This window comes from Panthera leo, chromosome A2 (assembly GCF_018350215.1).
Source record: "Panthera leo isolate Ple1 chromosome A2, P.leo_Ple1_pat1.1, whole genome shotgun sequence".
NCBI lineage: Eukaryota > Metazoa > Chordata > Mammalia > Carnivora > Felidae > Panthera > Panthera leo.
The window spans coordinates 150489929-150562017 of NC_056680.1; the positions used below are offsets into that span (position 1 = coordinate 150489929).

At 39.4% G+C, this 72089-nt stretch overlaps 1 long non-coding RNA gene across 1 annotated transcript; it reads left to right on the plus strand.

Moving 5' to 3' along the window:
- The first annotated feature begins 5647 nt into the window (after nucleotides 1-5647).
- Nucleotides 5648-23220, plus strand: LOC122213559. Its single transcript, XR_006199584.1, has 3 exons — nucleotides 5648-5684; nucleotides 6594-6872; nucleotides 23136-23220. It is a non-coding gene; the product is annotated as an uncharacterized LOC122213559 (long non-coding RNA).
- The last annotated feature ends 48869 nt before the right edge of the window (nucleotides 23221-72089 follow it).

The following is a 72089-nucleotide window of genomic DNA, read 5'->3' on the forward strand; positions in this document are numbered from 1 at the left end:
AAGTTGTCTCTACTTTTTGGCTATTATGGATAATGGTGTTATAAATATTCATAAGCTTTTGTGTAGATGGATCTTTTATTTCATTACAGAGATATACCTAGGAATGGAATTGTTGGATCATGTGGTGACTTTATCTTTTCTAGAGATTTTAAATTGTTACTGTTTTTAAAAATATTCACAGAAATATCAACAGTTCTGTTGTTTCTTTGTGCAGAAGGTCCACAAAGCTCTTTGCATTGCCATTCCAGAAGGCATCTCTCTCTGTTCTCATTTTGTCTCATTGCAAGTATATCATCTGTATCTATGTTGATATTCACTTGGTCAATTATTCTACTATATTTTGTGCGGGTTTTTTCTTAGTAATTGTTCTGCCTTGCTTTTTCATTGATACAGGGACCAGAATAGCCATTAAGGCTTACGACTTGTCTTATAGTAGAAACTTAATTGTAATGTGCAAACGAGATAACTACTGGTGTTGGTGTTATGCTAAGCCTTTTTAATGATGCTTCATTTAATTCTATAACAGATTATGAAGTAGGAACTATGATCTTAATTTTATATGGAAGAAACTTAGCTGTGAGAGATTAAATAGCCTCCTAAGAGTGAAACCAGATCAACGGGTCTCCACACTAGATAACCACTCTTCTCTGTTGCCTAAAAAAAACATGACCTGGTTATAACCAAATAGAATGTTTTCTCTGGAGTTGTTTAGTTCAACAGTTGTCAGCTAAACAGAGATATTCTCAAACTGAGGTACTCTGTACAGGATACTGGAAAACTTCATTTCCTGTGTGTGTGTGTGTGTGTGTGTGTGTGTGTGTCTGTGTCTGTACACCATGATACTATTCCCACCACCCCCTCTCTTCTTTGTAGATCCACTCCTGTGTTATTAACCCCAAACATGAATTTTTGAATAGATAAAACATTTCAACAAGTCAAATGCCTATCCAACACTCATATATATATATATGTATATATATACATATATATATATACATACACACACACAGCACTATATATACATAACACTAAAAACACTGTATATGATCTATATATATCACTATGATCACTATATGAACACATATATCACTATATATGAACACTATATATATGATCTATATATATGTGTATATATATATATATATATATATATATATATATATATATATATGATCTTGGATTCCTATATAAGGCTTATTCAATTTCCTGTGTTGACAATTTAAAGAATCTGATTCTGTCCAACTTGGAGGAAAATATCTTTGCTACATTTTAAGACACAGGATCTTTTTATGAATTATTTACCTGAAAGGTTTAGATTTTCATAGCCATTTACTCAGTTCAAATACTTAATGTTCCTTTAAAATATCTTTTTTTTTTTTGATTAAAAATATTTTTCAAGTACTTTTGGAGAGACAGAGAGCTTGTGCGAGTGAGGGAGAGGCAGAGGGAGAGGGAGGGACAGAATTTCAAGCAGGCTCTATCCTTAGCACGGAGTGTCCTTTGGGGGCTTGAGCTCATGACAGTGAGATCACAACCTGAGCCAAAATCAAGAGTCAGATGCTTAACCAACTGAGACACTGAGGCATCCCTCTTCTAAAACTTTTTTTTTTAATATTTACACAAGACTGAGAACAGATGTCCAAATAAGACACACAAAAAAATATATCAGATACCAAACCTATCTTAACAATCCAAGTATAATTTTTGCTCAAAAATTTTAAGGCTTAAATAAGAGAAATGATGTTACATGGGTTTCTCCCCTTTTTTTGGAAAGTCCACAGCAATACACTGTTTTCTAGGCTGTCTCCTAGAAGGTAGAAAGAAAAGAGCAATGGGAAAGGAGTAGAGTACTTATAGGCTCTGTTCAAAAGGGAGTTTAACGAAGCAAATATTTTTGGGGGTATGGCAACATAGAACACCAAATCTGTATTTTCGAGGTTGCTATTCTCAAAAACCATTTCCTATTTCTTTAACATGCTCCGTGATTCTCTACAATAATCACAATCAGCATGGAATGATTTTAAGAAGTGTATAAAGGTATTGAAAATATTTAGAGATACATCATAGCTTTCTTTAGAACAGTTTGAGCAGTGTTAAAGTGTGGGCCCTGGCCGAGAAGTGGTGGGATGTTAGTTGAATACTGATGAGGAAGGGTAGAGGTAGTTCTATGAGTTAATATTCAAGTCGGTTGATAAATTAACTTTTTCTTATTGGCAAAAAGTTATAGCGTTGAATGCAGACGTTATGTACATCATAAAAATAAGTGGTGCATATTTTCTGCCTTGGATAAATCGGGAAGTCTGGAGCACAAGGAGTGAAAGAAAATATAAGATTAATTCCTCTGGTATAACAGAGCAGGCTAATTAAGTGATCATGAAAACCAGTAATAAACTCTGACATTAGTGACTTTCGGTTAAGCAAGAAGCTGAAGTAAGTGTGATAGGATTTTTGAAACACCAAGTACAAGTAACTGGTCAGACATATATTTTTCCAAAGTCTGTAATGAGAGAAAGTCAAAGTTTCACAAGAAAGAGGAAGGAAACCAAAGTTCAGTTAAGAGATGATTTATAAGTGCCAGCAAGAGGATTTAATATCTAAGGGATCAGTTTATACTTACATTTTATGCTCCTTTCGGTCTTTATCTACATTACATCTTTGCAAAGTATTCTTTTTTTTTTTTTTTTTTTTTTTTTTTTTTTTTTTTTTTAAGATTTTATTTTCCAAGTAGTCTCTGCACCCAATGTGGGGCTTGAACTCACAATCCGAGATCTAGAGTCACATACTCCACCAGCTGAGCCAGCCAGGTGCCCCCTTTGTAAAGCATTCTTAAAGGTCATCTAACGTTCGATACAAGTGTTTTTGCTACTTACTTAACCAGAAGTTATGTTTTATAGAAAAAGAGCATCATGAATGGAATTGTTTATTGTCCGTCATGCTTCCAGTGGTCCCTGCCTAAGGAAAATCCCCAATGGAGGGATATTCAGATTTAAGTTGACATCTTTCAGAACTGCAGGCACAGCACTTAGGAAAAAAATGATCAGTAACTGTATGGTTAGTCCCACATTTCCAAACATGTTAAGTGGCAGTAAACATTAAAATCCTCTTTCAGAGAGAGCATTTTTTTCCCCCTCACTATTCTTTGGAAGAAAAGGAGATCAATAATAAGAGCCAGTTCTTTGAAATGCAATCTCATTTCCAGAAAGGCAGTGTGTCTGAAGTCACTGTATGGCAAGTATTAAGCTCATCTGCCTGAAAAGCACAGGCACAGTTGCTTCCCTAGGGTGCATTGCCCGAGTTTATGATTTTCAAAGAACCAAGGAGCTAAGATACATGTAACCCTTTTTGTAACAGCTCATCTTAATGCTCAAGCCCTCTGCATAGTCCCCGTCTCCTGCTAAGCAATTAGAATGGTCCTGAGCTTTTCAAAGCCATGATAAAGATCGTTTTACCTTTATGTCTTGATAGCACAAGACGCAAAGGGAAATGTTTCTAAAGAGGTGAAAATGCAGGGATCTCCAACAGAGTCATGCATGGTGCAGCCCCAAACCCAGCCTTCCACAGTGAAGACAAAGCGAAGAAAGCAGCATAGACAATTGACAAAATGATGTAGTGAGTTCAACAAATACTTCTGCCATCTCCTACTTATAATAGCTGGGCTGATTTTTAGCATTGTTTTCTGTTCTTTCCATAGATTATTTCATTGAGTCATTGTAACCAGCGAGGTTGGGGTCTGTTGGCTTCCAAAGAAAAGTATGCAAGGCTCCTCTCTGTTCCTTTTTCAATTCTGTCTTTAGTCATTCCTTAAAGATAAGTTGGGATCAAGGTCCGTTACCCCACTTCAAGAAGAAAATGTCCAGATTTGGACCAGTCAGATTTCATGTTTCATACTGGATCTCAGTCCTAATGCATAAGGATCTATACCAGCACAGAAACAGTAACAGTTAGAAGGCACTGATACTGATTCAGTATCAGTGCCTTGGATACTGGCCTGGGCTGGCTCTTTTCCGAGCTTCGAGACATATGGACTTAGCACTGTTATTCCTTTTCCTTTGTCACTAAGAGGTGTAGTTTTACTTTTATTATTATTTTTTCCAACATAGAACTGCTGAATTAGAATTTAGACGTTGGGGTAGGTATAAATGGAGCAAGATAGCAAAAGCACACTTTTCCAGCCTCAGTCACCAGGTCCTGCCCTGGAGTCTGGGATCAGGACCCCAGCTGGCTCTGTGCAAATTTCAAGGACTTTGTGGGCAGAGGTGAGTGCATTAAGGGAGGATTTGGGTTTGTGGTTCTGGTTAAATACCATGATGCCATTTTAATTGCACCACAACTCACATATCCTCAACAGTCTTAGTATTACAATTTTACACATGAGAAAACCCAATAGCAGGGAGTTTAAATAATTTGCCCAAACTCAGTGTGCTAATACATGGCAAAGGCAGAATGTGAACTCAGGGTCATCTGACTCCAAAGACTTTAATATTTTTCTTTTTGCTGAAGTCATGTTTATTGAGGTATAATTGACCTATAGTAAAATCCACACCTTTTAGGTATGTGAAACTATGAGTTTTTTAAGTCTTTTTTTTTTTAATTCATTTCCCTTGAGGTGAAATTTGTCTTGCGTAAAATTAACCATTTTGAAGCAAATAGATTCAGTGGCATTCAGTGCGTTTACAATGCTGTGTAACCACCACTTCTGTCTAGTTCAAAACATTTTCAGTATTATGAATTTAGGCAAACTCAGACAAAAAAGAAGGTAATTCTGCAATATGCAACGATGTGGATGAACCTTAAGGACATTAAGCTAAGATGAGCCATTTCTCTATGGACAAAGGACAGAGACTCTATGATTCCACTTATATGTGATATCTAAAGAAGTCAAATTCATGGAATTAAAGAGTGGAACAGTGGTCGTCAAGAGCTGTGGGGAAGGGGAAATGGGAGTTACTAATCAACAGACATAAAGTTTCAGGTAAGCAAGATGAATAAGCTCTAGGGATCTGCTGCAAAACTTGGCACCCGCAGTCAAGAATAATGCATTGTGCCCAAAGCCTTTACCGTTAATGACTACCCTATGGACTAGAACGATTTTTAAAATAATAGCAATGCATAACATATACAAATACCAAGTGAATGCGACATGGGATAGCTCGAGACACAGTAAGGTGAAGCAGATGTTGCCGTGGACAATGAGTCTTCATTAAGGAGCTCCTGACCCATAATGAAGCCCAGACACGGAAAAGTGGGAAACATTAAGCAAGAAACAGAAACAAGAAAGGAAAAAGCCAGCCCCGTTCAACATGGCATGCTCTGCGTGGACCATTTGTAGCTGGACACATTTATGTGGTGCCCAGGGAAGGCTTCCAACAAAATAAACCAGCAGGTGACCAGAAAGTGACCATAAGTTGGAAGTCATACCTTACCTCCACCATGAGTGTCCTTTCTTTCCCCCTCTACTGCTGACACCACCCATTTGGAGAATTCAATAGTTATTTTCTCTCTTTTTTCCAACTAAAAAAAAATGAAAACACATGGCATGGCATGTTAAAATGTATTTCAGAAAACCCTGCAACAGTATTAAAATTTAGAAAATTCTGACATTGTATTGGATGCATCACAATGACCATGTCACTTATAAGGAATGGCTCCCAAATCAAGATTCTCTCCTCTGTTGGGTTAACACAGTGAGTGCTCTTTCCAAATATTTGTTTTTTTAAATTAAGATGTTATTAAACCAAATGAAGGAAGACCTAAATGATGTGAATTATCCAGAAATTATATAGCCATTTATGATTTTGAAGATATGTAGAAGATAATGTATTTTTATATTTGATACAAGTATCTGAGAATCTTTAAACAGTATTATCTTAAGATAGACCATGATAACATACCATCTTTATCTTTAGGTAAATATATAATATCTGTAACGGGCTCTGACAAGCATTTGTTTGAAATTTATGAGGCTATTCTGTTTGACATGTCTTTGTTATGTTTCTCACATGGTGTGGGTTATCTTTGTATTCTAAGCACTAACCATCATGAGGAAATAAACTCAAAGAGATTTTGTCTGAGAGTGGAGAATGATATACTTAAATATTTTCAGAGCTGGAGATTTTTTTTTTCCTATGAAGAATTTGTTTTTAATTAAAAAAAAATTAAGAGTCATCTTGCTCTAGTGCTCTATGCCCATACAACAGAATCTTTCTCCTCCAGGATATCTTATTTGTCTTGATGAGGAACATGATGATGGTGATGGTGATGATGGTGGTGAGGAGGATGATGGTGGTGGTGATGATGGTGTGGTGCTAATAAGTTATATTTTAGAGACATTTTAATGGATTTGGCTTTTGGTTTGCCGTTGGATTTAAGAAGTGTCTTTGGGGTGGGCAGATAATTTTGAATTCAAAATGTAGCCGACTTGTGCTGTTGTGTGACTGCTGTATTTCGCCAAGTGTGGGACTCGTATTTGACCTTCTGCAAGACTATGTTTGAGATGTTCGTAACAGTGTGTCGGGAGAGAATGAAGACAGCGTATGCATTTTGAGCTGCTGGGCTTGCATTTCTTTCTAAGGAGAGAATGCTTCTTTTTTCAGATTAAACCTACAAAGAACCAAATTATGTAGGAAACCTGTCAAAAGCAATCGATTTTGAGTCAAATGGGGCTGAGGGCCGGATTCCTGCCCACTCAGAGTCTCATCGTGTGACCGGAACATGAAGCAGTTCATGGAACCCTGAAACTTGCCTGAAAAGAGTCTGAAAACCTCTGCTTTTGACTATGTTTAGGACTTAGGTGAAGGTGTAGGGGATCAAAAATGACGTCTTAAAGTGGAGTAAGTAAAAGAAAAATGTATTCAAGGCAGGAAATGAGCAAGGTATGATTGTCTTTCAAAAAAGCATATTTTAGAAATCTATTTGGAATTTGTCGTATTTGATAATGTTAAAATGATATACAGGTTTCTAGCTCAGTGCTCCTAATACTCAAATGCCCATGGAAATAATAATGGCAATAATAATAGACCTACTTTTAAAAGTAATGCCTGGGTCGAGGGGAAAAAAACCTGAAATATAGTGCATTCAGTTACAACACATGGTATGTTGAATTAATATCTTTAATAAAAGAAGACAGACAAGCTTAGCTCATTAGTTTAGAAAAACACTGGTAGTGTCGTAGTATTTGTAACGAACAACTCATCTTCCTATTTGCATATTATGGAATTTTTTAAAGAATCAAAATTATGATTGGTAAAGAAAATATGAAATTAATAATGGAAGGCCATTTTGGATTAAAGAGGATTCAGAAGAAAGGAGTAAGAAAGGAGTGTCTTTGAAATATGTGTGGAATCATCTTTACATTTGCCCCCTTAACATTTACTCAACTAGGAAAAATTTATCCCTTGCCACTGAATTAAAATTTGACAATCTTGTCACTTTGCTCTTCACCCTAAGGTAATACGGCTTCACAAACACAGTGTTTTGAAGGGAGAACCAGTAGTACTGGAAGAGGATGGATGTGCCTTTTTTTTTTTTCTTTTTGTTTTTCTTTTTTATTATCTCTCCTTGCACTTGCCACACTAATGGTGGAAGCAGAAAGTTGGGCCGATATTGTTGTAAAATATCTTCAAACTCTCTGGGACTAGGAGGTACATTCAGCTTGTTTTGCTTTCATGCAAAACTCCTTTAGCTGGACTCTTCTGACAGCAACTCCTGTGAAATAACGTCTTCTATTTCTCCTTGGTTGCATTTCCTTAGTCCATGGCTTTTCAGCAATCCACTTCAGAAATGCTCTCTATTGACCTCTCTTTCTCTCCCAGTGGTTCTCTTGGACAAGGACGGAGTGGCCCCAGTGCAGCTATATCACTACCATGGTTCCCACATCTAGTCCCCAGGATTCTCAATGGTTTCTTCAATTGCCATTAGGGATGTTTTTTTTTCAAGACACAGCTCCTCTGCTACTTTGGTCCTGACAAGTTCTTTATCTGATGAGTTCTCAAGTTTGAATCAGACACCTATCTAGTATGCTCCCCACATTCCATGGGAATATGTCAGCCTCTGAGTGATTTCGATCAATTGGAAGAAAGGTAGTCTACAATCCTCACTTATGGGCTGGGTTTGAATCATAGTACAGCTTGTTTCCAAGCAAATCATTATAGGAAATCTACTCTCTGCCAAATAACCCTTGTTAGGTTAATTTTGAAATCAGTTTTTGACCTTTTTTATGAAAAAGGTACACATGCCAGTCAAATGATGGAGCTTTGATTCTAACCTAGGCATCCTGGCTGAAGAGCCAAAGCTGCTAATCACTAATCTATAGCGCTTGAATCATTATGCAGTGCTGCCTAATAACATTTTCCCTTCTAGGTTCTGTGAGTATGTGCCTGATATCTTCAGTTAGAATTCACACATCTAGAAAATGGAGATTATATTTTGTGCAGAATTCTCTTCTAATCTCCATAAAAAATACAGAAATAATGCTAGTGCTTCTGGTACTTCCAGTTAATATTACAGGCTCTCATGACATGACAGAGCTACTCTGTCCTACAAACACTTAAAAATTCTGTATAAAATAAAGTAAAATTTATTTGAAATTAATGTAGAAGCTCAAAACTTTGAACCGAAGGATATCAGTTCCTTGAAATGAGGAGAGAACAGGAAATCAGAGAAGTGAGAGATCTTAGACCCAATCACTCAGTAAAACATCAAAACCATGTAAGCCTTAGTAACTAGGAACAGGTGTCAAACACCTTCTACCAAGAAAAAGACATGTGACCGGGAGGCATAGAAGAAAATGATCAACCAGTGTGAAGCCAGGACTGCTGAAGGAATGCCTTGTCCTAGAAATGGAAACTGGATAAATTCTGTCTACCAACTTAGGGAGAGTTTTCAGTTACAGCTGGGAAGAAAGTCATCCACAAAATGTAAATCCTCAAAGAATCAAAGGAGGAGGACATTGATTTCTTTTTTTTTTAATGTTTACTTATTTATTTTGAGAGGAGAGAGCACCTGTGTATGCACTAGTCGGGGGAGGGGCAGAGAGAGAAGAGAGAAAGAATCCCAAGCAGGCTCTGTGCTCAAGGGGCTCCATCCCAGGAACTGTGAGACCATGACCTGAGCCGAAGTCAAGAGTTGGATGCTTAACTGACTGAGCCACCCAGGCATCCTGGAGGACATTGACTTCTAAACTAAAATCAAATCATGTTTAGACGTAGCTTGGTGACATCATACAACATGAAATAACATATTGAAAGTAAACAGAAGAAAAGGAAACACTTTCAAAGGAATTATTGTTAGACTGATGATAGCATTCTGTCATATTCCTACCTTTGAATTCTGAGAGGAAACAATTTTTGTATTAGAATTCTATACCCAGCTAAAATATTATTCAATGATTAAGGTAAAATAAGGATAATTTTGGACAGCCAAAAACTGAGAGTCTAATATTCTTAAATTCCTGTTCAAGGAATATTACTAAATGATATACTTAAATAAGAATTGGACTCCACAGAAAGAAGGGAGTCCAAAAAACAAAGTTGAAGGAAGAAAAAAAATAAAAAAATATTTTTGGTTCTATGACTTTGATACTGTGTTTGTAGATTTAAATAAAATAATACTGGTTTTGTGTCTTTAAGTTAATGTTCTCATAGTGTCTATCAACATGAAATTTGATTTTTTTTCACCTTACATTAGTTTTTAATCAATATGTCTCTACAAAGCAAGGAAAGAAGATGAAATGGTGTAATAACATATAAAGAATATTAACTCAGTAGATAATTTTTATGTAATTAAAAACACCTGGAGCAAAACCGACTAAATTTTAAAACATTAAAATCTGAGTGGCATGTATACAAGTGTTATGTTTTATGTAATTTAATCATTTTAAAATAAAAGGATAGGAGCTACACATCTAAAAGAATAGAGTAAGGAAATGGAAAAATGGTAACTCTACAGTGGAAAAACCTGGCAAACATTATCCTGTGAAAATGATGAGGTTTAACATCACCAGTGATGGCTTGTTAAATCACATTCCCCCTGATTTGATCACATGTATCATAGTCTTTCTAACACCCTATAACATCAATCTAATCATGAGAAAAACATGGATAGATGAGCTCAGATAGAGAACCTTCTGTTGGGTACCTGGCCAGTGCTCCTCAAGACTGCCAAGATCGAGAGAATCAAGTAAAGACTGAGAACTCATTGACCAGAGCTTGGGAACATATGACAACCAGAAGTATGGCATCTTGGATTTGATCTTGGAACAGAAAGAGAGAATTTCATAGAAAAACTGATGAAATTCAAGTAGTCTAGAGTTTATGGAATAGCAGCATACCAGTGTCTGTTTCTTAGTTTTGGCAAATGTTACAAAATAATTTAAAAAGTTAACAATGGTAGGTTAACAATGGAACTGGGTAAAGAATAAACTGAAACTCTCCATAGTATAACTATCCCATAAATCTGAAATTATTCCAAGAAAAAAAAAAACATGTTCCATAAAAATAACAAAGTAAGCCATTTTAAGCTTAAGAAAGCAATATCCCATTGCTTTACAATATCCCATTGTAAATCGAATGCACAGTATTTTATATTTCAAGAAAACATGATATATTGAACAATAAAGGAGGATGCTGTCCAATTTTGCCTGAGAATGTGTTAGATAGTTTGCCTGAAATATTTAAATAATTAATCCTCAGAAAACCATAATCAGTTGAATGTTTAATAGAAGAATACTGAGATTCCATGATTTGCTCCATGTGGAATATCTTTTAAACTTGGATTTAGTTAGGAAATTAGTTTGTCTTCTAACAAGTTAGAGTCTGTTAAACTCTTCCCATTGCCACAGTGTTGGGCAGATCCCAGAAAATATTCAGACAAGTATAAGGTTGGTGAACGCTGATCACAGAGCAGAACAACATTGCATTACATCAACAGATGCCTTTTCTAGATTAAAGCAGGCAGCTGGCATTTCAGAGTTTGTTGAGAAGAAACAATCTTCTTAGCACTCTTGTAGAAAACTGTATTTAAAACCTAAACTGTGAATAGCTGTTGATACAGAGACTAAGAATTCTAATAAAGGGAAATGCTAACTCAGCACAAACTTGCCAGCTTTGTAACAACGTGGGGCATTAAGAGGAAAAAGCCCAGGGACAAAGCAGAAGACAACAAAAATAACTGCATTAGTAATCTCAGTCTAAGGTTTTCACCAATTTCTTAGAAAAAATTGAATTCAAATTGAGGACCTGAACTTTAATCTGTGTGTGGATATTTGCATTTAAGGTTACCATGATAAGCTTTATATCATTCTCATTCAGTTCTTGTCCTAAAATTGTTAATCGAATAATATCAAGTGTAATTATCAGTAGATATCTTTTTTTTTTCACTGACATCCCAACAGTGCTTGGCACATAATAGCTACTGAATGACTAAATGAATGAGATCCCTTTTGTGCTATCAGCCACTGATGTCTCTCAGTGGTGGCAGGGAGTCTCAGGGTCAGCAGGGAAGTATCTTGGTAAGTAAGCATATATTGGCCAGTTATTGGTAGTCAAGAGATCCTGATCAGTCCCCTTTCTGGTGCCACCAGTTTCTTCTGGTGTTGTCAGCAGGGCTCCAATTCTGTCTGGGGAAGAATGACCTAATTGGATCACTGTCCCAGTCAGCTCGGGCTGCTATAGCAAAATAGCAGACACGGAGTGGCTTAAACAGTAGACACGTATTTTCTCACACTACTGGAGGCTGGATGTCCAGGATCAAGTTGCCAGCGTGGGTTGTGGGTTCTGGTTTACAGATGGCTATCCTCTCTCTTCAGGCTCACATGGCCTTTCCTCTGTGCATGTGTACCTTTCTCTCTTCCTATTCTTTTTTTTTTTTTTTTGATAGAAACTAAAGTTTATAAAATATGGGGGCTCCTCTTTGATGTGCCCTCTTCTCTACATTTAGCTGTGAAGAGTCTGTTCTGCCAGTCTTCAGGGTCATTTTCTGGGGTATTTGCAGTGATGTGGATGTCATCTAAGTGTATTTGTGGGTTGAGGTGAGCCTAGGATCCTCCTACTCTGCCATCTTCCCTGAAAGTCCTCTCTTTCTCTTATAAGGGCACTAATCCTATCATAAGGGTTCTACCCTCTCAACCTCATCTAGACCTAATTAACCCGCAAAAGTTCCACCTCCAACTATCATCACCCTGAGGGTTAGGCCTTCAAAATAAACATTTTGGGTAAGGGGACACAAAGATTCAGTCCTCAATAGTCACTTTCTCTCACTGCCTTAAGGGTCTGGGAATGCAGTGTCTAGGCCATTTTCTTTTGTTGGGTGTACAGTCTTAAAATGCCATTGATATCATGATTTCCTTTAGTCTTGGGGTCCTCAATCCATTTGCTTTCCTCTTCCCATTTTTCAGTATTCTCCCTTGATTGCCTCTTGCATTTTTTTTTCTAGGCTTTTGTATTGTACTTAGAAATAGTAGGGAGAAATGAGTCTGTGCTATCTTGTTCCCACCAGAAATTACATTTAATTTTGTGGTCCATGGAAGGTGCAGCTAAATCCTATCCTCTTATTGCCATGAGCTTCCCACAAATATTTGAGAACTTAAAGTCCAGTGGTTTGTGATCCAGATAGTTCCAAAGCCAACTATGCTCATCTAGAGAGTCCCTGAGCTGAATATTATCTGGTTATAAAACCTACTTATAAGCTTTTCTTTTAAGCTATTTGATTACTGTGAGAGCAGACTCAGTATATCAGAGAACAAAAAGTGGAAAATTGCTTTTAAAGGTGAATTTTGGTCATTTTTCTCTCACCCAGAGGTGCTGAAATTGAGTCACCTTATTATGGAATTTTCCCTCTCTCTTGTTGGCATGATTGATTCTCTTAATTTTGATTTCTTTAATTTTATTCAGTGAATTAAGTCATCATTTGTGTATGTATGAAAATGTTAACTGAGCTTATTATGCTTGAAAAGGAGTGACGGTAACTATTTTGACTTATTACTTTCTGTCTGGTTAGGATAATCAAACATTCCGCAAGGAAGAATAAAAGCACCGTAGGTGGTATAAATGAGCATGAAAAAGAGCTTCCAAAGATCTCTTCCAAATAGAGAACGCTTCCCGCTCCCTCCCCTCCCATCTTCCCACTCCACCCACATCCTTTCCCTACTTTTAGACTGTTCCTAAACCAGGAAGTAAAAGTTGTGAGTGGGAAGGGGTGGGGAGTGTGTATGTGTAACCAACAAGGGAATTTATTCTCTTGATGAATCATAATGATTGTACTATAATCACACATTCCCACATACAGCCCTGAATTCTTGTGCCAGCATTCAACTCCCTTTGCAACTGGGCAAGCTAGCTCCTTCTGTTTCCTTCTCTAGCTTTTCAAGCAACATGATATAATCAGAAAATTTGAGATATAAGGTGACTCTTGAGACCATCAAATTCCAGCATCTCACTTAAAGGAAAGAAATTGAGGGCCTAGAACATGATGAGAGTCATTCAAGTTCACCAACTTGTTAGAGGTGGAGTTAGGGTTGAATAGATCGCATGGTTTTCAGGTCTGTGCTCTTTTTATTTCAGTCGTAGACACTAGGTACTGTCATGTTTTAATATACAGTATTTGGTAAGGCCAGCAGCAGTTGAGTGGTGATCTCACTGCTGCCTGGGACTATAAAAATGTGAGAAAAGCAAACACACAAATAAACAAATGGTTGTGATAGTGATAATTCACAATTTTAAATGTACACTCAATGCTTACCATTCACATAACTGGTACTTTTGGTATCTCATCTTCATTTTTTCTTTCCTTTGCTTATGAAAGAATAAGAGGCATTATGGGGCTATGCAGACACTTTTGTGTTCATATTAAAACTTTTTTTACTGGAATACAACACAGTGTCTCACAGCTGAAGCCCAGACACTTAAGGGAAGAGAAGCACCCAAGAGAAAGCATTGAGTGGGTTCTCACTCCCTTTTGTGTGCCCAGCTTGAACACAGGCCCTAGCATGTAGGAAGTATTCAGTATTTGTGAATGAACCTTTGAGTGAACAATTTTTATAATCAAGGCATGTTGTATTCTAGGCTTTATGTAATAGAACAAAACAATTATTAGAGGGATTCGCAAAAATTTGGAAATTGGTTCCAAAGTCTGTGAGGTTAATCATAGATGATAGGAGAGTCAGAACCTGATATCTGAGGAAATGGGAATCCCGCCTGTTAAACAGGGATTGGTACTTGAAAGAAGCATGGTATTGTTAATGGATCGATATTTGGGAAAGAACATTCCCTGTAAATTGGGGGGAGAGAAAAAATGTACAAGGCGAAACACTTTTCCCCTGTTTCTATATGGATCTGGATATAATCCTGTCTGAATGAAGAAAGAGTGATCATAGGCAAATGTAGATAAGTTCTTGTCATATTAGGCAAGATTTGATTTCTAGCCAGCTGTGTGTCTTATAAATGAAGTGAATGATGAGCTTGTGCAGAAATACAGAAAGCATCGAAAAGAGTATCAGAGAGCAAGGTGGCTTGATGCACATTGGGGAACACTACAGAAGAGGTAAGTCAGTACAAATGTGTTGCCAATGAGCAAGTCCTAATAAAGAGAGTTTACTCAGGGAGACAGAGAAGAGCTGGGGAAATAGAAATAAATAGAATAGAAATCTAGAAATAATTTAGAAAGAAATAAATGAACTTTAAGTGCCGTCTGATCATAAAACGAGGAAGGGGTTTGACAAGTTATTGAACAAGATAGTTGAAAAGAGGAAATTCGGTAAGATCGTAATAACCACATGCAAATATCTGAAAGATGATCATGTGGCAATAAGATGAGGCAGATTGAAAACGACACTGAAGGTAGAACTGGCACCAGTGGGGGAGTGAAAACAGGAAGTATTTTTGTGGAGCACGAGGGGAAAGTTTTCAATAGCTAAAATAGCTCAAATGTATAATGGCCTGCCTTGGAACTGGTTTATTCTCACCATGGGTAGTATTCAAATACAGGCTTAACCACCAGTCAACAAAATAACATTAGGGGGAATTCAGGAACATAATAGATTTATTACTATAAGGTCCTTAATGAACTCCTATATACCTAAATCCAGCCTTCTGTGATTTTATGATTCTTCTAAAATCTCTCAGGCTAGTAAGCATTAGGAACAGAACAAGAACACGGCTCACCCTTTTGACACCCATTCCAGAAAAAGTAGCTCAGTACCTTTTGGAACTATGTATATATTCTGAGACCAGTGTTGCATAATCAACTTGACTGCTTATCTAATGGCTATCACAAATACCTGTTGTATCAGTCGTGTTCCTGGTAGAAAAAAAATTCACCCCAAATTATTCAAGTTAAGAGACTTTAATGAAGGAAGTACCCAGAATTGCGGGCAGTGTTAAGGTAACCAACACAATTCTGAGGCTGACAGTAGCTGGAAGCTATTATTGCTACTAAAACGTTGTAGGAGACAGAGAGACATCAATATCCTAGGAGCCAGCAAGAGCTGCTCAGCTGGACCTGTCTTCATGGAGGGCCACAGCTACTGCCCGGCTGACACAGGGAGAGAAGAAGCCTTTGTCTCTCTTCTCCCACTCTATGGTCTTCCAAGGCCATTTTGTGGCCCAGTCCAACCAGAAGTCAGCCAGCACATGGAGCCCAGCTAGTGCATGACAGAGAATGACTCTGGATGGTCAAATGGACAGAAATCTGCAATAGATACTAAGTTGTAGTGCAGTCCTAAGCCATAACACATATTGCTAAATACTGATTACACGTGTACTTTATTCTCAGTATTTTTTGTTATTGTTTCAAGATTTTATTTTAAAATTAATTTTTGGTCTTGTTTTTGTAAGGTCTTCAAATACAGGCTTTAGATTGCAACGTTTTTTATATCAAAGAGACTGCTCCTTTTATAGAAGCTTAAAATTTATTTTACTTTTCATTTTCTCCTACGTTGCCTTTTCTTTTACCTAAGAAAGTTTGTATTTCTCGGTGTTTTTCCTTACACTTGTCTTGTAATGCTGTAAAATCTGGTGACATTTCCTTTATCAAAGTCTGTGTTGTTTATGCTGCTAATTTAATGATTGACAAATATGACTGCTGAACAAATGATATACAGTGACAACAGATGGTCGCTGCAGTCTCTCATGCCAGCGGTTTAAATCAATGGAGTCATTGCTAGAACATTGGGTATATGTTAATGGACAGAAGAAAGCCATAATGATTTCAAGAACTGAACGTTTCTATGAAGAATATCAAATGTTACCTCTTAAGCCTTTGATGGTTACTTTTGCAAAACTGCATATTTAAAAGAAGCATAAACACATATTCACATCTTTTGAAGTTTTGACACCAATTTCTACAGATTCTCTATGTTTCCACCTACAAATGTCTTTGGTTTCTCTTTCTCTCCTTCCCTTTATTCACTGCCCTTCCCCCCATTTATCTCATCTGTCTTCAGTTCTGTATTTATCATGTAAACTTACAGGGCTTCTACAATACTGTCAGTGTGTAAGTGATTTAAAATAAGATGATTGTTGCAGGTTGGGGAATGCAAAGTAGAACTTACGGAGAGTAAAAAAAGTGCAGATCATATATTTACAGATTTCCTTAAAAATTTGAACACATTGAAGGTGATGAGATAGATTGTTCAAGACTTTATCTTTTTCCAAATTACCTGCGCCTAAATCTGGCAAGAACACATACTGAATTACATTTGGAAAACAACATCTTCTTCAGTGCCTCAAAGGGACAGGTTTGGATTAGTTGTTTGGGGGACAAAAAAATACATAGATGTAGATATAGATAGCTACAGATCTCAAAACAAACACTAAAATGAGTTAATGTCCCTTGGCAAGAGTTTGTAGAAAGAGAGGTATCTAGAGAATTTAGAGAAGTTGTATATTAATACATCGCTGTCATTTTTCCTTGTAATACTTGACATCAGTGTATATAAATGGAGGACATCCACAATGTGGAAATACTGTTATAATTCACAGTAAAGGCCATAGGAGATGTAGCAGGAAAGAATCATTTGGGGGGGGGGGGGAACCACTATATAAATGCCTAGAGGAAGGAACCAAGAAACGAAGGTCCTAATTTTCACACACCTAAGGTTCTACTGGTGGAAGTTACAGCTGACACACTACCGCTATGATGGTGATGTGCTCGGAAATAATTTCTGTCCCTTTATGATGGGTGTTGTTACGGTTTTCTGAAATTTTGTAGCCATTCCAGAAGAAGGTTGAATAAAACAGGGTTGGCGAAGAAAGTCTCTTATATGTGGGCTACTACTGGCTTCTATTACATTTTCGTTTCCTCTCCAATTCTGTTGCCTCTACCGAAAATAAACAAAGAATTAATTCCTCATTTCAAGGCAGGAAGAGGCTCTTTCTCAGAGAACATATAATTAGGCCACTAAATCTTTGCTCATTTAGACTAGCCCCTGTCTAATTTCCTCTGGAAATTTAACACTCATATAAAGTTGCTCTGTGATGAGAAACACAATGTTTTAGCAGTCTTAAGATTGCTACTTCACATTTTCACCCTTAAGAAATGAGGAGAGAGTATAACTGAAGGTATTTAAAAAAGTCTGTAGGTCAGGCATTGATATAGTTGTCATGTCTTCTCATGTTCAGACTTGGTTATTTTTCTGGTGGTATGATGGGGCATTGTCGACAGACCAGTCAATAAATTGATTGTGGCACATTGGAGGACAGAATGTGTCTTGTTTACTATCTGAAAATTATCTATTCATGCCTTCTGATGAGAATAAAAAAATTGGATAAAAATGTAGGGCCAACATCTTGGTCCAAAATTTTATAAGCATTATGGAGTGTTCTAAGAGATACTGCATTTTTAAAGCTTTGGGCAGCACATTGGTTGAAACTGCGTGGAAAAATGACGATATTGATGATACTGATGCCATGATAAAGTAATAAAGTTGTTGTCTTTCTACCATAAACGATTAAAAAACTAGACTATGTTCAGCTATTAGACAACTGACGACACAGGTCTGTGATCCTTAAGAGAGGACAAACAAAGAGGTCGCTCTATGCTTGTACCAAATTTCAAAGTGGAGTCACTTTGGTCCTGCAGAGAGGGGTCCCCAAGCAGAGCCCTAGGGACTTACTGAGTTGAGAAAACAAAGGTCTGATTTTAAGAAAATAAGTCAGTGAGAATTTCAAAAGTTGTTTACTGCAAAATAAAGGCAGCTCTACAGAAGAAAAATCTGCACAGGGTCCCCTTGGATCTGTTACTGAATAATAAAGCTGTGCCTGCCTAGGGTGAAAGCCTATGAAGCCATGTAAAGAATGTCAAAGAAGCTGAAAGCTTAACAATTCCTGAAGCTCACACAGGGTTGGGACACATTCATGTTTATCCTGAGAAGAAAATCCCTCTGGAGCACCAGGACATTTAATAGAAATCTCAGAAGGGTAAAGCCTTACAAGGATGGCTAAAATCGCTATGGATTAAAAACTGCTAGAGATCTTTTCCGAGCAAACTTTGAAACTATAAAGCTAGTTTGCAAATAACATAATTGCCAGCCAAGACAAAATTCCGTACACTATAAAGAAAACAATGAAGTCCAGACACTCAGCAACATCACAAGTCAAGCATCAAAAAAAAAAAAAAAAAAAAAAAAATTACCAGACATATAAATAAACAGGCAAATGTGAACCATAGCCAGGAGAAAATTCAGTCAATACAAAGAAACACAGAAAGGAGAGAAATAAAGCAATTGGCAGGAAAATGCTTTAAAAATGTTATAAAAATATGATTAAGAATTAAATGAGGATACGAACATAAGAGAAATGGAAGACGTAAAAAAGGCAAGTGCTACCTCTGATAATCGAAGATACAGTATTTAATGCAAAAACTCTGCTGGATGAGCTTTTTAGCAGATTAGACACCGCAGAAAAAAACTGCAACATGAATTAGCTTAAAGATAGCAAGAGAACTATGAAAATGAAGCAGTGAGAGGGAAAAAAATAGAAAAAAAAAACTGAACAGACTTAGTGATGTCTCAGAAAATATCAATCAGTCTAACAAGTAAGTTGGAATTGGAAGACTGTTGGAAAAATATTTGAAGAATTAATGGCTAGAACTTTTCCAAACTTGATTGAAACTCTAAACACACAAATCCAAGAACTTCAAACAAACAGAATATTCAAATAGAATATTCAGATATTCAAACAGAATAGAAGCAAAATTGTACCACATAAAATCCAAGGTAAAATTCCTGAAAGTCAGTGATGAAGAAAAACTATCACAGGCTGCCAGAGAAAAAGAGAAACAAAGAATTAACTACAAATGTTCTATTAGAAAGGCAAGCCACAAGATAGGCAATGGAACATTGTTAAGGTGATTACAGGAAAAACAATCTATTAATTGAAAATTCTGTGTCCAGAGAAAATATCCTTTAAAAATAAAGACAAAATGCTTCATCAGACACATAAAAACTGAAAGAAATTGTTATTGGCAGACATCATGGCCCACTTAGAAAGAAGTTCGAAGATAGGAAAACATGATGGTTTTGTTTTGTTTTTGCTTTTTTTTTTAAATATCTTTTTTTTAACGTTTTATTTACTTTTGAGACAGAGAGAGACAGAGCATGAACGGGGGAGGGGCAGAGAGAGAGGGAGACACAGAATCGGAAGCAGGCTCCAGGCTCTGAGCCATCAGCCCAGAGCCCGACGCAGGGCTAGAACTCACGGACCGCGAGATCTTGACCTGAGCCGAAGTCGGACGCCTAACCGACTGAGCCACCCAGGCGCCCCTTTGCTTTTTGTTTTAAGAAAGAAAACGTGGATCCCAAAAATGACATGAAAATTTCATGTTGTTGACTGAAATAAATAGTTTTACAGTAGGTCTCTAGCCTGTAGCGCTTAGAAGAGAAAGTAGCATCATCAGTAGTCAGTATAAATTTAGAACAAAGACACGGCAAAAAACTCACCCTTTTCCCTGTTGGTTTACTTGAGAGACAGGCTAAGAGCAAGTGATAAGCTGGTGTATCTTGATTTCCAAACTCACCTTAACAAGCTCCCTCCTGACCCCCTCTGGGCAAGATGAAAAAAATTATATGTATTCACAGTACAGTTGAGTGTTTTCTTAGCAGATTAAGGATTATAATCTAAAAGGTTGACAATAGAAGAGGAAAAATTTTAACAACAAAACAGGTTTTTGATAAGAACGAGTTTTCATTTATTGAGAGGAAACAAAGTCCTCATCAGATGTCAAATATTCTTTTATAGAATAATGGGAAAAAACATTGATTAAAGCATACAAACTCTGTCCTTCAGTAACATACTTTTCTTATGTGTATAGTGTCTATGTCACTATGTTTCCCTGTGATTTTATGTCTTCAGATTTTGAGGGAAAAACGTATAGTTTTTGGACTTGAAAATTTCTTAAGAGCTTTTATAGTTTCAACAATCTGTTTTTCTCAATTTCCACAAATAGTTACAAATCTATTTTGTTAATTCACATCCTCTAAAGTGGAGAGATAAGATGACGGATAGTACTGGGAACTGCATTGTCACAGTAATAAATATAACTCCAGATACCTTGTCTAACTCTGAAACTCAATTTAGCATTTTATAATAACCTGTTTTTGCAAGATTTTTCTGAAGCAGTTAGAAAAAAACCTATTATAAACTCTAGGTAAAGGCAATTCATTTAATTAAACATGCTGCATCTGCCTAGGTACATACTAGATGGAAAATTAGAAGGCTTTTAAATATTTAAGAGGGAGGAATATAAATTGGCAAGAGAATATTATTAGAGAAGACAAGATGCATAAAGAATAGTCAAACAGAGATTAATTATTTCTCTCCTCCCCTAAAATAGTAGACATAATTACCAAAGATGATGAAGTTCAAGGCGTGAATATTGCCCCATCTTATCTCTGATTATTCCTCTTTCTCTTCTTTCTTTCATTGATGTAAAGAATATTTATTGGTGAAATGTAAAAGATGGGAGGTCTGATCTCTTTCTTTCACACACACACACACACACACACATACACACACACACACACACACACCTTGAGTACTGATGTTTTCCATAGAAGCTTTTTTTTTGTCTTTTTCTTTTTTTTTTCAATATATGAAATTAATTGTCAAATTGGTTTCCATACAACACCCAGGGCTCATCCCAAAAGGTGCCCTCCTCCATACCCATCACCCACCCTCCCCTCCCTCCCACCCCCCATCAACCCTCAGTTTGTTCTCAGTTTTTAAGAGTCTCTTATGCTTTGGCTCTCTCCCACTCTAACCTCTTTTTTTTTTTCCTTCCCCTCCCCCATGAGTTTCTGTTAAGTTTCTCAGGATCCACATAAGAGTGAAACCATATGGTATCTGTCTTTCTCTGTATGGCTTATTTCACTTAGCATCACACTCTCCAGTTCCATCCACGTTGCTACAAAGGGCCATATTTCATTCTTTCTCATTGCCATGTAGTGCTCCATTCTGTATATAAACCACAATTTCTTTATCCATTCATCAGTTGATGGACATTTAGGCTCTTTCCATAATTTGGCTATTGTTGAGAGTGCTGCTATAAACATTGGGGTACAAGTGCCCCTCCATAGAGGCTGATATGCCTGAATGTGTAGCCAGAAGTGAAACCAAGCAAAGAGTATTTGTTGGAGACTTCTAAAGATGGTTAGAGTTAAATTGCTTCTAAGCAGGGTGTATCAAGACAAATGTTTGAGGGACATAAATACCTTTATTAGTTTCTGTGTACTGCTGGTTCTTAAAGAGCAGTTTTATCAAATAAGCCACATTTATATAATAACTTTCTTATTTATCCTCAGTATTACATAGGCAAACACTTCAAAAATATTCTATGACTAAAAAGCTTATCCTGGAAATTTTCTTGATTGGGCACTTAGATAAAACTTTCTCTTGTGATTTGATTTCACATAGGACTACACTGTCACCTCAAAGTAATAATATTTCAGCCTCTGACTGATCAGTTATGCATAAGAAGCAGAAAGAATCGTAAGTTTTATGACTTGGAATATAAAACTACGATTGTTCCTTTAAGAGAGAACTTTTTGAATCTATTAAAGGCCCCAAGAGACATGGTAACACTCAGAAGTCTGGATGTGGGGGAAGAAAGAAGAATATTAACTCCCATCGTTCCATTACAATCTATATGCTGGTGATGCTTAAATATGTATCTCTAACTCAGATCTCTCTCCTGAGATTCAAACCCACATGGCTCATTGCCCGTTGACATTTCCACTCAGATGTTTCATAGGCAACGGGTGTTCAAGTTTGCAAAAGCTGAACTTGTTTCCTTCCCCAAACCTTCACTTCCTCTCATGTTCTCTGTCTCTATGAATGGTCTCAAATGCATAATGTGACTAAAATTGGGTGCGCAATGCTGGGGCAGGCTGACATTGGGTGGGGAGAGAGGCAATCATGTAATCTTACATGGTAGTCATTGATCTTCCGATGAAATAGCACCTGTCGTTTTCTTTAAGAAATTTTACACCTGTAAAAAAATATGCTGTAAATGTTTCAAAATGTTTATAGCTAATTTTCTGTATTATTAAGTACTATGTGTACCGCAATTTTAAAAGTCATAAATAGTTCCCATTCTGGGGTTTGTGATGTAATGTGGCAATATTTGGAGGTGCATTGTAACATGAGATACAGAATTTGAAGAAGCTGCATGGGGCTGTGGACCACCGTGTCCCTTGATTCTATGCTCAATATGGCGCAACCTACTAGATTCTCCAAGACACAAACCTAAGAGTTTTCCTGAATTACTCCTCTGTCTCTCCTACCTTATAATCAGTGATTAACTATATTTGATTCTACCTCTAAGGTATCAAAAGGAGCTAAGGGTAGGATTTCGTTCACTGAAAACTACTCTTCTATTTTTTGGCTGCTCCAGGTTTGTTAGTCATGTGAGCATGGACAAAAGAATCGACAGCCAATGGGAAAAATTATCACACGGCAATTATTAGTGATGTTCAAGTGCTTCCAGATTTCTACCTTCCAGGCCCAGGGTTGGACTGCATTTCCACACCATATTTTGAAATTAAGTCTTTCTTTGGACAACGAGATGTGAGGGGAACTGACATGTATCCCACTGGATCCTTTGAAAGTCAGTGAGGGATTCATCATATCCCCCTCTCAATTCCACAGTGATCTGGGAAGCACGTGCGAACATACAATGTTAATATCCCTGTGCCCTGAGCAACTGTGGTGAGCAGACTCCCCAACAGCCTACAGTGGACTTAGAACAGGATCAAGAAATAAACTTTCTATGTGTTAAGCTGCCAGCATTTGGGGTTTATTTTGACAATATAAACCTGTCTACCCTGACTGAGATTTATCAACTGACAGTTGGGCAAATACCTAACATTTGTCTCCCTCCCACCCTCCATGGAGAATTTCTCAGATGCACGCAGACTGAAGAGTCATAGCTTAAGTGAAGTCTCTTACTCCTTCACCCATTAAAATGCCTGGGACTGCAGAGGAAATGGTTTCCATCAGCCATCTGACCAAAGAGTGACAGATCCTCACGTAAGTCCCCAACAATCTTCATTCAAACCATAGAATAGGACTCCTCTGTGAAAATTTCATCAAACTGTTTGTTGCTAATTCATACCTCTTTTCCTAGATCTCAGTTGAGGTATGTACATTCAGACATGTCTGTAAGGAAGCAGAATAACGACTGAATCTCAAAAGGGGCTCTGAATTCCATCATATGGATAAGATTTGCTGGCTTTCCCCCAGAGACCCAGGCTCTTATGCATATCTTATGGAGGCAGAAGGTAAAGTTGAAAACACATCATAACTCTTGTTCATCAAGGCATAAAAATTTTAATCACTAGTAAATATGGTTAATTTACGATCTTAAGCTTTGACCAGCAATGTTAGCTACTCCTTTCTTAGGAAGAAATTAGGAAGTTGTGAGAAGAGACGTGCTGGAAATGTGGTTGGAAAGTTACTATAGGAAAGGCAGATTTTTTTTTTTAAAAAATGCTCCTTTATTTATTTTGAGAGGAGGGTGGTGGGAGGGAGAGGCAGAGAAAGAGAAAGAATTCCAAGCAGGCTCCTTGCTGTCAGGGAGGAGCCCCATATGGGGCTTGAACTCACAAACTATGAGATCATGATCTGAGCCAAAATCAAGAGTTGGATGCTTACCTGACTGAGCCACCCAGGAACTCCAGGAAAGGCAGATTTTTTAAGAGGAGGATAATTCCACCTCCCTCAAATCTCTTTCTAATTGATTGACATTTCTCTACTCTTCCTTCCTCTGAAGGGATTCAGGCCATCATGTTTCCTCATCTGGATCATACCAACAGAACTCTCCTCTCCCTGATTCCAGCTACTTTCTTCTTCAGTCTGTGTTCTGTATTACAATTCAAGTGATATTTTTCTAAAAATACAAATCCAAACTTTCAGTGTTTGGTGTCTGCAGTGTCTGCTTCTTCCTCTACTTCCTTGGAAGCACCCATCTTGCACCACGGAGCTCACTGTTTATTACAACCACACTAAACTTCTAATTATTAAAAAACACCACCCTCCCTCTTGGCAAATTGCATTTACCATTCCACTTTCTGGAATAATCCCCCCCTCTTTTCATTGACTAGCTAATGTCTACTAATTCTTCTGGTTTCAAATTTAAATGTCCTTCCTTCCTGAAAACTTCGGTTAACTGCTCTACACAGAAATTATGACAAAAATGACCCCGGTACTTCCCACATGGGGAAGGTTTTCTTTCTCCTACACTGACTGCTGTCCTGTGAAGACCTAGCGGTCGATGACATAGGCAAGGGGTACCCTAGAAGTTCGGGAGAAACTGGGGTTCATCTTTCCCATTATAATATAGCAATAGGATCACAGATGACACCTGAGAGTATTGATCTGTTGAGATAAAGGTCATGAAGGTCCATTTCAATTTGGTAAATGTAAACCTTGGCCTAAGGGAGTTCACAGAAGGACCTTGCCCATGGTTCCACACTGGGTATTATGGCAAAGGTCTTGTAATAATAAACAACAGACATTCTTCTAGTCTCAAAAATTCTTCAGTCCCCTCAACCTAATCCTTTCTCCTCAACTACATTAACTTATGGCTCCGTAATTTCTCTGTCAGCTGCTTTCTTCCTTTGATTCACAAATACACTCAAAGCATTTTCTCTAAATCATTATTGTTCAAGTTACTGCCTGTCCTGGCTGTCTCCTTCCTCTTGTCAGCACATCCCCCATAGAGTAAACCAGACCAATCACCCTCAGTCACTCATACCATACTTCAGGCTCACTGGAAGTTCTTCAGTCACTCCAGGTTCACTCAGTTTGCAGTCAAGGATGATTGGACCCCACCTTAGCTTGTGATTCAGACTGACTCTCAATGCTCAGGAAACTTCGTGTTGGTGACATGCTCCCAGCCACTGCCTTACATGATCTTTCCTTACTAAATAATTAAGTTAATATCTTTCTCCTTGAAATTATTTTTTTTAACTCCTAAGATCAGTCCTGTTTTGATTCTGCTTCCTTTTAAGTCATATCTTCTGGGAAAGTAAAGTTCTACTGTTTGAAAAACAAACTACATTTTCTAATTTTTTTCATTGTTTCTTAAGTACGTTCTTAAAATAGCCTCCCAACTGTATTTCCAGCCACAATTCAGTTAATATTTTTAATGCTTACTATATGGTGAGCATTGGGCTAGAATTAATACCAAGGTGAATTAGATACAGTCCCTGATCGGTGGAAATCCCCTTAGAGGATCTGATTCAGTAGGTCTGAAATGAGATATGAGAATCTGTCTTTTGACAGGTGACTGGATTCATTCAAGAAACACTGGTCTGGAATAGTAGTTCTCAGACTTCAGTGTCCCTATGTATCTTTAGGGTCTTGTGTTAAAATAGCAGGGTTCTGGGCTCTGTCGGACCATAGTCAGATTTAGTAGGATTCAGATTGAGCTCAGACTTTGAAATTTTTAACAAGACCTCCAAGTAATTCCTACACAAGGAGTATGAAGACAGTTGTATAAGAAACTAATGAAACAACAGGCAGTTGTGAGGATAGATAAATATTTCTGTTCCTTTGGTTCTGTAAGATTCTCTGCCTTTCGCCTCCTGGAAGCTTTTCAGTGAGCTCTTGCAGCAGGACTGAGTTAGTTAATGAGAGCTCATAGCCCTTAGCTGATACCAAGAGCATTAGTATGCAGATTTATCTAACTAAACTCAGGTTTGAAAAGGTCTTATTCCTAGCCAGGAAGCTCCTACTGTTACATAGTCAAGGAGGGACAACCTCCCCGCTGTCTCTAGGACCACTCTCCAGTGAATCCAGCTGTGCCCGGCTTAAGTACTTGCCTCTGTGAGTTAGTGCAGGCTTCGAGGATTTCATATGCTTGGCTCCTTACCTGTCTGTAAATTTCTCTAATAAACCTTACCAAGTATTTGGATAGGAGTGTTCCTGTGCCCCTAGCATGGCCATTGCTAACCACAGTGGACAGACCACATTTATAACCATATGGCTTTAACAAATGGATGAAAGAACTCTAATAGGCCATCTTGATTGTAGAACATCCTCCCAGTGATGACTGCAGATCACCATTGACAAAGCGAGCATATTGGCTGGAAGTCCCAATAGCCTCGGAGTGATCAGATCATTGATCGGACTAAAATGCCTCATACCTGGGGAGTTGTGGTATTCATGAACCATCACGTCTACTGATTGTCCACACTGCTAAAGCCCACAAGTAAAAGGATCATTTGGAAATTCCAGAAAAAAAGATTAACCTCAGGGTTACTCAAAAGGTAAAGAGGAACACAAACAAAGAACTAAGTATGGCTGCTAGTAGAAGGGGAAACAGGCTTGTCTTAACAGAGCCTGGGAAGATCCAGCAGGAGAGTATGCACACAGGGTCAGCACGCCATTGCCAAAGAAATGTCTTCTGTGGAAGCTGCTCCCATAGGTAGAGAAAGTAGATGGGAACACAGAGAAGATAAGATTATGACCTCTTTATCGACCAAAAACAGACATAAGACGCAGCAAGAATCAGAGTAGAGCCAGGGCCAGGTTCTCGCCCTAGGCTCCGTTTCCCATTTCCCATTCCCCACCGCAGGCAGAAGCCTTATACAAGGCTTTCTATATTGGTGCTTTTAAAGCTGTTGCTGGTTGTTTTATCTAGACTGCCTTGCTGGTATTTTGTTAGACTGTATAATTGATTTGGACTTTCTGAGCTCCTTAAATCCAGCACTTGTGAGAGGACAGGGTGGTTGGATGCAATCATTATGACCCCTGCTGATGGATTCTATTACTGTACATTTGGCCAGGGGCATTGCTGAGAAATGACTATAATCCTAAAACTTGCCACCGTCATGTGATTGAAACAATACTGCTTTCCAGGGGTAGACAAATGAATTAGCCTCTACACAAAAGACTTAATGCAGGCAGGGATGTTATATAATACTATTTCTCAGTTTCACAACCTTATCTGACTAGTGGAAAGAAAAAGTCGCTAGTACTTAGTATTTCGCTGTGGATTGTCAGGTCTGTGCAGGGAAGTGTCCACTGTTGTTCCTACAGTGACGTGTATCATGATAGTGACTAAACAGATCATGTCTATTACAGGCATATTTGGTTTGCAGCCTTGGTCCGTCTCTTTTTTTCTTCTTTTTTTCTTTTTTCTTAAAGTTTATTTACTTAGAGAGAGAGAGAGAGAGAGAGAGAGAGAATGAGAATGAGTGGGGTAGGGGCAGAAAGAGAGGGAGAGAGAATCCCAGGCAAGCTCTGCACTGTGAGTGCAGAGCCCATCACAGGGCTTGATTTCATGAATCACAAGATCATGACCTGAGCCAAAATCAAGAGTTGGATGCTTAACCGACTAAGCCACCCAGGTGCCCCGCCCCCCCCCCCCCCCCCCGCCCGCCACTGATCAGTCCAGCTCTTTTTCTGTAGTTCCACACAGAGAAAAGTGGGCTAAGTTTCCTTTCTTTTGTATATTTAGTGTACAATGACTGCCCAGAACTCCACAGCTAGTGATATGTCATCAGGGGGTTGGGGAAACACTAGCATACTGTGAATTGCTTGGTAGAATCCAAACATTCCATTATATTGCTTTTATAAAACAACTCTTAGTTCAAAATTTTTAAGCATATACAAAAGAGGAAGATAATATATTAACCACCGTATCAATATTCTATAATATCAACACATATATTCTTATATAAACATTTATCAACATTCCAGTGTTCTTGTTTAATTTATCCTGCCATGTTTTTTTTTTTCCTTGACAATATTTTAAGCAAATTTCAGATGAATATTCATAGTATTTTTGGAGTGGTCCCACCAAGGAAACTGCTTGCATTTGCATGCTGTTCAAACACAGTCAACTAAAGATAGATGGATCTCTTAGAAACCCAAAAATTCATGGTCCTTTTGGGAATATGTGGTTCCCGGCCCCAAATGATATCCCCAGCCTACAAGAGCAAATTACTCGTCTCGTAGCCACCATCTAAACCGAAGTGACTCAGTGCCTGATTGGCCTTCTTAGGGACTGGTGGCAGTGTATGCCATGCTTGAGAGTTTTGCTATAACCAAGTCACCATACAAATGACCAGGGTTAGATGGGAGCCCCGTAGCAAGAACTCGGAAGTAGTGTACCCATCAGTAAAATAAGCCATGTCTTTTACCTCCGCTGTACCTTTCAACATACATGTTGTAATCATAGTCTGAGAATAGTCTTTTTAAAAATTTTGTAAGGTTATTTATTTGAGAGAGAGACAGAGAGTGCAAGTGGGAGAGGGGCAGAGAGAGAGGGAGAGACAGAATTCCAGGCAGGCTCCGCACTGTCAGTCACAATGTCACAATGTCATGGACTGTGAGATCATGACCTAAGCTGAAACCAAGAGTCAGATGCTCAAATGACTGAACCACCCAGTGTCTCTTTGATGGAAACTCCTTGACTTAACATTCCCATCCTTCCGTGGACCATCTCTGAACCTAAGTCCATAAGTTGCAAGCTCATAGAGGCTTTATATGAAAATGGATGTCTTGGGGCACCTGGGTAGCTCAGTGGTTGAGCAACCGACCCTTGATTTTGGCTCGGGACATGATCTCATGGTGCATGAGTTTGAACCCCACATCGGGCTCTGTGCTGACAGGGCAGAGCCTACTTGGGATTCTTTCTTTCTCCCTCTCTCTCTCTCTGTTCCTACCCCTCTTGTGCTCTTTCTTTCTCAAAATAAATAAGCTTAAAAATTAAAAAAAAAATGGTGACTATTAAGGACAAAGTTTGGTCCGACTTCTCTTTTATTTGTCATTATTATGGTAATATAAAGACTTGTCTGTTCTCATAGCTGTAGGGGTAAATTTGTACGTGAATGTGACTGTGGAGATGAGTGAGAAAAATCCTGGACTTGATATATACAGTTCTCCAGAGTTGGATTCTAATTTCTCTTCTCAGTCTTATCCCTTGAGCTTCTTTTACTCACTATCTCCGAAAGCCCCTGTGAAATGTTTGCTTTTCCTTACACTAATTCCTCTACATGCAGTACCTCCCTCACTCCGTTTCTGCACATCCAAATCTGGTTAATTCTAGGACCAGGTGAAATGTTACTCATACTTTCTTTCCTGACCTCTTATATAACTTTGCTTTCGTTTCTTCTATGACACATTTTTCGTTGTGTTACATATATAGCCATTTATACTCAGGACGCACTTAACATCCTGTATCAAGAATTGAGTTGTATGAGGTTGCTTTCTGGGAAAGAAGCATCAACAAGAAAACCCCTGCCTCCGGGGAGACCATGCTTTAACAAGGTGGCCGGACACTTGACTGTTGCTGTAGAGCATGGCAAGGGCTCTGACAGGAATATGTGAAGGGCACTGTGAGAGAGCAGGAGGAGGGTAGCTTCCACTGTTGACCTTAGCATGAAAGATCCCGGAAAGAAGCGATGCCCAAACACACACTGGAAGGATGGCAGCTGTTCCCACATAGAGGAGGATATGCCAAGCCAAGCGTATTACAATTCTTCTGTTGACAAAGTGAGAGCTCCTTGAAGGCAAGAATGGTTCCATCTGTAAGGTCTCAGAGCACTTCTTTGCTTGGAATAAAGGACAGGTTTAATAAATATGTATTGTCTGAAGGAGAAGTTTAGGGTAAGTGTGGTCTAAGAGTTTATGGGATTTGGGCAACAAAATGATAGGAGGGTACCAGTGAATACTTTACACTGTTGCCTTCATTAGTCCTGCCATTATGAAAATTGGGGTTAAAAACCTGGGACTATGGCACATCTCTTGTGTTTGCATTTAGCATCTCTGAAGGCTTACACTATATCCATCACCATTAAGAGGCCTATTCTTTTATGCAGAGTGGATACTACTGATCTATGACCTATAGTTTGCACATGATGATAATGAGGTTTCTGAGCCTCCCACAGTCCTCATTTTCTCCGTTTAGTCAAAAGGTGCACATTTACAAGGCCATCAGCTGGGTCAAGAGTGCCACCTTGATTGAGGGAGAACTTTCACCTCATTAGCACCAACTTCTCACCAGCTAAACTAATCTTCTCAGAAGAAATAATCGGAATAGGTTATAAAAATCGTGGTTTTCAAACACACACACACACACACACACACACACACACACACACACAAACAGGTCGTAGAACACAGGAAGCTAGAGTTAAAGACTTAGCCCTGTATTTCTGCTTTATACTAGTCAATGTCATTCCTTCCTTCTCACCCAAGTTTCCAAAAAGTTGTCTGTGCTAGTAGTTTTCGTTTTGCCCTGGTGGCTCACATCCAAATCAATCTTGATACACACTTCGATCTGAACCTCCTTACTAAGAGTGCTTTCCCTAGTGTCGTCTGGTACCATTTATCAAGAATGAATTGACTTCGCTGTAGTACCTGGTCCCTTTGACTACTCCCTGTACTTAAAACTGAGTCCTTCACTGGTTTTCCAGTTGGGATTTTTTTGTTTGTTTGTTTGTTTTCTTTTTGGTTTTTACCAAAATCTGTCTCCTTCTCAGGTTTGTTTTCATGTTATTCTTCTCCAGAGATTTATCTTCAGATATTTCTTGTTCTCACTTTTAATACTCTGTCTGATGAATGTAATCTTCTTTCCTCACTTATGTTCACATAAAATATAGTTTTAGTCTGGCTTCTGGCCTCTAGATTCTTATATCTAGCTCTACTTGAATGTCCCTTGGAACATGCAAATACAGCATATCCAAAACTGAACTCCATCGATATTTTCCCTTTAGTATCCGCCATGTGGCTCAAGTCTGAAAGTCTGGAGTTGTCCTGAGTTCTGAATTCACCTTTATGTCTTCTGTGCCCTACTGTTACTCAGCATCCCCACTGTCCTTAGTGGAGACCGTGAACTGCTTTCCGCCTCTTAATTCACCTGCCTCCAGTCTTTCCCCACCTCCAAATTCTTCTCCCAACTGTCACTAGAGTGTTTTTTTAAACAAATCTAAGAATGTTATGTACCTATTAAAATATCTTCATGGCTTCCCATTGTGCTAGACTACCTTTCAACCTCCTCAGCTTTCTATAAAGATCTTCCATAATCTGGCTGCACATATCCATAATCTCCTTAGTTGCCATTTCAGTCTCGTATAGCCACTCATGGATCCTGTGGTTCTCTGATTGTGCAGAAAACTGTTTCTCATTATGTACTGATGCTGCTAGACTGATTGTCCTGTGCAGTCCTTCACCTAACTAACCTCATTGGTCCTTAAAATTTTAATCATCTCCCTTTTGATGGCCCTTCCTGAGACACACACACACACACACACACACACACACACACACACACACACACCTAAACTGGATTAGCTGCCTTTTTAAAAATGTATTTTCATTAGCATTCTGTACTTTGTAGCTAACAACAATGCTGTATTTTCTTAATTGTCTGTCTCCTCACTATTCTGTTTCTCCTTAATACTGACATTATGCCTTAGTTTTCTTTTTCCTCTAGTGCTCAGAATTATATATAAACAAAATAACTACTTGTAGTCTTCTGAGTGAATGGATTTATGGTTTATCACCAGCTATACACTTGCTAAAATGTGACAAAATCACTAACTCTCTGTATTGGGGGTTCTCCATTTATCAGATAAGAATTCTAGCAATATCTACCTCATAAGACGGTGAGGATTCATGAAATGTTACACATGAGTAGATGTTTTAAAACTATAATGCACTTTAAAAAAGAATTCATATCAGAGCTCAGTCCTTGGTTATAGTCCTTAGTCAATACAAGTGTGTTTACATTTCTCACATATGTTTGGATTTCATAAAATTTTCATGTCTTAGAAGAAAATAGATCCAGCTAATCACTTTCACAGTCAGAGAATATGAATAAAAACAGAAGGCACTTAGCTGAACCATTACATTTGAAAATGGAAATGAAAACAAAAGCATGATAAATTAATTTGCTGGTATAATACACAAATATGGGTTTTAGCATATGTATATGATCTATCAGACATGTACATACACAACACACACACACACACACACACACACACACACACACACACACACACACATATATATATGATTTGGATGTCATTCTTTTGCAAATAAGTTGTGAAAATAACAGCCCGAAAGAACAGCTTTATATAGCGTCTTCCCTTACAGTCGTCTGTTTTTCTTCAGACTACACAGCTCTTAAAGTGGGAAATAAGGCAAATACACTGCATTTGAAAGCTTTCTCTGCAGGATGACTCAGTCTTCTGGCTATATTGTTCCTTCCGTTTCTTTTCCTTATAGAGCCACTAGGAGGTCAGCTTAAAGTTTTTAAAAAGTCAGTGTGCTCACCTCTCCATTTACTGCTTAAAATAAATGACAAAAGAGTTAAATGGTCATCCTCCAAGTGCTGTTCCATTCAGAAAACGACCAAGCAAAACACACTGTCACCTTTCACACCATATTATCGTACAGCCGGTAGCTTCAAGGTAAAATCTACTTTCTTTATTGATTAAAGCAGGTTCCTGTTTCTCTGCAGTCAGAGTCAGGGAATTGAAGTGGGAGCATTAGGTTCTTCTCTACCTCCTGTGTCACAGGGTATTCACTCAGGTCCGCTGGACTGAAGAAGCTTTAGAAGTCTCATTTTCAAGGGTCAGTCAACTCTGGGGTCCCTGGAGGATTCAGGAAAGAACTGTCTTTGACCTACAGTATGTTTTTTTTTTTTTTATTCTTATTCTGGAGAAATGGGAAAAAAAAAACTTTTACAGCAACATGTTGAATGACAATTCTGGAGTATGGCAAGTTAGATTTCATGAAAGTCTAAGGAGGATGGAGAGGAGGAACAAGTTTTCCTTCACTTTCTTAGGCTCTGGATCTGAAATCCATAAATTAAACTGACAGAAGATTGACAGGAGAAACAGTTTATTATGTATGCATATGGGGGCCTTCACAGAAAAACAGGGAAAATCCAAAAAACCGGTCAGACCCAGGGGCTTATATAGAGAAGCATTGTAACAAAAGCAATGAATTTGTGGAGCGGTGAAAAAACAAAGGCTTGGGCCTTTAGGGGCAGTGTGTTGTGGGAAGGTAACTATGGGGTGGGGGGGGGGGAAACTAATGGAAGATAAGGGTTATTTAGTAAGGTTCTGTTTCTTCAGACTCCATGTTATCTCTGATGATGATTCATTCTCCCCTTCCTGGTACTGGGGTGGGGGGCTCCCTCACAGATGGAGATGCAGAGAGGGGGAAGGCAGAGTATCTTTCTTGTATCTGCTGCTTCTCAATTGTCTTCAGCTTAAAATAATCCTTATGTCAAAGTGGCCTATTTTGGAGGTGCATATTATGATCCCCTTTAAGGGTGTGTCTTATGATTCATATACATATATATATATATATATATATATATATATATATACACACACACACACACACACACACACACACATACATATATATACACATACACACACACACACACACATATAATTTTAACTTTCACCTGTGGTATGGAGCTGTAGAATTTTTAGTGTTCCCTCTTCCTGAAACCTGAAGATCATTGATTATTACAAGGCTCATTTAATATGCTTGAAGATACCATTAATCAAACCCCTTTCTGTCCCAATTATCTTCCTTTTGTTTTTTCCTTGCTCACAACTTCAAGTGGCATATTTATTGCAAAGTTCCCGTACCATTATTACCTTATATTTCTTTTTAAAATGTCCAGTTATTTTTCCTAAAAATCATTTCAGAAGGAAACTCTAAAATAATACTTGCAGTGGGAAAACTATTATCACATATCATCCATAGAAGGTTTCCATAAAAACAAAGCAAAATAAAAATTTATCGTTTCCATCTGATTCTTTCCTACAGTTCCTGTTTCTCTGCTAAAGTTACCCATCTGAACCTGCATGTCATCTTTCTGCTACATTAGAACTTTTAACATATTAATCATGGTTATTTAAAAAAAATTGTTTGTTATTTTTGAGAAACAGAATGCGAGTGGGAGAGGAGCAGAGAGAGAGAGGGAGACACAGAATCTGAAGCAGGCTCCAGACTCTGAGCTGTCAGCACAGAGCCTGATGCAGGGCTCGAACCCACGAACCATGAGATTATGGCCTGACCCCAAGTTGGTAGCTTAACTGACTGAGCCACCCAGGTGCCCCAATCATGGTTATTTTAAATCCCTTGTCATAGACTGCCAACAACTCTCGTCATATCTGAATCTAATTTTATTGATTTCTTTATCTTTCAGGAGTGTATTAATTTTTTTCTTTCCTTTTAGTATGCACTCTGTTTTCTTTAAAAAAAAAAAAAAGCCAGGTATCATTTGCAGGGTAGCATAGACTGATGTAAATAGTTTTTATTCCTAGAAATTAGCATGCTTTTCTCCTACTAGGACTATAGTGTGGTTTGTAATGATTCATGCAGAGTCATTGTGAGCTTGAGGTCTGTGATTACTCTGGCTGCCTTCCATGCACCAGTCCTCTAACTCTTCTAGTGATGGTTGATCCTGGGGTGGTGCTGATTTTCTGGAGGGTTTGTCTCAATGTCAGCTCCCCCCTTAGCTTCAGTTCTCCCTTTTATACTGTACCTGAGAGGACTGTGTTTCTTACAGCTCCTCAAGCAGTATTCAGAGTTTGATTTTACTTAATTGTTGTTACCCTCATGGTAGGAGTTACAGGGACATTCTGTGACATTCTTCTCAAGGCTCAGTCTTAGAACGCATTACAGTCACTGCCACAGTTTTCGTTCTGGCTCCAGTATTTATTCTCACCTCTTTACCAGCAGTAAAAGTTTCTTCTCTGTTCCCTTCTTTAAGATACCGTGGATTTTCATCAGTGACCTATGGGAGACAGTGTTTGTTGCCCTTTTCTTGGAGATTAAGGCTTTCATTCCATGAGGAAGATAGGATAAGCGGGGTCCAATTCCTCATGTGTATCCTTTCCACAGGAGCTGCCTTCTTTCCCCCTGGCCTGTGCCAACAGGGAAGCTCTCTCAGGAGTCTCCCTCATTCGTCCTGTGAGCACCTCTATGATCATACGAGGTATTCAAGCTCTCAGGGCTACACTCGGTACTGGTTGCCCTTCCTCTCAGTAATTGCATAATGGTGTTGTCAGCATAGAACCAGGAGTATTGGTTTGGCAGATATGGGATATCAGATACTGGTTTGGCTGAAAAGTGTAGATTTGAGGTGTTCTTGAAGACTGTGTGTCTTCGAATGATGAACATTTTGATAAAAATGTGAGATGAAAAAAGGGCTGGTAATGGGCAAGGAAGATAATGGTTTAAATTTAAATGTTAAGCTGCAACACCAGGGGGAGTGGAAGGAGCTGGGAGACTTTTCAGCAATATCATCTGTTTCAGATGTATCAGGGAAGAAGAACTTCCTCTGCCCTTCAAGGTCCTTCTAGCTGGACTAAGAATCAAATTGACATGAGACAGATTACCAGGAGAAAATCAGATTGCATGGTGTATGTACCTGGAACCCACAGAGATATGAAATTCCAAAGACAGGGAGACGACATGATGCTTCTATGAGCTAGGAAGAGGGGTGGGGTCTGAGGATAGAAAAAGGAGAAAGACCATTAGCAGAGAGATGAAAAGAGATGTTTGGAAAACAAAGGTTTTCCCTGTTAGGCAGATACATTTCTTAGGTAAAGAGGAATCTCTGTTAATAGTTCTCTTTCTGGTGTGAGCTGGCAGTTAAGGGGGAGGTAAGGAGCTTTTCCTGAATCTGCCGTGTTTTGATTGCTTTTAACTCAAAATAGTATTCATGCCAGAGTGGTGCGTCTTGGGGCAGCCTGCCCTTGGCCCCTACAGGTGTAATGAGCAGTTTCAAATTGGAGAATGCTCATGGACCAGTAGGAATTATTGACTGTGGGAACGGACAGGCCACCAGAATCTGGCAATGTTGCTGTGCACTGTGGTGAAAACAAGGCCACTGCCAAAACCTGATTACAAACAGGAGTTATAGGTAGACATTCGATAGGTGAACAGAACAGGTATTAGACTGAAAGATGTTCTCAGCAGTAAGAGTGAATGAATGCATTACGAGTTGAAATTCAAATACTTCATAGAACCTCAACAAATTGTATCTCATTTTTTTAAAGTTTTATTTACTTAAGTAATTTCACAGCCAACATGGGGCTCCAGCTCATGACCCCGAGATCAAGTCACGTGCTCTTTCAACTGAGCCAGCCAGATACCTCGCCACTGCTTTTTTAACACTCGAGAGTACCAGAAACGATAGCAGAAAAGAAAAGTGTAAAAATGTGCCTAACGTCTTTTCTGTGGCTCCCTAAAATTCACTGTTTTTTGTGTCTCCCTAAATTTTTGTGTCTCCCTAAAATTCACTGTTGAAACCCTAACCTCCAAAGAGAGTATTAGAAGGTAGGACCTTTGGAAGGTGCTTCAGTCATGAGGGTAGAACCCTCATGGATGGGATTGGTGCCTTATGAGAGACCTTGTAAGAATCCCTCACCCTGCCTACTATGTAAGGACCCAGTGAGAAGGCTCTGATTGTGAACCAGGAAGAGGGCTCCTCTGGAACCTGACCGTGCTTGCATCTTGATCTTGGACTTCCAGCTTCCAGAATAGTGAGAAATAAATTTCTGTCATCTACAAGACATGAATGGGCAGTCTTCTCATCCCAGTATTATAGGCTCCTTTACATGACTGAAAATGAGTATCATATCACAGTCCTTTACAGCTATCATAGATCTAGTTGTCAGTGTTTAACATTTTTCTTAGTCTGGCAATAAATCTTTCCTCTGCTCACAGAAAGAGTTGTTTTGCTAAAGGTAAATACTCACTGGGAGAATTTTTCCATTTTTTTTCCTTCTTCACGCATCATAATTTCCCCAAGTCAAAACTTTGAATAGTTGCAAAGGGAAACCTCCCAAGTTCCTTATTATACGTGGAAAGGGGCATAACAATTCATTAAAATCAAGTAAATAGAAAATTATAAATAAGAGTATAATCATGTATTCATTATCCAGTAATAATTATTGGCTATGGGAGAAATTTATTCTGTTCTAATTGCTCTGTAGAGGGAAAAAATAGCCAAATTATTGAATAACTCCATATTTTATCTTTCATTTGCCTAATCCCTCATGATTAGGATCTCTCAGCCTTTTTTTTTAATCTTCTCATCTGAACTCACAAACTATACAACAAAAGAAAACCACACAGATACTCAGGTAATGGAAGGTAGAAGTGGTTAAGATTGGTACATCTTTCTCGAAGCATAGGTGCAAAGTCATAGATGATACAGTGCTGTGAAACAGGCATGCAGTCACTTATGTATTCTCTTAAAAATTTGGTAAAATAGATCAAAGATATAGAAAAACTATAAGGAATAATGTAAATACTTAGGCACTCACATGCCAACTTGGCCAATTCTTGGTATTTTCCCCCATTTTTGGGATAAACATTTTTTTAGAAAAATACAGAAAGAGTTTAATTCCTATATTATTCCTTCCCAATATTATTTCTCTTGGATCCATATTAGGAAACATTCTCATCCAAATTTTCTCTTTTTTCTTCTAGAACTAGTTTTATTCTTTTGCTGCATATGTTTGTACTGATAAACAATTTATATTTAGTTTGTATTTATATTGATGTATTGGAAATGAGTCACTAAAATGGAGACTTTAACATTACCATTTCATCATTAAAAGTGCGTATCTGACTGCGGAATACCATCCCCTCATCAGGAGGCAGACATAGACTGGTGTTGGAGATTTAGACTTGAAATCAGAAGGCGTAAGTATTAGGCTGTGGCTAAAGGTGTGTGTCCTTAGCAAGTTCCATTAACTCTCTGAATTACAGAATTTTAGAAAGTAAAAGAGAAAATATGTACTTCTTGGGGTTTTGTGAAGATTATACAAAATATGATATACAGAAGTATTTGAGAAGCTTCTGCATAAAATATTTAAAAAAATTTTTTTTTAACGTTTATTTATTATTGAGAGACAGAGAGACACAGACCGTGAGCAGGGGAAGGGTAGAGAGAGGGGGAAACACAGAATCCGAAGCAGGCTCCAGGCTCTGAGCTGTCAGCACGGAGCCCGACATGGGGCTCGAACTCACAAACTGCGAGATCGTGACTTGAACTGAAATCGGTTGCTTAACCAACTGAGCCACCCCGGCGCCCCTATAAAATATTTTTAATATAATGTATTATTATTCCATTGTTTCCCATCTCTTGCTTTTTATTACTCATCTTTATTTTTGTTTTAATTTTATTTTAGAACTGGGGAGTGGCAAAGGGAGAGAGATAGAGAATCAACCCAAGCAGGCTCCATGCTCAGGCCCCAATGCGGAGCTCGATCCCATGATCCTGGGATCACGACCTGAGCCCAAATCAAGAGTCAGATGCTCAACCAACTGAGCCACCCAGGCACCCCTAGAGTCTAAACAGTTCTTAGTAGTTCTGTAAAATTGCCTCAGCTCATAAAATATTTTCTTAGAGACTATTTTTGGACCAACGAGAACCCTACCAGGGCCAGTAAATGATCGTAGAGAAATACAATTAGACGTATTGGTACAACTTAACGTTAAACCTTTAAGTCCAGTGTTACAATATTATGCAGAATGAAGGAAACTTCGAGATTATCTAATTCAGTCAATCCTATTTAACACATAAGAAAAAAATACCGTTAGGGGTGACTTCTTTAAGTCACACGTAGAGTCTTTTTGAGTAGAAAATACATACTGACTGAACTGTAACGATATCTCTTCCATCTGAAGTAATATTATTTTCGTTATTTTTGTTTCCAACGTTAAAAGAGAGCTCAGCTTTTCTCTGTTGAAAATGATTCATGGTGAAGCTGCATTGCGGGAGCAAAGTCCTGATAAGAGATTTTCTCGTCTGCTCAAGAGGAGCCAGGGACTTACTCACACAGTTATTTAATATAAATATGGACTTTTCCATCAACTGTGTGCCTCTTTGTCATCGTCATAAACTGCTGTTGCGTGTGCGTTGGTGGCAGAGTTTTTACTGATTCTGCTGTTGTTTTTCCTCCTCTTAGATCAGGGCTCAGACTATTTGCTTATTCTGGAGGAGTGAAGGAGCTGGCAGATACATGCTGCCGGCAGCTGTCTGTCAGCCTTAAGATTGAAGGGGGTGTGCAGCTACAGGGCTGGGGCTCGAGCAGCTGTTTCGGCTGCAATTCACTATGGAGTCCAGGGAATGCATCTCACACTACCTTTCAGAGAAGTCAGCTTCCTATGTGAAAGCTCTGTAAATCCCAGAGAATCCAAAGGTGAAAAGGAGCGGGACCCATGATAGTCATGCTTGATTCTTCAATCTGCGCCGGAACCTGAGGCTCACCCTTATTTATTCCGCCCCTTCCCCTGGGCACATCCAAATCACTTAGGTTTCAGCTACACACGTTTATGCCAGACAGAACTGCCACACATCTGCTATGAAACAGCTCGCGGTGTATTGGTGCATGGTACAGCCCTGAAGTTGTGTGCTTTAGGGGAAGAGACGCCAGACTGGAAGCTGAATGGCCGAGGTGACGGTCCTGGCTCGGTGACAGTTTTGCTGTGTGACCTCAGGCCAATAGCTTTCGATCTCGACCTAAGTTTTTTTTCAGTTGCAAAATCAGGTGTTCAGATCATTGCTGAAGTTAGTTGTAGCTCTGATTCCATGATTTCTAAATGGGCAAATTTAGAAAATTTAGAAATTTAGGAAATTTCTAGGAGCGCAGGGTATTGAACACACACTTTGTTGGCTGGATGCTAGTTGAAGTCATTTACATGGATTAAATTATTCACACCTCAGAATAGCCCTTTGATGAAGTTAGTGTTGCCATTGGTTCACAAAGGAGAAAATTAATCCTAAATAACTTCTTCAAGGTCCTGTTAGTAAGGGCAGAGCTGATACTCAAACCTACAAATCTCCAGACACTGTATTGAAGATTTTTCCAGAGTTCAGGTATCTTTATTTAAAATAGCACTCTGCTTAAAAAAATAAAACAAAGAGTTGAGCCTATAGGATATGAAAAATAAATTGAGTTTTTCCAAGCATACACTTTGGAAGGCCGTTGTATACTATAAATAAATCATATGAACACAGTTGAAGAATGTAATACACAGCTGTCATGACTCCATATTGACAAAAACAACTGAATTTCCATGAAAATAAAAAGATTATATAAAACTCCAAATTTAGAGTGACTTTAAATATAACACATACATTTTCCTCAGAACTCTCACGCTGAAAATCTGAATTTTCTATGCACTTACTTCCTTAATATGTTAAAAGTGTGTCGTGTTTTAATTAGATAAAAAGTAATTTACCACAAAACCCAAGATGAGCTTTAGACATGTGGATTTTTGCACCATGGCAAATGCTGACAGTGAGACCCATCAAGTAGCTCTTCTGAAGCAACTTCCCACTGTCTTCTGCTTGCTCTCATCATGCCTAATTTTCAAATATGCCTACTAGCCTGTATATACTGAGTATTCCCTACTCTATAGAAAGTGGTCTTTATTCAATAAAGCATATTCCCTACTCTATAGGAAGTGATCTTTATTCAATAAAGCATATCATGTTTTCTCAACACACCCTGGTCTCTGACAGAATAATTTTCCATCCTTAGTCCTGATAATTTGCCCTGCCATGTTGCATAGATTGCACCATTGGAACATCGCCCACTGGTCATTCACAGCCCAGCATATGCCACCATCACCAAGAGCTAGGTGTTCTAGCAAGTTATTCTTCCATGGGTACCATAGAGTGCTTTTAAGTGAATGTGATTATTAAAAAAAAAAAAATTAGAACAATTATTTTGTTTAGACGTTCTTCATAATTTCCGCATAAACAAGCTTTAGCTATACTTTGAATTGCATGGTACCCCTGTTTTTCCATCATTCATGATAATCCTATTATCAGGAATTAGAAATAGGATAGATTTTGACGTCCCTATTTGGAAACTGAAGGGAAGATTTTTTAGAGAAGTCACTGAATGACTCAGGATCCCTGAGGCCATCTTTGCAGCATAAAACTAGAACCAAATGTCTTGATTCCTAAATCCCTAGTGCAAGTGTCTAAACTGAGTGACTTGTTCTTCTTCACTGACCTAGACCTTTCTCCCTTGCCTCAGCCAAGTGTGGGCGTTCATCAAAAATTAGTTATTTGTTTTCTACAGACCTTTCCATTGTGTCCTTCGTCTGTCTCCATTGCTTCTGGTGTTTCTCAGGACTTCAAGATCTATTACTGTGTAATATATTAAGTATCTTGCTACTAGGTACTAACTCCTCCCATTCACTGCTCCTATTTTTCTGCCTGGGTGATCTTGCTATATTGTAAATCTGACTGTGATGCTTTGCTTGCTAGGCAATTTCCCATAACCTCTAGAGGCTATCCTCTTTAGACTGACAATAATCGTCCTGATTAACCCTGTGTATTTCTCCACTCACCATTCCCTGCACCTTGCAGACTTTATTCCAGCAATGGTGCAGCCTTACAGTTCCCCCAGTGAGTGCATCAGTGTGTTTCAGAGGCCATTCACCCAGGTCTCTGAAACAACTTTCCCACTTTCGTCCTGATTCACTTTTAAAGAGCCAAATTAAGAATATTAAATTTGTGTTTTATGCCTACACCCCCCATACGACTGCAACAGAACTGATCGTTGCTTCCATGTCTGCGCCATACTTTATGAATACCTTTATTAATATGTTTATACGTTACACAGTAATTATGTATTGTTCTGGATCCTCCCTGAGGTCAATGAATTTTTCCTGTTAATATGAAGGAAGAAATTGCACTTAGATATTTTTAACAAGTTAGTCTAATCCTGCATAAAAGATTTTTACATTGGTTAGAAAATGTGAAGTTTGTTTTGCGTTTGCCTCTAAGTTATTAAAGTTTCTAAATAGAGCTTTATTCATGTAGCTTGAATTCAACAGCAAAATCATATTACCATGGTAATATTTTGGAATATCCAATTTAACAAAAATGTTCTCTCCACAGTAGAAGTTTCTCTTAAAAGTCAGTTACTCTGGTAACTATAATTAAAGCTAAAATCTCTCACTTACTTTAAAGAGGTAGATTATATGCTTAAGTTTTCCATTATGTGCCAGGTAGCACAACACTGGCAGCAATTATTTTTTTCTCTACAGTTGCTGACAGAGATGTTGCACAAAGGTACTAAAGGAGAAGTGTCAGTTCAGTCATATAATTGTTTATTTATTCTAGCATTATTGGATTATGGGCAAACCACAGTTTTCTTACCGGAACTTCAGTAGATAGAGTTCTTCACATTTTGCAAGGGCTTATTAAGGTACATTAGATGGTATGATGCAGAAATTCACTTAATCAGACATACACAGACTTTCAATGTCTCAATCCGCTGATAGCAAATAAGTGAGGATTCTGGTCTCAATCTCTGCTCATTGTCGCTTCCTAACTGCCCTGAAGATACTTCACTTTTCCATGTCCTGATGGATGTAGTCAATTTCTCTCTCCCTCTCTATGTATTCATATATTATACAGATACAGACATATACATATATAAATACATGTATAATATTTATAAAACTCGATTGCTTTCTTATTATTTCTGTTATTTTTTCTTTCTACTGACACCTCAATTGATTTTCTCACATATGCCTAGAGAGCACTTATCTATATCTAAAAGTTGTAGCCTATGGGTGCCTAGGTGGCTCAGTCAGTTAAGTGTCCGACTTCAGCTCAGGCCATGATCTCGTGGTTTGTGGGATTGAGCCCCGTGTCTGGCTCTGTGCTGACAGCTCAGAGCCTGGAGCCTGCCTCGGATTCTGTGTCTCCCTCTCTCTCTCTCTGCCCCTCCCCCACTCACACTCTGTCTGTTGTCTGTCTGTCTTTCTCAAAAATAAATAAACGTTAAAAAAAGTTGTAGCCTGCAGGATAAAACCCAAGGAGGAGTAAGAAAGGATGTGGATACTTAGCACTTCATGGAACATTCTGACTTAAGGAAGATAGGGTAAAGGGGACCTTCAGGGCTCTTTTAGGGTAGGATATAAAAAAAATGCTCTGGATGGAAACCCTATCTAGAAAATCAAAGTATGAAAAATGAAGTAGGGGAGAACTCTGACAGATGTCAAATATTTGTTCAAGGCTAAGTCAGCTGTTTACTCGTCTGTCCTTTGTTAACATCTCAGGACTCGGTACTTAGGGGAGGAGGTCCAAGGCAACATGGTGGAATGGCCCATATGGGTTGGAGGAGTGAGACGCCAAATGGCACAGGCACAGCACATACATGACTTTTAAGGACAAACATGCATGAAATTATAAAGACGCTGCTTCAGACAAGAATGCTGAGCACATCTAACATGTATCAGGATACTGTCCTAGGCTCTTCTGCCGATGGGCTTTGTTTTCCCCTGAATATGTTAGTTTAGTAATAGCCGTGCTGACGCATTTCTGATAGACAGATGAAAGGACCACAGAGGAGCTGAGGTTATGTGCTTCCTTGCCTGGGTCTTTGTGTCTCTGGCCAAGTTGGGACACTGTGATTAATATGAGATACAGATGTCAGCTGTGCAATCAGTGTCTGACTCTGGCTGCCTGACAGGCTGGTTTGGCTGTGAAGGTGACAGTTTCCACTTGCTTGGGTTTGTGTACGATCCTCCCCCCTCTCCAGGAAGGAGAGGGTCTCTCTAGCAGTTCAGGGATCATACTCACTCCCCAGACTGTAAGGATGGAGAGGCCAGAGGTCAAGCTGTTGCTTATGGGATTTTTTTGGTAATGTTTCCAGCAACTAAAGTAGACGCTTAATGAAGTCTTGTTAAATCAATATAGACACATGTGAACCTTCTTCTGTTTTCACCTCTAACAAACTAATTTCCAAATGAGAGGAATAATTCATGTGATTTATTAAAAATGGATACAGATTTGGTTTCCAGTGCTCTATCTGCCACTTAAAAGCTGTGTGACTTTATGACAAGTTAAATATAGCATTCTGAACTTCCCAGTCTGCATCTGTAAAACAAGAATGGTAATACCTACCTGATGCACTGTTGAGATGATTAAATGAGGTGATGCATAATAATTCTTATGGTTCACAGTTGGCCCTTAATAAATGTTAATTATCCTTGTCTCCTTTTTATACTCCTTCGGTTGTGTACAAAACACAAATGTATTCAAATTAAGATAATGACGACCACAACAATAACAGTTACATTGTTTATTAGGAGCCCATATGGGGCTAGTGTTTTGTATATATCATGTTGTTTAATTTCCCCATTAACACTGTGAGGTAGATGTTGTTGTTGTTGTTGTTGCTGCTGCTGTTGTTTTTATCCGCATTCCGTAGAAAGGAAACTGAGGCATGAAATGATAGATTCAAATCCAGCTTTATCTGACCTTGTGTTCTCAGTGGCTCTAAGACCGTCACCAGTGATACTGCTCTGTGTTACAGCCAGTCATCAGATTTTCAGTATCAAACAACAAACGGAAAGCTTTCCAACTTCTCTGTGGCTCTCACCAACACGGGGGCATGCACGAGAGTGCAGAGACCCCAGACAAACGCACACAAGTACACACAGGTGTTGAGTAACACGGCAGTTACAGATAGAGGCATCTAGCCTCAGTGTTATTTCAGTTCTCACTAGAAGATCTGGGAACCTCTTAAAGATGGGGCTCAGTCACTGATCTGCCAGATAGTAATCCAATTTTTTCACAAGGACAAAATACTTTGCTTTCAACTCTGTCATCTCATCCTCTAGAAAACTGGATGATTGACCACAGAGCTAGGCCCTGGTGCCACACTCACTAACTACCCTGTGTAGTCATCTCGAAAAAGCTTGTAGTTTCAGGTAAGTCTGAAAAATTAGAGGCTTGTTAAGGAACAACAGCAAAAACATCTCTTGTGCCGTGTGGTGCTGTCATCTCTCACTAAATAGCGGGATTCTCCTGCTCTAGTTAGCCACTCCTGCTGCCTCTCCCTCTCTTCTGAGCCCCCAAACCTGTCTGAGTTCATGGCACACCCTTGCCCTTGAGTTGCCACCACCTTTCAGGTAAGTACATGGCAAATCTGTGCAAGAAGAAACATAATTCCGGTTAGAGTCCTACCACTCCCTGTCTTTGCCAGGTGTCTCTTTGCCTCCGTTCCTGGTGTCCTCAGATATAATTGAAAGGTTAATGGAATTAGTTCTAAGACCACATCTGATAAGTTTTATTTTTCAAGCTCGAACCCCTCTACACAGCTTCCCCCATGGGCCCCCCAGTTCCCATCGCCTGTCACTGTCCTCATCAATTCTTCACCCTACCTCAGAGACCGGTGACCACCTCTGTCATTAACTTGATGTGATTCCCTTTCCTTCTCTGGAAAAGTTTCCTTTTATCGTTGTGACCTTTTATTTTCAGCTTCTCCACACAACCTTCTAATTTGTCTGTGGTGCTTATTTTAAGCATCTGTGATCTTCTGAAAACTCTAGAGACTAAATGTTCAAGTATGGGCTATAACATAATACGAGAAGGCTCAGCAGTCAAAAGAATTTTGGCTGATCCTACTTAACCATGGCTATGCCTAAAATCCCATGAGCAGACAGAGCACCAAAAGCAATAGTACCTATAGGAGCATGGAGCTTTAAAGATTTCTACACATTTTATCGTTAGATCATTTAGTACAATATAGGGGACAATTTTTTAATATGAAGGGGCACTTTAGAATATACTGAAGTCGAGGAAGCAGAAATGAAACAACCATCATCAAAAGATATCTTTGGAAATTTTACAATCTGCATAGTATATTCAATATCTATATATAGATACACTTTTTTTCCTTTTAGTTATGACTGTATAATGTAATGAGAACACCATGGTGATAGTTACCAAAAAATCTGGGCTCCCGTCTCAACTCGCCTTGTTTTAGCTTGCTTTAGTGGGACTCGAGGCACTTTAATTCAATAAATTTAATAAGTATTTTTACTGCCCATTCTGTGAGAGAAATATGTTATGCTACATACTGCCAAAGATAAAGGGAGGCTCACACAGTCCTTTCTCTCAAAGCTTTTACATGAAATTAGGAGGGAAAGAAGTCCCATGTTCTTCCTGCGATGGTTGAAATGCATCATTTCAAATATACCTTCTAGCATCTTCAATCTAAGAGACAACATGTAAAGAAGAGACCACTGTTCTTTTGTTTTTGCATTTTCATTTATTTGTTATCGTTCCTGAGGTGTATTTCTGTGTTATCTGTGCATTTGTCCGTTTACATTAGTGGGGGAATCAAAGCTCCTATAGGAGCCAGATTCTTTTAACCTGAAAAACTGCTCTGATGCTCCTCCTAAATCCATCTAACTACCTTTCCATTGCATTATTCTTGATTACAGGCACATTCGTGTGAGCATGTGGCCCGCCTCACACCCATCCTCAATGTGTAGGGAAGGACTGTGTCTCTGGACAACAGTATCATCCTCGTTTGTAGCGGCAAACCTTTGGCCACTGTCTCCAGGCTAGGTGGGCCTACAGACTATATTTTACATCTACTTCTGGAGACAGGACTCAGTTAAACAAGCATTCCACATGCCAGTGAGAACGAGCAGAACTGAAGGTTTTCAGTATCACCACTGCCGAAAACACGGTTAAAAGTAGCATCTAATCCCCCTTTCTCAGTTGCTTCTCAGTTCCTTTCTGACACCCTATTTTAAAAATATTGGAACCTCAAAATAGTGTTAATTCTGAAAGAGCCGCTCTGACTTCCAAAACTGTGTACTTGCTCTCTTCTTAAGTTATACTACTTAGAAGAAAGAAATCTGTGTTAAACAGACACGCTGGGGATTGTAGCAGCGGGAGTGGGGCTGTACGGAAAAACTGCCTTGCCTCCACGCCAGGAAGCCAGCCCCCGATCCTCCTAAGGAAAAAAAAAAAAATGAGAGAACATTCTTCTTGCTTTTGCCGCCAGCCTCTGGGACTATACTTGGTGAGAAGTGAAATTTGCCAGAAAGCAGACACGTCCTCAGATTATGCCATGACTTTTCCCTGCTGGTGGAAATCTACATCCCTCTCAGCACAGTCACACCCTTGGAAGGAGGATTCACAAAGGCGGCCATCTGTCAGGGAAATGGATGCCCTGTGTTTACTCTCAAACTCCTCCTCCTCCCAGACTTGCCCTTGAGATGCTTCCCCGTCTGGGGTGTGCTGCACTTGGCTCTGTGGCTGCACTCAGATTGCATTTCATGTGAATTTATATGCCAAGGCTTGGCGTGACGAGCTCCCATGATTTTGTGGTCCTCCTGACTGGATTTGAATCCCCTGTCTTGCCACTTACTATCAGCAGCGTGGACTTTGTCTATTATTCAGCCTTTCTGAGCTTCAGTTTGCTTACGTGCAGAGTGAGCATCAGAATGCCACTTGTGAGAGTGATTGCTAGAGTTCGGGGATGGGCTGTCGGTGGCGTGGCGTGGCTGGAACCTCGCCTAGCAGATCGTTCACACTTACTGAATGTTTCTAGCTGTAGGCATTCTGTTGATGCCCGTGTCTGGAAGGATCAAGTGGCTTAAGGAAGGCATCACTGGTACCATCACCACAGGCTTCAGGAGAATAGGAAGCACTTGGAAGGTGATGATCTCTCTAGCCTCCCCTTTGCCAACTCATTGAGGCAGAACATTGGGGATGAGTAAGGCCAGCCTCAGAGATGAGGACAATTCATCACCCAGCACCAGCCATTCCGCCTCGGGTTAACAGCCCAGGCTGGTTGAACAATGTGCCACACAGGCAGAGGCAGTTCTTTTTTGTAAAAAAATTTTTTGTAAAGTTTAAGTATTTATTTTGAAAGAGAGTGAGTGGGGAAGGCACAGAGAGAGAGAGCGAGACAGAGAATTCCAGGCAGGCTCCAAACTGCACAGTGAGTGCCGAGCCTGACTCGGGGCTCAAACTCGGGAACCGTGAGATCATGACCTGAGGGGAAGGCAAGAGTCTGATGCTCAACCAACTGAGCCACCCCGGCAGAGGCCAGGCCCCTTGGCAGAACTCCCTGGGCTAGCAGGCCACTGTACTTACCTTAAGAAAATCTCTGAAAGCGTTCGGATTTTGAGAGTCCACACTGCCTCAGCAACATAGCAGCTCTTAGAACGATGTTCTGTTCTATAGAGCTTAAACATTCAATTCCATAAATCACAAAATGTTCACTGTACAGGAATTTTCCCCAGTGGTGAGATGGTAGAATATCATGATGGAATTCTAGTAAACTTTCAATTGGCAGATGAGAACTCTTGATTTGTTTCAAACGGGGCATTTACCTGCCAATAACATGATATGTAGAGACATCGAGTGGAATGTCAAGTGGCCCTCCAGCTTAACGGGTGACAGGAGGCAAAGGAAGTACTTTGGAACATGAATGTGATTGTTGTCTTCAAGATACTTCCATTTAGGACTTGATGCATTTGCTATTAGACAAGGAAGAATTATCTTCTCTGGAAAAGAAGGGTTTCTTCATTTTCTGAGGAAAATAAGTAATCACCAGAGGTAGTGTTTTCATATTAAATGTCTCAGTTGATATCAGACAGCCAGCACCTGGGGAAGGCCAACCATGACGGCATATGATGGCTCCAAATAGCACAGATAAATTTAGAATACTCACTCACGAAAAGGGCTCTGGCTCTTGTGTTCATGTTCTAAGCGGAAAAGTATTGCACACTAGCGTCCATTGGTCTCTGCGGAGTCGCTCACATTTCCTTTCTCTGCCTGTCATCTCCCTTGATCCCAGCCTCTTGCTTCCCTACCAAGCCTCCTGCTCAGTCACTCACACCTTTACCTTTTCTGATTCTGTCTCTGAATGTGCATAGTTGTTATAAGTTCACTGGTACGTGTGTTTGTTAGGTTTTCTCTGTGGGTTTATACACATGTGCATAGGTGTACCGATTTGTAAGTAGATTTCAGAAATCTCAATCTAGAATTGGGTAGCCACCTGAATCTTGAATCCCTTCCATCCCTTAACCATACATCTCTGGCGTTGTTTCATATCAAGTGGGAGAGTAATCCCTCTTGAAGATTAAGTTTGCATAGTTCACTTCTGATGGGTTTTGGAGCAAGGTGCTTCCCTCTCCTTGTTCTCTTATCTCTCTCCCCTTTGTAAAGTAAGCAAAGGAGAAGACCACTAACACATTTAGGAACAAAGAACCATGTGAATTTTTACTGCAGTAATGTTTTCACAACAGTAGGAACCGTGTGTATCACAGATGTATCAGTTATGGTATTGTGACATAGAGAGGCAATATAACCATTTATTACCCCCACCATGAAACAAAGCATCACAGACACCTGAGGTTGAGCGGGACCTTGAACGGCCATTGTTCCATTCCAGCTTTTCTGACCGAAAGGCAGCTCTGTCCACTTAGTTCTGTTATTTCACAGAATTGGTGATACCTGTCAGGCACACCAAAACTACCTTTAATTATGTGAGAACGTAAAGGAATATTCTAATTCTTAAATTGTTTGAATATTTCTATTAATATAAGAGGCTCTTATTATCCAGAATAAAAGAGAAAGAATAGCATTATACTATCTAAAAACTTAAATTGAGCACCTACCATGTGCCAGGCATTTTTATGTGCTTTTCTTCTCAATATTCAATCCTTAAAACCATTCTACACAGTGGCGTGATGGCTGAAAGTTAGCATAGCTAAGTGACTCTCCTTATGCTGTGTACTTATTAAGTGGTGGAGTGAGAATAATAACTATAACCTTTCTATCGGTAGCCGTCTATCAGGGTAGGAGTACAGTGGGTACGGAAGTGAATTTCCTGTAGTTTTCTTCCCTTTCTAGACCTTACTAAGATGTTAGTAGAAATGAAATCCTTTTCATCTTTTGTTCTCAAGTTAGGACTTTAATTCCCTGGATTCAGGATCCATATAAAATTCAACTTGCTGTCAAATATAATATATAGTTCATTTTATATATATATATATATATATATATATATATATATATATATATATACATACATATATATTTGAATAAAAGTATGTTGATATTAACTCTAACTCAGTTTCTTGAAGTGTGCTTTATATCTCTGCTTTCCTTCCTTCTTTTCTTAATTCATTTTCTTCTCTTACTTCTTAGTCCTATATAATCTCCTTTCCCTAACTCAGTTTTCAGCTACGCTGTAGGAAAGCATCAAATGCATTGAAACACAATGCCTGTAAGTTTTAAAAAGCAACCGTTGGGAATGAGTTCTTTTGTTGTTGTTCCTCTAAAAACATCTTGCAAAATAAAGTATATGAATACTAAAAATTATGCTAATAAAATTTGTTCAATATGTAGAATATTTCTAGGATTACCTTTCATTTCTAGGGAATAGAGTTTTAAATTCTAGCTACCTATGTGCCTCCCTTATTTATAAAGTGCCTACTCTGTGCTAGATTATGTGTGTGGGTCAGAATATAGAAAATTAAGACATTGTTCCTACCTTCAAGAAAATCAAGGTTGAATGACCTTAATTTAAGAGGATTGGGTATATGTTGTCTGGACGTGTGCTCTAACTATTGTATCACTGTATTAAAAATGCTCTGATAGATGGGGCACCTAGGTGGCTCAGTCGGTTAAGCATTTGACTTCAGCTCAGGTCATGATCTTGAGGTTCGTGAGATCGAGCCCCGCGTCGGGCTCTGTACTGACAGCTCGGAGCCTGGAGCCTGCTTTGGGTTCTGTCTCCCTCTCTCTCTGCCCCTCCCCCACTCATGCTCTGTCTCTCTCTCTCTCTCTCTCTTTCTGTCAAAAATAAATAAACATTTAAAAAAAAATTTTAAAGTGCTCTGATAGAGATTATGCAAGTGTTTTGAAAAAAAATGGATAATGGCATCTCATTGAGACTTCGAGTCAGGTGAGTTTTCCTAAAGAAGTTGGTATAAGAACCAACAGTAGTAGTTGGTTCCATTGAAAAGAAAAGAGAGAAGAGGAAGTTAGCAATTGAATAACTTTCAAGGTCCATTCTTCTACAGTTCAGAGTTAGACTTACCTTAACCCAATCTCTTATTTTTCTGAACTAGCTTCTTTAAAGACATGCAAAACTGGGGCTCCTGGGTGGCTCATTCAGTTGGGTCTCTGACTTTGGCTCAGGTCATGATCTTGCAGTCCGTGGGTTCAAGCCTTGTGTTGGGCTCTGTGCTGACAGCTTAGAGCCCGAAGCCTGCTTGAAATTCTGTGACTTACTCTCTCTGATCCTCTCCCACTCATGCTCTCTCTCTCTCTCTGTCAAAAATAAATAAACATTAAAAAATTTTTTAAAAGACATGCACAAACCATTTCTATTATTACTATTTTTGTTCTTTTAGTTTGTAAGATTGTAAATGAATTCAACACATAATTTTTTAAAATTTTGGCCCAACTGCCAAATTCTCTCCAGCTAAGTGAAATTGTGGAGTGGCTTCTGTAGTGTCTTAATTTTTGATAAATTTTTTAATAAAATTCTGCTCCCTTAAAGTCTGAACCAGTCTAACAAAGCTTTGTCTAGTCCATATCCATGACTCTCTTTATTGAAAAGACAAGATTTGTAATTAACATGCCAACAACTATCGAAAACAGATGCTCTATGTTAATTGAAAATAATTTCTTCTCTTAGAGTGGTTAACCACACTTCCTGAAGTTTGTATATACCATCCATTTGCTCCGAAATGCATTTTTCACAAATAGAATACAAGTGGACTCCAGCCCAGCTTGTCCCAAATGATAAGTTACAAATTAGTGTATTCCAGATTAATGTGACATTGAAGTCCATATAAATAAACATTTGTTATTGCACTGTTAACATGATTTAGATTTATAATCTTTAAAATGCAAAACCAGCATGGAACATTTGCACCAACTTTATCTAGTTTAATACCATAACAAGTATAATTAAAGCCTAAACATCCATATTAATGAGGAGCCTGGGGTTAGATAATGGATAAGGAGAAGGGAAGAAGGCAGAAAACAAAATAAGAATTGATCTATTTGGCTGCAGATGTCCAGCTCCTGAGAGATGAGCTCATCTTGATCTTTATGTCTATTGAAATACTTCATACATTCTACCTAACACCAAATTGGGTCTTTGTCCGTGTTCTATCACCAGCCGTATGTTTGAACTTGGGTGGGTCATTTCTTTTTTTTCTGTAACTGCATTGGGTAATCTCTTCATTCTCTTCCTGTGTAACTGTATTTAATTTTGATCTGTATTTCCTATTTGGAAGATCATTGGACAGGTTCTGTAAAGTGCTAAGCTACCACCAGGAAGTGAGCCAAGACCCTGGCCTACAGAATCACTCTTTCAAGACATGGGAAATTATCTTCTATGTCTTGCAAATGCACCGAAGTGTCAGGTTTGTACTTATGTCCCCTGTTTATGGTACTGGTTGCCTGGAGCATTGTGTTATCCTGTATCAATTCTAAGATCTGGATAATAAGTCTTGGGTCTACTAGAGCGTGTGGTAGCTGAACTTAAACTCCTGCATTAAGCAGAGACTTGGAAGATGGGAAGTAACCAGGCCCTGGATCATTAAACAATCCCTTCCCCCAGCACCTTGCAAAAGGAAAGTCAGATCCTTGTAGGATTCCCATGCAAATAAAGAACCACCAAGTGTGAAATCAAAAAGATCAATTAACACACAAGGGAACAAGTCATATAATTTAGTTAAGCAACATTCATAGAATTTCGCATGTTGGAATTATCAGCTACAGGATATAAAGCAACTGTGCATGAAATATAACAAATTTGGAGGAAAGATCTATGAGATAAGAAATAATGAGAAAAGAAACTGATAAAAATTTCTTTAAATTTAAAAGATATGGTTATGTATCTAATTTGTAGGGGACAACCAAGGAGCAAAAGTAACATGCTGTTAAGCTGAATTTTTTTTAAGTTTTTTAAATTAAGCTGAATTTTAAGTGAAACAGGAGTTTATCTGCCTCATTAAGCAGAGGTTTGGGTTTTAGCAGCCATGACAGTAAAGAGACATGGCTTTACCCTGACCACATGGAAAAGTAGACTAAGAAACCTGAATACAGTTAGGAATTTGAAGGGTTACTTAATGAATAAACGGATTGATAGAAAAAATATATATACTTGATATAAATGAGAAATAAGAAGGAAACATTTCTTTTGCCTTGGGTCCTCTAAAAAATTGAAACCATAGCCTACTTTCCTTCAAGGGAAAGAAACGCAGGTCAATAAAATTAAAGTGAGCCTGAATTGGTAGCATTTTGGAGTCCTCATAAAACCTAATACAAATAATTTCTGAAAGGTACACACCCTCAGCCCAGGGCTCACTGGATTCTCACATATTAATTCCCAGTGAATATGACTTAAGAATCCAAAATCAGTTTTTAAGAGTCTCTTATGGTTTGGCTCTCTCCCTCTCTTTTTTTTTCCTTCCCCTCCCCCATGGTCTTCTGTTAACTTTCTCAGGATCCACATAAGAGTGAAAACATATGGTATCTGTCTTTCTCTGTAGGACTTATTTCACTTAGCATAACACTCTCCAGTTTCATCCACGTTGCTACAAAAGGCCATATTTCATTCTTTCTCATTGCCAAGTAGTATTCCATTGTGAGAATAAACTGAGGGTTGATGGGGGGTGGGATGGAGGGGAGAGTGGGTGATGGGCATTGAGGAGAGCACCTGTTGGGTTGAGCACTGGGTGTTGTATGGAAACCAATTTGACAATAAATTTCATATTAAAAAATTGTAACTATAACAATCTGTATCACAATCTTTAAATTCTCGGCATATCTAAGGTATATAACAAATAAAGATGTATGTGAGAATCTTAAAAAAAACAAAATCCCAAATCACCATACATACTAGGAAATAGCTCACAATGACCAAAAATCAGTGTAAATATCATGAACGGGGAAAAAACACAATTCAGTGTCAGCCACCCAGAATACCACATGATGAAATATCAGAGAGAATGCATAAGTACATTAAAAATACGTAAAGAAATAGGGGACACCTGGGTGGCTCAGGTTGGTTGAGCATCCAACTCTTGATTTCAGCTCAGGACATGATCTCACAGTTCATGGGTTCGTGCCCCATGTCAGGCTCTGTGCTGACAACACGGAGCCTGCTTGGGATTCTCTGTCTCCCTCTCTTTCTGCCCCTCTTCCCTCCCTCTTTCTCTGGCTTGCTGTCTCTCAAAAAAAAAACAAATGAACTTACAAAAATACTTAAAGAATCAGAACAAAAGAAAGGAACAAAGATCATTGAAAACTAGCAGATAGTTACAAAAACAAGTAAACAAAGCTTAATTCTTGAAATTAAAAACCTCAATGAATTTGATAACAATGTAAAATAAGATATAAAGAGAAAATTAATAAACTATGTGAATAAATTACTCAGAATTAATCAAAGAGATATTACTGGTTGGAATGCAAGATGATATAGCCATTTTGGAAATGTTTTATCAGTTCCTCACAGAGTAGAACATATACTTACCTTACAACACAACAGTACTACTCTAAGGTAGATACTTGAGAAATAAAAAAGGTTATCAAAATAGAAACCTGTATGCAAGTGTTTTTAATGGCTTTATTCAGACTCCACAAAACCTAGAAACAATCAAACTATCCATCAATAGGTAAATACATCATTGTGATAAATACGTATAATAGAATGTTCCTCAGCAAAGACACAAAGTACTGATACCTGCAACAATGAATCTCAAATGCATTACGCTAAATGAAGATCTGAACTTAAAAGGCAATATGATTTGTGTTTCCATTTATATGACATTCTTAAAAAATCAAACTATGGGAGCAGATAACATATCAGTGTTTGCTAAGGACTAAGGGTGAACAAACAGGTTGACTACAAGGAAGAATAAGGGTTAATGAAACTTTTACACCTTTTTATTGGAGTGGTGGTTATGTGACTAAGAATTCATCAAAACACATAGGACTCACACTATATAAAGGGTGAGCTGCGCTGTATGTAAGTTAGGGAGCAAAGAAAATTTACAGTATGAAATAAACAACAGAAGTCAATGAGTTAGAAAGAGGATGGCTACATAATAAATAATAATTCATTAAGGAATTAAAATGGATAATTAATCCATTTAATTAATCCAATTTTTAGCTACGTTTTAATAAAGATGCTCCATATCCAAATTTGCAGGATATAGCTAAAGCAGTGTTTCTTGTGTGTGGTTTTGTGTTTTGTGTGTATGTGTGTGCACGTGTGTTTAGAACAGAGCAAGAACAAGGGAGAGGGGCAGATGAGGAGGAGGACGAAAAGGAGGAGAGAGAATTTTAAGCAGGCTCCACACTCAGTGCAGAGAGTGATGTGGAACTTGATCCCATGACCCTGGGATCATGATTTGAGCCAAAAGCAAGAGTTGGACTCTCACCTGACTGAGCCACCCAGATGCCTCTAAAGCAATGTTTCAAAGAGACTATAAAAATGATAGAGAGAGAGAGAGAGAGAGAGAGAGAGACGACAGATAAGATTCTAGAATAAAAGAAATGGTAACATTAATGAGTTAAATGTCCAGTTCATCGAGTTACAAAAAGGAAAACAACCCAGGGTACCTGGGTGGCTCAGTCGGTTAAGCATCTGACTCTTGATTTTGGCTCAGGTCATGATCTTACGATTCCTGAGATTAAGCCATACAAAGGGCTCTGTGCTGACAAGGCAGAGGCTGCTTGGGATTCTCTCTCTCCCTCTCTCTCTGCCCCTCCCCCACATGCGTGACCTTGCTCGCTCTCTATCTCAAAATAAATTTAAAAAAACACCAATGAGAGCAGGAAGAAGAAAATAAGTATAGGAACATAAATTAGAGAAAGAAAAAACAAAGCTAAAGTAAAACATACTCCACAAAACCAAAATGTTAAATTCTGTGAAAAGATGAAAGGACAGAAATGTTAGTAGAATTCTCATTCTCAGGACGTCCTTCCACATGCCATTTGCTGAATCAGCTTAACTTTTCTCCACCACTCATGACTTTGCCTTTGGGAAGGTGAAATTACTTAGTGCATTTTTTGTAATGTTTGTTTATTTTTGAAAGTGTGAGTGGGGGGAGGGGCAGAGACAGAGGGGGACAGAGGATCTCAAGCAGGCTCTGTGCTCACAGTGGAGAGCCCATTGCAGGGCTCGAATTCACAAACTACGAGATCATGACCTGATCTGAAGTTAGAGCCACGCAGGCGCCCCTACTTAGTGCATTTGAAAGGAGTAGCTGGCTGTAGTTAGCCAGTGTCTCTCTGTCTGTCTGTCTGTCTGTCTGTCTGTCTGTCTCTTTCTCTCTCACTCATTTTTGTCCTGAGCTTATGGACACAGTAGACAAGGAATTAAGAAGTTGTGAAAATACTGGAAAATAAAGTCATCAAGTTCAAAATACATGATAAAGGAGAGCTGTTATTACACAAATGCACTCTGTAAAAGAGGTAGTGTGCATGTGTGACTTTCCTCCACCTCCTGCCATTTTCTGAAAATGCATGTGCCCAAATGAATGTCTTGATGGACACTTTAAATTCGTAGGTCATGGATTCTGAAGTACTTGAATGATGGCAAGGCTAAAGAAAGATTTTCTCTATTTATGCTCTCTCAATCAGTTCCCATTGAGAATGCGCTGTGATCTTCAGCAACTCCAAATACTGGCTTCTGGGAATGGAATTTTGCTTGAGATAACTTCTCTAGGCCCTACGGATTTTGCACTTTTGGTGGGTGTGGAGTTGGTGTCATCATATTCTTAGATGTCCTGTTAATGATTTAGGTTCTAAAAATGAGCAGCCTCAGAGACTTGGCATCGATTGATTTAACTTCCAAGGACCCAAAGGAGTCCTACCCATTCGTGTGGAAGGCTGTCCAGTACAGGAAAACAGCCTCAATAAAACCATATTGAGAATTTATTATACCCTAGGCATTCTTTTAATGACTTTACATATATTACTTTATATAAAACTAACATCAACTTCATGAGATGGATAGGATGATCGTTTTCATCTTACAGATTGGATATCTGAGAGACAAAGAGATTTCAATAACTTATCCATAGTTGCCCAGTTATCAAGTAATCCCCACAGAATTTCAACTCAGGCAATCAGATCCAGACCCTGTGCTTTTATCCACTGGTTTTGACCACATAGACAAATGCAACTAAGATTTGAAATTGAGCAGAAATGAGAAATTTTAGTGGTTTAAATTTCTTCAGATTATTAACATATAAGGACAATATAATTTAATTTTCTATCTATAAATCTTTTGATCTTTGGACTTTGACTTGCAAGAGGATTTAATAGTGGATATTTTTTCTCCCAGGGAATTTGATGATGTCAGGAGATTTATATTCATATCTAAAGCATCTCTGTGCTGCTGGAATTTTATCATTACAGTGTCTTTATGTAGTTTACTATTGAAATATATGTATGATGTCATTTGGTCTCATCGAGGACTTTTGAAAAAGTAGCTGGACATAATTTGAGAAGGGAAGTAGAATCAGGAGTGACTTTTCAGCCTTGAGTACAGAGTGGCCTTGGAGATGATTTAATTAATGCATTATTCTGACCCATATCCAAGAAGAAAGCCAAATGAGAAGTTGTTAAAAGCAGAGTAGCATCAGAAAGGATTATTCTGATGGACAGCTCATCTCTTCCCAGGAGGGAGATAGCAGATTCCCAACTAGCCATATCTTTAATGGTTAAACCAGTGAGTTAAGAGAGCCAAACCTAGAGAATATTGGAAGTGGTGATCCTTCTGTCTTACTCCTGATGGTCACCTCCATGTGAGAGAAGATCCTTTGGCATAATTCTTATGTGCTTCTTGTCTACTTATTCACTGTACCCCAAAGGGGGTGCAATACCCTGCTTGGTGAGATTGGAAGGAGAAAGTAGGCATTTGTGATCAGCACATCCCTTTATTTCTAAGGAGCCAGCAGACTGCAGGTAATATACATTGTGTTTTTGGGTCTCTGGGAGTAGCTTCATCTAAGGGGTAAAGGCCTGATCCTGTCCAATATTGGACCTTTTCATCCTACGATCCAGTAATAGGAAGTCCACTTTCCTACAGATAAAAGAAACACTGCTTGGTATCAGCATTAATATTTCAAAATGTTTATTTTGTGTCTTATTTTTGAAGTCATCTAGTACTCAGGCAAGAAAAAGGAGAGCAAGTAATTGCCTCCTTATGAAATAACATAACAACAAACTATTGGCATGATGGATGAATAGATAGATGGGTGGAGGGAGGGAGGGAGAGAGAGACGGAGACAGCAAGAAAGGGAGAGAAAGACCATTTGTAAAAGGATAACAGAACCAGAATCTGGCTGATTTGTAGCACAGAATTACAGAAACCCTCAGGCACCCGGAACCTCACCTTGGAGAGATCTAACAGGGAGAATGCTTTGGGGCTTGAGACATAGAACTGGTTGAATGTTTGCATAAACATTTCAGTGGGGTAATGGCTCTATTCTCAAACCACGGGAAAATGAAAGTTGAGAATGACAGATAACCAGATCTGTGGGCACCAAACATATGTGAGGCCAAACGTAACATGTCCAAAACAGAGGCATTAAGTGGAAATCTCCTTCTTAGAATGTAAGTCCCCCATACTCCTCAGTCCTATTTGGATTCAAGAAAATTCTGGTAGCTGAGCTTGTTCCTCCAAGCCAGAAATTAGGTGTTTCCTTTATGGGAAACTGATCAAGTTAAGAAAACAGTAATAATAAATCTGTCAAGTGGGGATTACCCAATTAAATGGATGGTCCACATCACTCTGTAGTAAAGCCAAGCACTGAAAAAAAAATCTGCTTCCAAATAACTTGTGTTATTTCACTCTTAAACAGGAACAGACAGCTAAGAACCATTAAATATTTAAAACAAACATATAATATTAAAATACAGAGAAATCAAACCAAAAGCAGGAAAAAGGAAATAGGAAAAAATGAAGAGAGTAGGAAAAAAATGCATATGCACACACAGAGGGAGAGACAGAGAGATAAGAAAAGATAAGTTTCTTCTGTGATTAACATTAATATTAAATCACTTTCATAAAAAAAGAACTGAAATTACAAACCAGGATATTTAGAAAATAATATAAAACAACTCTCTGCTTTTCACCCAAATCTTAGAAATTATAAATATAATATCAGAAATGAGAACGCTAATAGAAATTTTGGAAAATAAAGTTTTCGAAATGTACTAAAAAGTAGAACAATGGCAACAAAAATTAAAAGATAGATGATAGAAAAGGTAAGATAATAAAGTTAAGGAATTAGCCACCAGGTCTAAACATAGGCAGTTTCTGTTGATGAGACTAGAAAGCACAGAAGATAGGAAATTATCAATGATAATTCAAGGGAAATGCTGAAAACCAAAAATAGCAATTCGCTGATAAAAACCACCTACCACATGCCCAAGCTCATAACGATAGAACAGACTCATACTGACACACATTACTGTAAAACTTGAAAAACAAGGGAGTAAGAGATTATCAAAATTTTCAGAGGGGGAGAAAAAAATTACATAGGAATGCAATAAAATCAGATTTTTCCGCGGCACTAGAAATTTGACTATAGTGAATATTCCTTTCAAATATAAAGGAAAAAATTACTCCTAGCTAAAATTCTATCCTCAGTCAAGCTATTAGTCAACTCACAAAGTCTCAAACAATTTACTTCCTGTGTGCCCTTTCCCAAGAAGCAGTGGGAGTAAACATGGAAGAGGGGAGTGCAGGTGATTGAGGAAGTAGGGCTATAATGCAGAAGACAAAAGACAAATCTGTTCATGATGATGAAGAGAGCTGCCAAGTTCACAACTGTGCAGTTGACCTAGAGGAAACCAGTCCACACTAGACTCAACGTCTCAGGATTGAGGTCTTCAAGGAAAAGATGAATTCGACGTAAGAATTGTCGTGTAGAATACATTCAGACACGTTATAGAACCCTAAAACTCATCTGAAAACAGACCCAGAAAAACTATTTTGAATTGCCACCCTAATTTCTTTTGACCTCCCTCCTCTAATCAAGTACTTGCTGTTTAATGCTTTGGATTTTCCACCATCCTTTTCAGACCCGGGGAACAGAATTTTCCTGTCCCTTCCTCTGTTCCATAACTCTGCATCAGAAGCTGTCTGTGCTGACTACTTTTTGCTATATGACAGTGAATTAGCCAGAGAAATAAGATAAAAATAAAATAAAATAAAATAAAATAAAATAAAATAAAATAGCCCTGCTACCAGCTAGCTAGCTAACAAGGTGCTAGAGTCAATACTGTATCGGCATAATTAATGTTAATATTAGGAACCTTTAGAGCACCTATGCAGAGGGAATTGCCTACTGGTGATTTTAAAGCTTCCCAGCACTATGGCGACGGAGGAAAATATAGCGAGTGTTTTGAGTATCTCTCAAATTTCAGAATATAGGTGCCATACGTGTGTGTAGGTAGAGAGCTATTCTTCTGGGGAGTTAGGCCAGGCTTTGAGAGGGATCCCTGTTAATGCCAAGGATGGCTTGATGGTCAACTGTCCCAGGTTGCAGTGGAATCGCACAGCGACAGATGTGACTATCACAGAAAAAGAACGCGTTTATCTGTATGCTCTCAAGCACTCTAAATGGGACATTAGGAGACACTTTCTCTGCATCCAGGGAGACTGGCTCACTGGGTTGATTTTATGACCTCATCTGCCGTTCCTCTGACAGATGCCCCAGAACTGCTTATGGAGTTTTCATGAAGAATTGTTCATCATACTTTTTTATTATATTCACGTAACTTTAAGGCTTGGTTATCAAATCTTTTCTTCACTGGCCACATTTCTTACAACACCAGGGTCATTTTTTAATATGTGGGGATGGTTGCCATGTGCTCTTAGAGACAAGAAAGCATGTTTGGATCTCCTGTTTTCTTTATTATTATTTATTTTTTTTTAGTTTTATTTATTTGAGAGAGAGAGAGAGAGTGCACAAGTGAGTGCACAAGCAGGGGTGGGACAGAGAGAAGGAGAGACAGAATCCCAAGCAGGCTTCATGCTGTCAGCACAGAGCCCGATGTGGGGTTCAAACTCATGAACCATGAAAGCATGACCTGAGCTGAGACCAAGGGCCAGATGCTTAATCAACTGAGCCATCCAGGCGCCCAGAATCTCTTGTTTTCTTGAGATGAAATCCAGCCTCAGCAGTCATTGGATTTTCTTCTTTGAGGACTCCTGTTCTGTCTTTACATCTCAGCATAAATATGTACAATCGGCATTTTTATCACCTTTGTATCAAATATCACACAGCCTCAAAGAGGGAGAAATGACCCGCTCACACATCTTTCTCTTGAAAAGGACTATCTATTTTTGATGTGAAAAGTCAAGGATTAGTCACTAAAGGAAGGTAGCTGTCTATCTATAAAACCTTTGTCACAGGGCACCTGGGTGGCTCAGTGGGCTGAGCGTCAGACTTTGGCTCAAGTCATGATCTCACGGTTTGTGAGTTTCAGCCCCATATCTGGCTCGCTGTTGTCAGCACAGAGCCAGCTTCGGATTCTCCGTCCCCCTCTTTCTCTGCCCCTTCCCAGCTTACGCCATCTCTCAAAAACAAATAAATCTTAAAACAAAAAAACAAAAAAAACAAAACCTTTGCCACGGAGCTGGAAGTTTAAAGCCCAAAGAAACTTCTCTTGATTCTTGAAGGTCAAGATTGCTAAGTAACGCGGTATTTTCCTCTCCATTTCACCCCCTGCCCCAGGTATGGGATAGATAATGTGGCACAAATATCGTGCATTTGTACGGGAAGTAAAGCAAAAGGCAAAGTTAATATAAGTAATACCTTGTCCAGGTAGATGCAGAAGTTGTAGCGTTTTCCTTTATTAGCGTTTGCTACTTGTTCCAAGTTCGCGTGGCAATATTCTCATCCCTGCTGTCCCGCCTCACCTGCTCCATGTTTCAGACAGAGTTAAGGAAGATAAAACCTTGGCTCCTAAGTGTGGCTGATGGACGCGGGATGAAAAACAGGAGGTAAAGGTCTCACATGTCTGTCCTGTGCTTACCCAAATTCCAACCCCACCGTTGATACATCAAGTAGTGAAGAGTCCAGAACCGGCCCCAGTGCGTCCTGCTTTGCACGTTTCATTTACCACTGCCTTCTGAGTGTCCTCTCTCCCCTGATTTCCCCTAACCCCTTCCCAAGAATGCCAATCACAGATATCTTCAGCAAACAAATCCCTTTGTTTTGAAAAGTAATACAGTATCTGGAGGAACAAAAGCCAAGTGGAGGGGGGAGGTCAAGGTGGAGGAGTCCTGTCTTTGGCACCTGTTCTGTTTTGCCTGCTGCAGCTCTTGCTCTGAGGAGACCAGGCCCGCCCTCTTCTCCGAGGGTGTAACAGGATGCTTGGGAACAGTTTATCACCAGCTTCCATGTGGTTTTTGGTGAGTCATAGGCTTCTTTACTAAATCCTTGCACTTCTCCAAAAGGAAACATATGAATAATGTATCCCACATTCTACCAAGTTCGTCGAAATAGGCTCCAGTTTATACTAATTTTATAATTGACTGCTATATCACAAAATAGGGAATATTCTCAGAATGCAGAATACCTAAAGAGAGGACACGTTGGAATTTCCAGGAAAGTAGTGAAGACTCTTCTCAGAACAAAACATAAGTGTACATAGATGTTATTCTAAATTTAATTTTGAGAGGTTCACAGACTCCTGTCATTGATCCGTAGAGCATCTACCCCTTAGCTAAAGGTAAAACTGAGGTGAATCAGGATACTCCCATGAGACACAGATTTAATGGCTCCACTCCTTCGGGTGTCTTCTCCCTTCCTCTGCCTCATACTTCTGCAAACCTAGTGTTTCAGAAAATGGAAACCTTGCTTCCTTAAAAGTCAGACCTGCGTGGATAATGATAAAAAATGAGCAAATTTCAGTAGCATTGCAGCTGCATACAGGAACGTCCTCCTCCCTCCTCTGTTGGATGAACAACAGAAGTTGAGGACTGAGCCATCGAACCAGCGGGGGCGGGGGGGGGGTGTAAGGATGCCACCTTTACTTTTCAGGCACCAGATCATCCCATAGGGCTCAGTTGCCCCTGCGGCACCATGAGTTGCCATCGCGTGAGTATGTTATTTTTACTGTGAAATTGGTGTGTGTTGTGCTCTGTCTTCTGCCCCGCCTGAGCTTTGAAAGCATCAGTGGTGCCGTTGAAGATCTTAATCTGCTAATTCACGACATCTGAAAACTGCCAGGAAAAAAAAATGTCATGTTTTAGCTACTTATTACTTCACTTTTATGTGCCTTGCTCTGTCTCGCCAAGCCCACGCATAGCTAACAGATGTTGGCCGTGTGCCCAACACTGTTCAGACGCAGGGTATGCATCAGTGAGCATGGAGAGCAGGACTCTCTTGCCAGAGGCAGAGACTACGGGAGATGAAAGGCGATAAAACAAACTTTGTAATAAGCAAGATACGGTGATGACCTTTAAGGGATGGAGGAGGGTTTGGGCCGTGTTTGGTTGGGTGGTTGGAAGAACATTTCACCGAGGCTGGAATGAAGGAGGAGAAGCCATGGGGCTATTTGTGAGTAGCTCACCGCAGCCAGAGAAGGCTTTTGCCATCTTGGCGCTCCTGACATTTGGGGGAAGGTGATAATTTGGCATGGGGGCTGTTCTGTCATTGAAGGATGTTTCCCATCACCCCTGGCTTCTAGCCAGGAGATGCTGGTAGCCCTTCACCTCATCTGTTACAACGCGGATGTCTCCAGACATTGCCACATGTCCCGTTGGAAACAAAATTGCTCCCAGGTGAGAACCGCTGGGATTGAAGCATTGTAAAGCACACAGGCGATAAACAACGGGGTGAAGAGGCCTACAAAGTAGTGTTTCTGGAAGGTAGTGATTCAAGGTAAGAGTGGGAGGAGAAAGGTCTCGCTGTAGGTAGGGGCCAGATCACATTAGAGCCTTGGCCGACTTCAGAACCGAGGGTTGCACCTTAGGTCCGGGTAGAAGACATTAGAGGATCAAATAAGACAAACTCTTTTTTTTTAATTTTTAAATAATTTTGTTAAATGTTTATTTATTTTTGAGAGGGGGCGGGGGGAAAGACACAGAATCCCAAGCAGGCTCTGCCCTGTCAGCACAGAGCCTGAAGTGGGGCTAGAACTCACGAACCATGAGATCACGACCTGAGAAATAAGGCAAATTCTAATACAATCTGCATTTGAACATCACTATAGTTGCTGTAGGTAATTCTGCCAGTGCTTTACTTTACTAAGTTACTTGAACTGGTAGATTGGCTACCTGAGTTCAAAGCTAAAACTTATTTTCGATTGATAATAACTTTTACTTTCGTTTTATGGATTTAGATTTGCTATGTGAGCACTCTCGAGGCTTTTCACCCAAGATGCTATATAATTAATCTGGAAAAGCGTTAAGACATGGTGTCTTGGCCATGCAAAAATTTATATAGGCATGATTAGACATTAACACACCTTTTCATTTAATTATTACTCTAGATTAAACATAAAAATGGGGGGGGGGAAGAACCTGGATATAGCCATTTACCAACTACTAAATTACTGTGTACTATTGAAAAAAAGTATACTCTCAGTTACTGATGTCATGATCATACAACCGGGCTCTTTGTTTCTGAGTTTCACCTGAGTCAGCGGGACCCAATAGATGTGAAATTTGACAGTAATGTGCCAGACGCTGAGTAGGTATTTCTCAGGAGACATCATGGGATAGAGAGAGCTCTCCAGTTCACAGGGGAGAGAGAAACAGGTGGAGAGGTGAGAGGCTAACCTGTGGATATGTGGAGAATTTCCACCCATGTGCTTACCCTCACCCTACTACGAATGAGGAGGGATACTCCCTCCTGTCCACAAACTGAGTGGCAGGCAGCCGCAAGAAACCACTTTGCAGTTCGGGTGCTCGGTAGATAGTCTCTGACGCAAGCCTGGCTTATCTTAGAGAGAGAGACAGTAGTTACTGGCCTGAAGTATTGAGAGAGAGGGGGAGGGAGAGAGATTGATTTGGAATGTCAGTGCAAACCACACTCTCACCAAAGACTGAAGGCAGCATCTTAAAGAATGCATGATTTCCTCCCATGGGTTTTCCCAAGCTCCAGATTTGAAGGGCTGAGCCGACACGGTGCTCTCAGACCTTACGTCCTTACAGTGCCTGGAACAGTGTGAGGAATTCCACAGGGAGAGTTGTGTGTGGAGTGGATCCAGGAGAGAACCAGAGGCTAAGTTGGGAGCCGCCGCCTGATAAGGAAGGTGTGCACAGCTTAACTGGAACAGCCCTGAAGAGCGGTGGGGGGCGTCTGAAGGACCAAGGAAAGTACCCAAGAAAGAGGTTTCAATACCAGGCAGGCTCGGCAGGACTGGTCCCTTAGTTACTCTCCTCATCAAGAAAGGTGTATGCCTTCCTCCTTCACCTCAATCCAGCATGACCGGAAAGCTCTGACTTGCATGAAGGGGACGGTAGAGTGGGTTGAGAATGAGTCTGGGAGGCAGTACCATTTGAGTTGGCCAGATTCAGTGTTCTCATTAAACAGAGTAAATTAAACATTAGTAAACATTACTAAATGTTAACATTAAACATTAGTAAATAGAGACTGTGCCCTGCGACGTAGAGTATGTTAATTCATTAAAAAAAATTTTTTTAATGTTTATTTTTGAGAGAGAGAGAGAAAGAGAGAGAGAGAGAAAGACAGAGCATGACCAGGGGAGGGACAGAGAGAGAGAGGGAGACACAGAATCCGAAGCAGGCTCCAGGCTCTGAGCTGTCAGCACAGAACCCGACACGGGGCTTGAACTCCCCAACCATGAGATCATGACCTGAGCTGAAGTTGGATGCTTAACCGACTGAGCCACCCAGGTGCCCCCTGTTAATTCATTTTTAAAAGATAGCAGAAAACAGAAATATATTTAATTTCGTTACATCCTACTCATCATGCTTGGTCAACCTCCCAGTGATAAAGTTACCCAGCTATTACAGACTGCTCTTTCTTCGAGAGTGTACCCGCAGGATTGAGGAAAGTCATCCCTTTTGCTAACCTGGAGCACTCACTCTTCATTCCACTGATGCCAGGTTTTGGGTGGAGACAGCTAGAATCAGGGAGGTTTTCTTCTTATACTTTAGAGCATTCATTTATTTAACAGATATGTACTGAGGGCCTAATCGTTGCCGGGTACTGTTTTTAGCAGTCTTGGCTTGAGGTGTTAGACACTTACCTCACCCCAGACACTAGCCCCCAGGGAAACAGCAGACTTCTGGGCTCAGGAGACCATGTGTCAGGGCCATGGAGTGCCCAGGAGATATTCAAGTTAACACGGTGCCCAGCTGCACTGTCCAGGGGACACAGTGGAGAATTATGCTAAAATGATGGCTCCCTGGGGACATGGCCATTTTTTCACACCTTTTTTTCCAGTCTTTGATTCTCTCTCTAAAAAAATGAGACAGGTCTACTTCTCACTTAATGTGCAATAAATCAAATATTAGTAGAGGTATTAGTCGAGAAACATTTTGTTTTATTTTATTTTATTATTTTGGGAGAGAGAGAGAGTGTGAGTGGGGGGAAGGAGCAGAGATAGCATGAGCAGGGGAGGGGCAGAGAGAGAGGGAGAGAGTGTGAATCCCAAGCAGATCCGCACTGTCAGCTTAGAGCCTGATGTGGGGTTCGAACTCACAAACTATGTTGAGATCATGACCTGAGCCAAAATCAAGAGCCAGGTGCCTAACCGACTGAGCCATCTAGGCCCCCCAAGAAACATTTTAGGAGGAAACCACAGACAATAGCAGCTGTCACACAACAATGTGAGTTGAATTGAGTCTCTCAAGAAATATGTTGAAGTCCAAACTCCCCTCCTACCTTGCCCCGATCATACCTGTGACAGTGACCTTAAACGGAAATCGTTTTTGCAGATGTCATCAAATTACCATGGATCACACTGGGTTAGGGTGGGCCCTAATCCCGTGGGGGGTTCCTATAAGCAAAGGAGATCAGATGCACACAGAGAGGAGAGTGCCAGGGAAGGTGCAGGTGGAAATCAGAGTGATGTTAACTATATGCCAAGGGGGGACTAGGATTGCCTGCAGCCTGAAGAAGCTAGGAGACACGCACGGGGCAGATTTCTACCTCCGACCCTGCAGAGGGACTGGTCCTGCCACAACTTGATTTTCAAGATTGCTAGCTTCCAGAACTGTGAGAAAATACATTTCTGTTGTTTTCAGGCACCCAGTTTGTGGTAGTTTATTACAGCAGATGTAGGAAACTAAGACAAATGGTAAAGGCAGCAAAAGAAGAATGAGTGGGCTATACTAATTTTCCTTTAAACACTTCAGTCAAACATGCCGTAAGTCAAACATGCTATAAGATAACTTGGTTCTGTAAGATCTAATAATTTGCTCTGTAAGTCACAGGTCAAACCAATCAAGTCACAATTCAGTAAGCAGACAGAAGTGCCCAGAAGAGAGCACAGGAGCAGTAAGGCCTAACTGTGTATGTGTTTTACACGTATAAAAGTGTCTCTGAACTGGTAGGTGCTCTTAAAACAAAAACAAAACAGCACTCTTGCTCTTAGACTTTCATTTCTTTTTGTTAAAAAAAAATTAACTAGCTATTTATATGTAATTAATTTCCTTTGCATTGGGAAATATTTTTATTCTCTTATTCCTGGGTCCTGGTGAAATTCCTTTATGGTAGAACAAATTCGTACATTATCTGATCCTTTATGATGAGCATGTATTCCTTTTGCAATAAAGGCATAAAAATAATTTATAATTCAAAAATAAAAGGTTATGATCTACTAGGGTATAAAGACTATTTTTTTTTATTTATTTCTCTTTGTAAAGTGCCCAAAATAAAAATTAGTCAATAAGGCACTTGATTTCTTTTAATGGCTAAGAAGTTAGCAGGAATAAAGGAAAGCTGATATGGAATACAGTATAACTTTTCCAGAGAAAAATTAAGTGTTTTTATTTATGCTATAAATTCAAATTTCTGGGTAGAAAAAGGAAAAATAGGAACATGACTGACTAGATATTCATAGAAAATATTGAAGTCAGTGAATGTTAGCTGAGTGATACTTTTGTATAAGACTGTGAAAAACGGTAAGAAAAATGTGTTTTATCAAGCCAACATTTAGCATATTACATTCACAAAAACTAAGTACATTCAGTTGATAGGTTTGGGTTTTCAAAGCCAGAACACAAGAGGAAGGGCATTTCTTTTTAGAAGTTTTGTCTGCAAAATGGGGCATCTGGGTGGCTCAGTCGGCTGAGCGTCCGACTTCAGCTCAGGTCATGATCTTGCGGTCTGTGAGTTTGAGCCCCGCCTCGGGCTCTGTGCTGACAGCTCGGAGCCTGGAGCCTGCTTCGGATTCTGTGTCTCCCTCTCTCTCTGCCCCTTCCCCATTCATGCTCTGTCTCTCTCTGTCTCAGAAATACATAAATAAATACATTAAAAAAAATTTTTTTAATTTAAAAAACAAAAGAAGTCTTCCCTGTAATTAAAATATGCTCTTACCAGATTTTTATAGCCAGGTGTTCAGAGGTGTCATAACCTGAACCAAAGAGAATCGGAAATGACCAAACCATCGGAGAGAACGGTTTACTAGTTCAATCATGGTGCGGCCCTGTTTATCACCGAATACAGAAGCAGCACTGGGGAGGGCCTCTTCCTTACGCCCCTCCAGGGGTTCTGTGGCATTTGCCAGTGCTGTTTTTCTTCCTGCCACACTTACTGTCCTAACGTCTTTTTCAATGGATCTGCCTGCTCTTTTTTCCCCTTAAAGTGCCTTAGTGATCTGTGTGCATCCTTCTTTACATTTCCACAGCCCGCTTCAGTACATTATACCCTTCACTCACTGTTTCCGTGGGCAATAGTGATGTATGTGTCCATTAACTAGGTGGGAGGAGGCCTTTCACCATGTACATGCTTATGTCAAGTCATTGTGACATCCACCATAAATATCTTGGACATTTTTTTAAAAAATTTAATGCTTTTTGTTCATTTTTGAGAGACACAGAGTGTAAGCGGGGGAGGGGCGAGAGAGAGAGGGAGACACAGAATTTGAAGAAGGCTCCAGGCTCCAAGCTCCAAGCTGTTAGCACTGAGCCCGACGCGGGGCTCCAACTCTTAAACTGCAAGATCATGACCTGAGCCGAAGTTGGACGCTTAACCAACGGAGCCACCCAGGTGCCCCAGTATCTTACAGTTTTATTTGTCAATTGCACCTCCATGAAGCTGAGGGAAAAGGAAATCGCTCTAGGTATTTCAGAGGTACTTAATGTAGCTAAATGTTTCTAAATTGTTGGGAAGGAGGATCCAAAGGGATAAAGCAATGCAAATAAATGCAGGAAGGTGCTACGATTGCCCAGAACCCATGAGGAGAACACAGTGAGGAGCCAGGAGCCTACGGTTCCTCCAGTGCTGCTGGACTTACGGCTGATAACCACAGCAGCTGCCAGGGCCAGAAGTAGATAAAAATGACTTCTTTCTCTTGACTTCCAATCAGCCGCCAAAGCCTCGCTTTGGCAGAATTTAATCAAAGCCCAGTTCGCAAAGGAGTCCAAGAAAAAGAAGGGAGGGGAAAATTAAAAGGCATGTGTAGGACTGAGAGCCAAGAGAGAACTAACTCACGCACCCAAGGACAGATCATAATAGAAAAGGTGGGGAATACGATTCTACTCCATTTACCCCATAGACTACTCTGTAGCTTGGGTATCTGACAGCTCCTGTGAATAGGCCAGCGCTTCCCAGACTTTGCTTTGAATCACTTGGGATCTTTGAAAAAGCCCAGGCCTGGTTTCCACCCCGCTGGACATTCTGATTTAATTGATATGCGGTGTAACCTGAGTGAGCGTCAAGGTTTGTGATCTCCCACGTACAACTCCCACGTACGCTGGGGGTCGGTGCCACGGGTGTTAGTGGCAGCCATCGTGTCTGGAGAGTAGGACACAGCAGCAGCAATGTGTCTGTGAAAAATGTGGACTATTTACCTGGTGCTTGAGAAACTTTGCAGGGTACTGTTATCATTCATAAGGAGGGAAAGAAACCTCAGCCAGGGTCATGACACCTTGAAATATAGACAGCACCAATATAGGAAAATCAGACTCATAATTCAAATAGTTGCATGATTATTCCCGCTACCCTAGACTTCTTTAGAGTGCTAAACGTTCAAGGTAGCTTTTAAAAAAAAAAAAATTAATGTTTACTTATTTTTGAGAGACAGAGAGTGTGAGTGGGGAAGGGACAGAGAGAGAAGGAGACACAGAATCGGAAGCAGGCTTCAGGCTCTAAGCTGTCAGCACAGAACCCAACGCAGGGCTCAAACCTATGAACCGGGAGATCATGACCTGAGCCAAAGTCAGATGCTTAACTGACCGAGCCACCCAGGTGCCCTGAGGTAGTTTTTTTTTATGTGGAGGTTAGTCTATGTATTTATAATATGGTAAGTATTACATTAAGCAAATTTACAGAGCATCTTTAGGAAAATATCTCTTGTACTTTTGAAGAGCATCCTAAATTAAAACACAAAGAAATGTCGCAGAGTAAGGTAGAATGAACATTGAAATTTGAGACAGACCAAAACACTGAGTTGTAGTCTATGGTTTGCCTTTATCTAATTATGTATTCCAGAATGAGAGATTAAACGTTTTGGACCTCTAAAAAAAATCAATACATGAGGTCTGAGAACCCATCCAGCCCAAATATGCTGGCTTGTTCTGTCATTTAGAGTATTTCTTCATCATAAGATATCTTGAGGAGTTTTTGCACTTTTAACCTTCTGAATCCCTTTCTAAAAAGGGATTGCTCATTTGTAGGTGATGGTTCAGATTTCTACTGGTCTTGCTTCTGAATTGGTTAATCTAAAATTACATAGTGATTTCATAACCAGCTGTAGGAATTCTGTCCCTACTGTCCATGTTCTCTGGGACAAGAGAAGAAAAGAATTAAGGAAGTTGTTCAGCAGAAGACAGAAAATGCAGGCCCAGTAGTCATGCACATAAACATTTGGCTTCTTCAGGCCATTTATAGAGCGTTCCATAGATACACTTATCAGCAGTTTGGGGTATCATTAAAAAATAAATTTTAGTACAGTGTTGCTAAAGTCAGAATATAGGGGCGCCTGAGTGGCTCAGTCGGTTAAGCGGCCGACTTCGGCTCAGGTCATGATCTCGCGGTCCATGAGTTTGAGCCCCGCGTCGGGCTCTGTGCTGACAGCTCAGAGCCTGGAGCCTGTTTCAGATTCTGTGTCTCCCTCTCTCTGACCCTCCCCCATTCATGCTCTGTCTCTCTCTGTCTCAAAAATAAATAAACGTTAAAAAAAAATTTAAAGTCAGAATGTAAATACAAATGGTTGTGTTTTTTTAATAGTTACAACTTTTTCCTAAGAGTGCACAGAAAAATCAGTGTGTCTTCCATTTTGGTGATGGAGAATTTGAGCATTGAATCAGGTTTTACTTGCATTTCTTATTCTTTACTTGCACTAAGTGAAAAAAGGCTTAAGTCACAGTGACAGATCACTGGGAAAGGCAGCCAAAATATGATGGCTTTGTTAGGTAGTTGTGGCTAGTTGGGTTCAGATGAACTCAACTCATCCTTCTACTGCTCCTCCCTGGATGCCAAGCTGGTGGGCATGTTTCAGTCAAAAGCTGTTAGGTTGACTAGTTTAGCTCAAAAGATAATGGCATATAGATTCCCAGTCCACTCTTTGGATGGATTCAGTGCTCGAACAGGGTTCTTCACGTTTATGGTATCATTTGGATGTGATTC